This window comes from Molothrus ater, chromosome 1, assembly GCF_012460135.2.
Source record: "Molothrus ater isolate BHLD 08-10-18 breed brown headed cowbird chromosome 1, BPBGC_Mater_1.1, whole genome shotgun sequence".
Lineage (NCBI taxonomy): Eukaryota > Metazoa > Chordata > Aves > Passeriformes > Icteridae > Molothrus > Molothrus ater.
The window spans coordinates 34,223,166-34,293,289 of NC_050478.2; the positions used below are offsets into that span (position 1 = coordinate 34,223,166).

A 70,124-nucleotide genomic window follows, 5' to 3' on the forward strand; every position below is an offset into this window, starting at 1 on the left:
GGCTTGTGTACTAAGCAGTATCTTGATGTGGTTCATAGTAGAGAAGATTTTGCTGGTTTGGAATCTGTTCTCGCCATAATTTATCCACGATTATAATGGAACATGCTGTGCCAAGTTATTACTTAGTATGACGATGCATAAACACTTTTTAATTTCAATATAATTTTACTGCCCAAGGAAAAAAATAATTACTCATAATAAGTTTAGCAATGCCATTGTAGACAAACATTTGATAGGAAGGCTCTTGTTAGAAAGCAGGGAGTGGCTGTTGATCCTTATCCCTAGAAAGTATTAAATCTTTGAATCAGTGCGGGAAAAAAAACCTAGCTCACTACATTCCCAGTGCTGAATTTCGATATAAAGAGAATGTCTTTGATTTAAGGAAATGTAAGTAAGATGCAGAGAAAGTAGCTCTGTTACAGAGGACTATGCAGGGATTTGTTTAGTTGTCTGGCGTAAACTTACGAAATACAACGTTTATACTTCAGCCCATATTTTATGCTTCCTTTCCTCCTGCATTTATTTTCCTTCCAATTACTTTTTTCCCCCGTCTTTTTTGGCAATTGCCATCTGAAAATATTCCACAACTCCACACTAAGTCTCATTCTCAAGACGCGGGAGCCAACAAAAGCAAAGCGGCAAAAAAAAAAAAGAAAAAAAAAAGAAAAATAAAGAAAAAAAAAAAAGAAAATAAAAAGAGAAAAGAAAAAAAAAGAAAACTATTTGAGGAAACAAAATAGACGGCGAGAACAAGTTAGGAATGACTTTGAGAGACATGTCAAGTTTGCAGAGCATCAGCCTTCTCACATCTGTGTAATATAATCACAACGGGTCCCACAGAGCTGAAATTGCTTCGGACACAAGCAGGGCTTTTTATTTGTATCAAAGACAGCTGTTGAGGAATTTCATCGGCCGGTAAATAATTTTCAAACTAGATTTTTGCAGCACTGCCGGTTCCCCGCACGGCTGTCTCAGCCGCGCGGAACGGACAAGGGCATTGGAAAATCCATCGGTGGCCCCAGAGCTCCAAGGGTGAAGATCTTCGGGCGCTCTCCTCCCAGGCTGAGCCGGGGAGACCCTCTTACATCCTGCCCGAACCCTTCAATTCCCCCTTTCTCCCAATATTTCATTTCACACCAGCCCTTCGGGAAATCAGGATACCCTGTTTGCAGGCTCGAAGCTTAAGCAGAGAGGAGGCAAAGGTTTGGGACAAGGGAGAAAAGAAGGAGCTGGCAGTTGGGTGCCAGGGCTCAATCCGTCTCTACCACATAATAGGAAATGTCTCCGTATTTTGAGAATTAAAAATGCACAGTATGTCCTTGGTGCAGATCAAGCTTCACTTTCTCCACGAGTGCCCTAAGCGTGGCCAGGCGGCAAACGCCACCCTGACGGCGCCCGCTCGGCGGGTTAAGGCGGGAAAAATCTCGGGGATAAAGGGGGGCAAAAAGCACCCTCAAACCCATCGGCCTTTGTCAAAACCACCTCAGAGCTCCCAAGCCCGGTTATGCTCCCATAAAGTCGACATTTTAGGAGCTGTCGGGAGGCGGCCGAGCGCTTGATGGCGGAGGGCGGCCGGGCTCCGTTTCGCGGGCTCACAGCGCCACCTGCCGCCGGCCGGCCGCCACTGCCGCGCCGCCGCCGCCCGGCCCGGCCCGCCGGGGCCCGCGCCCCGGCCCGCCAGCCCGCGGCAAGATAAATGTCCACCTCCCAGCCTGGATTTAAGCACGGGAAGGCCAATAAAAGGTTGTTATTTCCGCTCTCCCGCTTTATCTAAAACAGCCAGACAAAACAAATGAAAAGGCTTTTGTAGAAAATCTTAATTGTGGCTGGACAGTTGTAAACTCATTAAGAGCCGAATTCCAGACAGTTTGCAGACCCGTCATTTATTACACACTCTTAATGCTGATTCTTTGAAGTTGCCTCTGTCTGCAACAACAGAGGGCGTCCCAGCATCCCCAAATACTGGCTCGGGGATCAATTAGGGGTTTTTTTGTGTGTGTGCACGCCAGAACGGGCTCCCTTTTGCTAATTAGAACTCATCAAATCTTACCTCGGATTTATTTCCTTTTATTTTTTTTAAGTTGAAGTCGAAAGCATTTTTTTTTCTCCCGCGGTTCTGCACATCTGTAAACTTCTTGCCGGCTCCCTAAGTTTTGTCTTCAGCCCTGCAGCGTTTTACACCCCATAAACGGTTACAGCAGTCATTTTCTTTTATTGCACCGTAGTATGGCTCTGAATTTTCCTAACAACAACTTCTGCCAAGACCATAAGCGTGTTCCGTCCTATTTTGCTTTCAATACATATACACACACATATATATATATATATATATGTATATATATATATATATATGTATATATGTGTAAAGGTACCTTCATAAAACAAGAAGAATTTTATTGTTATTCGCCATATTTGCAAGCAAGGGTCTGTGTGATGTAGAACTGTGCTGCGATTCATGTTATGGAGGATATCCACCGTGAGCAGTAAGATGTCCGCCCAAAACAAGGGTAAATTTCAGCAAGCTCATAGACTTTGCTATTTTCTTTTGTTGCTGAGCTTGGTTTGGCTTGGGGCGGCGGGGGAGGGGTAGATGAAATGGGGAGGGGATGTATGGAAATCTTCCACTCCAAAGAAATCATCCTTCTCTTTTTAAAAATAAATACAATTTCGTGTTCTCTGCTGTAGACTGTGGCCAGCCCACCGCTTTTCTTCGGCTAAATCAGCGACTAAAATTGACACCATAAATTCTACCACAATTGTCAGTAAAATTCTATCTGTTTCTATATCTATCTATAAATACATATATAATCTGAGGCACTAGTAAAACGCAACGGGTTGTATTTATTTGCCACGGGACATTTAAAAGGGGGGGAAAAATTACAAAAATGAAGGCACGGGAAGGAAAAAAGTGGATGACGTTTGAAATAACATATTTTGCATGGGCAATTATCTCTAGCAGGGAATTTGAAATGAACGCCCTGGTAAGGCGAGCCTTCTCACCGGGATTGTGGAAGCACACTTAGTGCTGGACATTTCTGGTGGAGGCTAATTAACAATCTCAGTTTAAATGTCGCTGTCTGAGCAGATTTACATTATTGTCCGCGCTGAAGAACGTCGGACATTTTGGTTTGGTCCTAGTTCCCCCGCCTCGGCGGCGAATTTTATTAAAACGGCGTTCGCTCGGCACCGTGCCCCGCTGCCATCCAAGGGGCTCCCTCCGCGCACTGCTAAGCACCAGCTTACCAAATCACGCCCTGAAGGGGGGAAGAAATCCCTATCCTCAGAGAAGCTATGGCGTTTAGGACCTGAATCTGTCCATTTCGGATAAAAATAAGACCAAATTTCCATCACCTGGGGGCTGCGTTTATAAAACCGTGGGTTTGCCTTGGCTCTAAAATAATACCACCCCTCGCCTCTGCAGCTGCCCTAGCCCCGCCACATCTGCTGGAAGAATCTCTCCTCAATAATCTTAAAACATCACAAAATATAAAAGAATCAATATATTTTATTTGGCAAAAAGTTAAATATCATTTCAACACAACGATTTGGTCAGTAGGCCATGAGGTAACTTTCAAAATAGACAGTGTACGTTCTGCATTGACATAACTTCCCAGATTTTTTTTTTTAATGGATACAAATTTACAATAACCAAATGTAGGTTTTTATAATGTATAATTTATTATCAATAAAATTAACCTTCATTACAATAACCATCAAATCATTCGATTAAAATTCAAACATAAACCATAGGTAGTTACCCTTTTCACATATACGTATAGCTCCGAAATCTGCTAACTGCTCACTGGTGCAAAAACAATATTTAAGCTAGTCTGTTTATTTACTTTTTTTTTAATATATAGATTATATATACAACCGACAAAGACAGTACTATATATGTATCAACTGTGCATACTAAAATGACTTGCTTCATATTTTGAGAACCATAATTCCCAGACATCCCGAACGAACGGTTTTTTCTACCTTTTTTTAAATTTTATTTTGCATTGGGATATATATAATATATATATTTTACAATCAAAGGTTAACTGTCTAATTATACAGAAAAGACTTAATACACTACAGAGCTATACTCTATGCAATTTTTATAATAAACAACCTGAGTTCAAATTGAATTCTAGCTTACACCATTACATCCGGTACAGCACCCAAGCACATAAATTGAGTCACAAACATAATTACCACAATAAAACACAGTGTTCAAGTATTAGAGCAGAGATCTCTCTGCCACGCAAAAAAGCGAATAAAATTAACTACGTAGACTAAACTATACAGTCCGTAAATAGTTGTGCATTATGAAAAGGTAGTTTTTTCTTTTTTTTTTTTTTCTTTCCATAAGTGAAGAAACAGGTAGATTTATACAAGCCAGTTAGACAGCCTTTTCGTGCTAATGCCCCCTTTTTCTTTCCTATTAGAAAATTAAAAGTCTTACTGTACCTCTCCTGGCAATCTGGCCTCTGTGACTATCATTGTACAATCATAATCAGAATTTGCCAAGGGAAAAATGAGGCCTGGACCCAGACGCATTGCATGGCAGGGCTCGAGGGGATGTTTTTTTGTTTGTTTGTTTGTTTGTTTAAACTTTTTTCTTTTTTTTTCTTTTACTTTACGCATTTTCATTTTAACCCACGTGTCGCCATCATTCGTCCTTCGCTCGATCTTTGTTGATTTTCTTCATTTTCATCCTCCTGTTCTGAAACCAGATTTTCACTTGTCTCTCTGTTAAATTGAGGAGTCTGGCCACCTCGTATCTACGGTCCCTAGTGAGATACATATTGAACAGAAACTCCTTCTCCAGTTCCAGTGTCTGATGCTTGGTGTAAGGGCATCGCTTTTTCCTGGTGGACCTTGCGTGGAGCCAGTTTGCAGCCGGATTATCTACAACGAAAACAACAGAAGTTCAGGCTGAGGGGGAGGGTGGGAGGTGGAGGGAGGGGGCTGGGAGGGAAATCCACGCAGAAAGAGCCCATCAGGTGTCCCGGTATTCGTGTTTGGGACGTGGCTCTCATTTCCCCAGGCACAGAGGCTCGTGAGGCACAATGGACTCCAAAATACAGACACATGGGGAGGTCACACGCAACCACACGCGGCAAAGCCCCGTTGCCCCCGCCTCCCCTGGCCCTTTTTATTGTTTGGAGAGAATACAATTTTTAAATACTTTCTCCTCCTCTCTCTTCCTCACTCTCTAACTCCCTCCCTCCTTCCTGGCCTCTCCACACCTCAAGCTGCCAGCCCGGGGAGTAACCAGCCAGATCAACATGTCATCGAAATTGTTTGTCTTTTTAATCTCTACCTTCTCCTGTGTCATCCCTGGCAAAACCCAGGGAGCTGGCGAGTTAATCTACAGCTGGCATAATTAAACCCTCGCCCTCTTAGGACCCTTATTCGCACGGCGTTAATCGCGATAGTAATCCCGAGGCGCTTTGCCACCAGTCTCGTAGTCCTGGGAGCATCCAGCCCGGGGTTTTCCACCGAGGAGAAGAAAGGGGGAGGGGAGGAACCAAGTCAACGGCGAGGTTTCTGTTCTCAGCCCAGCAATAGCCGCCCCGTCCTGAGAGCCGTCTCAAAAAAGATCTGATTCATATCCAGTGCTTTCTAGGCACCCGTCTCCCCGGCGTCTGCCCACGCCTGGGAGCGCGGCGAGGCAGGAGGATGAGAGCACGTCCTGCTGAGTTTGTTGGGGTGGCAGGAGTGAGGATGGGCGGCTATTGCATTTCTCTCTCCCTCTTTTTTTTTCCTTTCCTTTTTTTTTTTTTTTTATGTTTTTTTAAGTTGCAGTTGTAGGGTGGGTTTTTGTTTTCCTTTCACCCAGGAAAGCCAGAGCCGTCCTAGATCCCGTTCGAGCCTGAGAAAGGCAGCGCTGGCTTCTGCAGATGGCAGACCCCGGCGGGCTGGCGCAGCGGCGGCGGCAGCGGCCGGTGCTCGGCCGCGTAATTAGCCCCAGTGCCTCGACACCTCCCCGCGGCCGGCGCAGAGCCCTGAAGTCCATTACCCTCGCCGTCCCACTTACTTGGATCGATCTGCGGTTTCTCTCCGTTTGCCTCACTTTCTCCATTGCTTTCAGAGAATGCGCCTTCGTGGTTTTGCTTATCTCTATCAACTGGAGGAGAACCACAAGCATAATCAGAGAGAGACAAAGTGTGAGTGTCAAACGTGGTACAGTCAGCCCTCCTGGCCGCCAGCGGTTCAGGTTTAATGCCGTAATGCCTGCTGGTAGGTAACCCGGGGAAAGACAAGGAGCCCGGCACAGGCTCAAGCCACGAACGCATGTACCTGCCGTCGGGCGGTGCCACGGGCGCCTGGTGGTGCGCGTAGGGGTGGTAGACGGCGGGGACGCCGCTGGCGCCGGCGGGGTGCGCGGGGCTCCAGGGGGGGCCGAAGACGGGCGCCTTGGGCTGGAAGCTGCAGGGGGCCAGCTCGGGGTGCTCGGCCAGCGCCGCCGGCCGCGGCGGCGGCCCCAGCGGGGCGGGGGCGTAGCGGGGCGCCGCCAGCTCGTCCCCCTCCGGCACCAGGAAGGAGTCCACGTAGTAATTGCTGAGGGTCCCGGGAGCCGACATGGCGGGCGGGCGGGCGGCGGCGGACCCGCCGCGGTTCGGGGCTGCGGGTTTCACGTAACAACTTGGTGCTGGCGGAGAAGTAGAGTCAGTAATAAGTTGAGGGCAGCGCAGGCGCCCATTGGCTGCGCCTGTCACGTGGCGGGGTAGCAGAACAATAAAGTATAAATCAGTCCGCGGGCTATTAATGGGTCAGTGTTTTCCAGCCATAATTTTTATAGCGAGGCCATATGTTTTTATGCAAAGGGATATTTGAGTTATACGGCGGGGTTTGTTTTAATTGCGGCCAACTGAGATTAAAAGATCAGATTCCGTATTACAGCCCCCCTCCCCTCTTTCTCTCTCTCTTCCTCTCTCTCTCCCCTCTCTCTCTCTTTCTCTTTTCTTTTTTTTTTTTTTTTCGTTTAAGCGGACTATTTTATATCAAAATTAATCATCCCATCAGTGGGTCGTGTTCTCCGCGGAAAAAAATCCCGCCACCCTTGTGATCGGAGACCTTCACATAAAACGATACAATAACCGAAGCAATAAAAAGAGCAAAATAGTAGTTGCGGTATACTGTATTTAAATATACATTTATTATATTTCATAAGGAGTTATTGTTTCGGGAGCCACGGGGTTGTTATTAAGTCAGTAACTATGAGCGCGCTCATTTGCATCGCTGTGTTTCACAGCAGTAAAAATTTACGAGTGCTTGGAAAGGTTAAATTATACTATTGTGTTTAGTTTGGGAACCCACTGTAAATAATACCGTTCCGTTCGGCTCAGAGCTGGCAGCGGAAAGTCAAATTCAACGTATCCCCTTTCCGAAACCCCGGCGCAGAGCCGGCCCTCCCCGCCCGGCCGGAGAAGGACAGGGGCAGGCGCTGGCTCGGTATTTAGCCCGGCCCGCACCAAACTGCACTTCACCACCCCACCCCGCCGGGCACGGTGTGGCAGTGACCGAAACACCCTCCTCGTCCTCCCCGCCGCCCCTGCCCTTGGACCGGGGACCCCTTCGCCAGGCCGGGGAGAGGAGCCGGGGCTGGGCGGCGGTGCGGCGGTGGCCGGAGGGAGCCGCCGTCCTGGCCGGGATGGGAAGGACTGCGGGCAGAGCCGGGCGGCGGTATTTATCACCACAATTAATTCTTCAACTATGCAGGGAAGCAGCGGGGGGAAAGGGGAGAAAATGCCCCGTCTCCCCTCTGCCGAAAGGCACCCTGCTTCTCCAGGCGGCTATCAAAAGGGCGTTCGCAGCCGGCCGTCCGGCATTCTGGTGAATCAAATTTATGTGCAAATATAGTTATTTATTTGCTGGCACCTCCTGTGACTGCAGGACACACGCTAGCGGCATCGGAAGCCGAGCGGAGGGTTACAATCCTCCGCAGAAGGAGGGGAGGGTGCGCGGGGGAAAGTAAGAGGCGGCCAGATCCAAGTCCAGTGTTAGGAATTAAAGTAGTGGCTGAGCTCTTGGCAAACATGTGCCTGCGACTCCCTGGTTTCTCCCTGGCGGACATTCACGCTGTTTATCCCCGTGGCTGGCGAAGGAGCGCGGTCACTAAGATGCAGAGGGCACAAAAAAAAATCTCCGTGAGAGGCTCAATTTACTCGAAATATCTTGTATTGAAAATAGAGCCCAGCAAATGGCAGGGACGACTGAGTAATGATTAGAATCGCGTGTAAATATTGTGCATGCGAAAGTGTGGTTTTAATTAGTTTTACATCGCTATGTGGGCTGTCTCTCTCCCTCTCTCTCTCTCGTTCTCCTTCTTTCTTTTTCTTTTCATGTCTTCTCAACAGTTTAATCCGAAATCTTACAGAGGGCCTATTTTAACACCGCTGTCTCCCACATTCAAAATTACAAAGGCTCATAATGAAACTATTATCCCCCATTAGAGTTCGAAAATCGTGGAACAGTTCAAGATCTCAATAAACAAGGGGCCCGTTATTTTCTAACAATTTTAAAAATGCAAATAAAGCTCTCTCTCTTTTTTTTTTTTTTTCTCCCCATTGTATAGACACTCCGTAATAGAAAAAAATAATTGTATTTCTTTCCTGGAAAGACGGAACTCCACGTCATTTGTATTTATTATTAAGAGTCAGCTGTGGTGAAATGTGATTGTAGAACTTCCTTTTCCATTCAGAAAAAATAATCTTAGCTGCAGGAGTCCTGGATGTTTATATTCGAATTTGGGTTCTCAACTTCAGCAGCGGGTTTTATTTTTTTGGTTCGTCACCAAAACTAATAGCAAATGAATAACAATAACAATAGCGCTTAAAAGAACGTGACTGCGTTTTTATTTCCCCTGTAAAATTCCGCATTTGTTCGCTGCCAACATCCAAGAGGCAGGAGAGGTTGTACAGAAAGTAAGAGGAGAAACACAGCAAATAATTAGATATTTTTCACGCGATCACGTTGCTGATAATTACGCTGGGATATTCGACTCTTTTATCGCCGTTTTAGGTCCATTTTCACCAAAAGTACATTTTTCATACGAGCCACGTAGGCGATTTCGCTTCATCAATTTACTTTGCAAATTACTTAAGGTTTTGGTGACTTCCACCATCGGGGGCAAAAGACCTCAAACAGGGCAGAAACAGACATTGACATTAAAATGCTATATGAAACCAGAATTCCCAGGAACGAAGCAGCGCTGGAGCGATCATGTCCGAATAAAAGTACTCCCTGTCCTCTATCCCAACACAACCGAACGAGCAGAGCTCCTATTCCGCTAACTCCAGCACCAGGAGGCTGCATCAGGAAGGATCCCGTCGGTTTTTAAGCAGGGGGGGGCAGCTTCAAGCGCTGCTTCATTAGCCGCGCACCACGGAGGCGCTCAGCGTACGCGGGCGCGGGGCAGGAATTCGCGGGCGTTGGCGATCTCGCCTGAACGGGAAGTTCAGGATCGCCTTTCCCAGGGTTTCCTGCCACTGCAGACCTCTCTCACGGAACCAGTGGTGGTACGAAGCCACGGAGGGGTTTTGGCACAGTGAAGAGAAAAAATGATTCAGAATTTGGAGGAAGCAGTCCAAAATCAGTATGAGGCGATTCAACTGGGAATCAAAAGGGCAGAGGCAAAAGACGCCATACAGGCACACACAAACACAGAACTGTAAATACACTCTCCGAAATGTACACAGACACTGCAGATAGCTCGTCAGACCTTGTGTGGAGAGGCAAACACAAGCACTTAAATTTGACTGCAATGCAGAGCTCTGCTCCTGCCCCGATCGGGGACGACTGCTTTTCTGAGTATGGCTGAAATCCGCTATCCAAACTCATCTGAGCTCCTGCAGCCCAGCCTGAAGTTTCGAAAAAGTTCTTAGGTTTTACTATTGCTATTTTTTTTAAGGCAAACATAATCACGACCGCTAAAAAAGAAATAGAAATAAAAGCGCCACGAATGAGTTTTCTGTCCTTTTCCCCGCCCTCCCTTCCTCCGCGAAGGGTGCCCCGCTCCGCGGCCGCGGCGGCGCTGGCTGCTGGCGGAGGGCCCGGGGGGAGCCCGCCCATTGCCCGCGGTCGCGCTGCGAACACAAAAGGCGGCGGTGGCGGCGACGGCAGCGGGCCCGGAGAGGTCGCTGTTGCCCGTTCCGCCGCCGCGGAGAGCCCGCACTGCAATCGTGATCGTAACCGAGGCCTTGCGGGCCGCGGGGCAGCCCCGGGGTAGCGGGCCCGACGGCGGAGGCGCGGAGCCGGCCGAGCCGTGCGCCAGGCTCCGGCAGCGCCGGCCTCCCCAGCGCGGGGGCCGAGAGCCGCCGGCGGCGCCGGGCACCCCCGCCGCCGGTGGGTCCAGCCGGCCGCGGGCGCTGCGCTCCGGGCCCCAGTTTTTGATGACGCCTGGAGTGGGGCAGGTAGATTTGATCTCTCCCCACCCCCTCCCCCAGGCACGCTTTCAGGTATCTCGGTTTTTAATAAATCCAGATTGAAAAATAAAACAGCCACCCACCTCCCGCCGGCCCCCCGAGCTCGACCCACGCCGAGCGGAATGCAAAAACGCACCTGACCTTGAATGCAGCCAACGAGATATATTAAAAACCCGCAAGCAGGCAGGGACTCGCTTAGGAGCTAGCTAACCTTGAAGAACTTGTCAAGCTTCCCCCCTCGGCTGCCGTGTTTATCTGAGGAATCAAAGGAGGCTCCGCTGCAGATGGGAAACAATGGCATTGGGACTTGACGCCTACAGTTCATTTCAGCGCTAAGATTTCTTCGGGTAGAAAGGACCCTCGCACCAAGCATACCTGGTGATGATATCAACTGAAGTAATTAAGGCAGTTTCGTGCTGTAGAGAGAAAGGTGGAGCCCCAACAACATGAAACTACCTAAACCACAGAGCAGTTCTCAGGCGCTAATTATTACTTTCCCCATTGCCGTGGTCCTTAACGCAAGGATCCCGCTACGAAAATAAAACCAGAAACGTGACTAAAACATGCCTCTCGCCCTCCCGCCCACCCCACCGGCGCCCCTCCGCGCCCCTCGGCCAGCCTCGGGTGGGTTAATGAAAACAAGAGTAAAATATAATAACAACCACCCACACACACACGCGCGGGCAGCTTTCGCCTTTCCATGCAGATGTAATCGGGGAAAAAAGGGCCGTGCACGACAATGTTACATCACGAAAAGCTAACGGCTCCCAAGAAGCCAGCCCGGGTTCAAAGTCTGTCCCCCCCCTCCTCCCGGCATACATATACCCTTGCAAGGAAGCATTAGCTGTCTGTTTTCTTCCAGCCTTCTTTTTGGGTTCCCTTTGTGCAAAGACCCTGTTAGCTAAACATGCAGCAAGGAAGAGAGGATGCAAAAAAAAAAAAAAAAAAAAAAAAAAAAAAAAAAAAAAAAAAAAAGGAAGGCAGCCTGTGTGAAATAAGCTCTTCCCCATGCAGCCAGGTAGGGAATAGCCTTGTCTGGAGGGGCCCGCTGGCAGGGAGGCGAGGCTGGGGTCTCCCCCCCTCCCATGATCTCACCTTTACGATTTCTTCTCAGCCCTGAGATAAAGCTAGAATTTTGTCAACGTCCTCTGGAATTAAAGATCTCCGCACACTTGTAGGTGTTCGATTAACAAAAAGGAAAAAAAAAAAAAAAGAAAAAAAAAGAGAAGAAATATATCGTTTCCCTACCCTCAAGAAATAGTAATTTGCTTCCTCAGTCTATGCAGTTCCTCAGTCAACTGAAACCACTCGTTCAAGACAGCAACAATCCAGATATACTAGCAAGTCATAAAACTGAACAAAAGCCGACAAACCTTAGAGCACCATCGCTATATGGCCCAGACAAATTACGACCGTCTAGGTAATATTTAAATAGATTCCTAAAGTAATTGCAGGGGGTTTAGGCAACTATTCCTGTTGTAAAAGTTCTCGAAGACATAAAGTAGAACCTGAGGATAAACAGTCACAAAAAGAGGTAAAATTAAAAGGATTCATTCCACGGTTTTTTATTCTTCTATGAGAACATAAACATCGTCTTTTTCACGCACAGCAGCATTACAATATTAATTTATTCCGATTTAAGGTAAGAACTAGATATAGCTAGAACTAACATTTATAATAACGATAGAATGCATTTGCTTAAAACAGTATCGGCATTTTAATAATAATAGACATTTATCCATATCTGTATTTATAGCTTTTCCCCTTCTTTCTCTTTTTTTTTTAATCTTTTTTTTTAATTTTTTGACCTATATGTTTGACCCTTTAATGAATGTAACTTCACAGTATAAAGGAAGACGAACATATTCTCCCTCGCAATCTCAGACTCTGGCTCAGAAAGTCCATCTGATGTTCAGGATATATACTTTCAGTGAAATTAGTGAGGAAAAAAGTGACTATTTTCTTTTCAAGGGGGAATTTCTGTGTGCTTGTCATGCGTTACCAATGGTAACGTTATATATAGACACAAAAGAAAATCACCAAATTCACATATTTAAGCAAAACTACATAAAGTAAATATCTACAACCAGCGAGAGAAATTCAGAGGTAAGTGTAATAATTTAGTCCATGAGCAAAACGAAATCTTTTATACCTTTAAAGAGAAGATATTTCATTTTCCTGGCCAAATTTAAAGCTGTAATATTGGCTTTTAAGGTAAAGTGTAAAAAAAAAAAAAAAGAAAGAAAAATAATTCCTAACACCCGTTCCCGTGAAACCCTTTTAAAGGATGCCTGCATTTCATTATTTTAAGTCCCGCTTTTCGAAGGAAAAAAGGGGGAGGGGGAGAAAAGGCAAACAGAGAAGGGGAAAGCTCCCAATATATAGAAATATGGCAACGCTTAAATTCTTCATTGTGCAGCTACGTACAGTCCAAGTTACAGCACTTATATTTTAAATGAATGCACCTTTAATTAGGATTGTTTACTTTTCAGAGACAGATAGGGAGAAACATATTTGCAGCTCCTGAAATGGTATTTTTGTGTTTCAAAGCTTAGAGGAAACAAATTGGCCCCGGGAAAGGCTGAAGGAAGACGGGAGGTTCACACACGGCATTTTGTGCTTTAGCGTGACTTTAGTCCGCCCACCCCCCAAAGTAGCTCTTAAGAGGTTAAGGACATATTGAGAGCGCCTAAAATCGTTAATCCATACAGGTGCGGATGAATACAGCCTAGGAAAATGATACTGGCTCTTTAAACCATAAAGATGTGTTTATAGGTTCATCAAGAGAAATTAAAGTTGGCTGTGAGCTCCCGAATCCTATTCTCTCTGTTCATTTTCTTCAGTTTCATTCTGCGGTTCTGAAACCAGATTTTAACTTGTCTGTCTGTGAGGTGGACTGTGCGGCTGATCTCTAGGCGACGCTCACGAGTCAGGTACATATTGAATAGAAACTCCTTTTCCAGCTCGAGAGTTTGATGCTTGGTATAGGGGCATCTTTTCTTTCTGCCACTTTTTGCCGTGAGCCAGTTTGCTGCATTTTCTCCTTTTGAATTGCCTAGTTTTGAGAAAGTAAAAAATGGACGTTACCATCGGGTAGGAGGCAAAGAGCTGTGGGGGAGAAGGAAGGAGCATCTGTGCGTGTGCCTGTGTCTGTGTGTGCGATGGGCTCGCTCCGCCAGCTGCGGAGAATTGGAATGTGGGGTGTCCTTGAGGGAACCGAGAGCTTCAGAACGGTTTCCCAAAGGTTTTGGATATGTCCGGGTAAGAACTGGCACTGCTCAAAAACCTCCGGACAGCCTCTGGCGGGGCAGCGTGCCCCGGATTGTAGTTTATCTCCGACCCTCCAAAACGAGCTCCTACCCTCTCCCTGTCGGCCATTCCGAGCCCTTTGGTACTGGGGGCAGTTGCTGAAGGGCCTTCAGTCTTATTTCCTTCCCCCCAGGCACCTGCTTCCAAAAAAACAAAGCCTCCGGATCCGGATTTTGTAAGCGTGCTACGGAGGTGGAAAACAAGGTGAGCTGGGGAGCCGGAGCCTCCCCGCCTTCAGCCCCTGCCTTTCCGGAGAGCTTCGCCGTGGCCTTCTCATTTCCAACCATTTCGGGAAAGAAAAAATGCGGTCATAACAACAATAAAAACGTTTTGAGGTGATTTCTAACAGTGGAACTGACTGGGAAAGAGGTAACACCAATCCCTTAATGGCTCAGAGTGGTTAGTGGTTTGGGGTTGGCTCTCTAACAGTTTTTCGGTGACCCTTCTTTTTTTTTTTTTTCCTTTTCTTTAAATGCTACTTTCCAACGGGTCGCCTGAAAGGAATAAAAGGGCGTCCGAAAGGCGGACGGAGAGAAGCTCCTGCTAAGTCTGCTGTCCGGGGAAGGGGAGTTATTTTTTGCCATGGGGACGCGAAAGGGAAATAAATAAGGAAAAGTATAAATAACAGCTCTGTTATCTAGTGTAGATGCTGAAGGATATTCGCCGTGCATTCATCAGTCTAATTTGATAGCAGCTCATAGATGGCACATTTCAGCGCGGTTGTTATTCCGAAAAGCATTCTGGATCGTAAAATATAACTTACCGCGTTAATAGGTTTATTTATTGGCACTGCCTATTGCTTATTTTGGATGCTTTACAAACATCTCTGTTATCTGGTACGCACCTTCACATCACGGGGGAGAGATTGATCTTGTTTTTCTATATGTTTTAGCAGCATGCAGGCTAAAGTTGCCCATAGCGGAGGCTCTAAGGGTTTTAAACTATAGGATGGACATTAATTTTTACGGCAACCCCATGCCCGAATATTACAAAGTTCAGAAGGTCAGTCTGAGCAGCGCTTCTTGGCAGCCCCGCGGGGCAGCTGGGATCCTCCTTTCGCCATTTCAATGCCACTATGATCCTCAACGACTATTTTTCTTACTTTCTTTCTTTTTTTTTTTTTTTTCTCTTTAATCATCACTACCACCATCACCATCATCATTCGCTTACCTACAGGCTCTTTCTCTGGAGAAGCTTTGCTGCTCTCTGATGGAGCTGGAGAGAGCTCCTCTACGGTGGAAGATGAAGCCTGAGTCTCGTCCTCCCTCTGGGAGACGCACGCCAAGGGGCTTGGGGAGCGCTCCTCATCCTCCTTCCTCCCCGGCTCCGGGACGGGAGGCAAAGATGGAGGCGTCTGGAAGCGGCCGGGGGGCTGCGGAGGGAAGGGGGCAGCCCCGGCTGGCCCCGCGCCGTAGTTCTTGGAAGTGCCATAAGCCTGGGAGAGGCGGAAGTAGCCCGGGACGGGGACCCCGCCGCCGCCGCTGGTTGGGCTGACCTCGGCACTCAGCCGGGGGAAGGGAGCGAGGTCTGTGGCGGCCGAGCCCTTGGGGCATTTCTCTGAGTCATAGAGGCAGTAGGAGCTCTCCTCCTTAATGCTTGTAGCGAAGGAGCACGAGGTGGCCTGCTGGCTCTCCGGCTCTTCCATGCGACAGGACCGGGGAGGATCTAGCCACACTTCCATCCCTGACACGTAGGAGTGCGAGTTGGGGACCATGCTTTGAGAAGTACCTTCATTGCGTTTGCCCAGAACGGGGAAAAGTCCGCAGCTTTGCAGCCCGTAGGACAGATCGGACGCCTGTGGCAGGTAGATACCACTGTTGGGATAGTAGCCGCCTCCTCCTCCGCCTCCGCCTCCTGCTCCCGCCGCTTCCCCTCTGCCCGAGCTGATCAGGGAGTCTACCAAAAAAGAGTTTGCAGCCGGGCTCTCGGAGCATGACATTGTTGTGGAATAATTTGGCGAAGGGAGCAGATAGCCCTTTCTGGCTGACATTTCTTGTGCAAAACATGCTGAATATGATGAGAGATACCCCCGCACCACGGCAGGCGCCCGCAGCCAATGGAAGCCCGGGCCTCCCCAGCAACCCCTCCCCGTCTGGTTTCGTATGCACAGAGCTGCTCTCAGGTCGACCTCTGAATTTGGAAGATAGATGTATATTAATGTGTAATATGGATTTCCATACACACGGGCGCGCGCACTTCCACCATATGGGCGAGCGCCTGCGCCCAGGCGGGAGCCGCGCTCCCGGGAAGGGGAAGGGGAAGGGGAAGGGGAAGGGGAAGGGGAAGGGAGGGAAGGGGAAGGGGAAGGGGAAAGAGAGGGCTGTGCTGGTACTGGCTCCAAGTTTTCTCCCCTCTTATCACACACACCGCTATAAAATAGCCCGGCGGTCCTGATGTTTATTATACCTAGGCTGAAGCCGTGTCCAGATGAAGCTTTTACTATCGCTCCTCTCTCCCCGTGGTTGGGCTTTCCAGCAGCAATGCCTGCTCACCTCCCTCCGCAGCCTATGTGTCACACGAAATTAATAAAGCCACGGCTCGCCCGGTGTTTTATGCTCAGCCTCTGCTCATTTTATTTGATTGTCTCGTTTTTTTAAGAAATAAAAGACGTGTTATTGTTTATCACGGATCATTGGAAACCGTAAAGGGGCCTGGTGCCTCCCGCGTTAAACTACCGAGGAAGGGGGCTGCTTGCAGCCTAACATCACCGCCACGACGCCAGGCTGGGCTTAATTTTCCTGGAGATAAAATGCTCGCCGCTGCGCTGAGGAATCTCTTAGGGAGCAATGCCACTCTGGGAGGATTGATTGTGCGGTTGCAGCTTCTAATGCTTTAGTTAACGCTGGATTCTTACTGAGGTCTGATTACCATTTAAAATATAAAGCCAGACATATGTCACAGAAAGAATCCAGACGCGAGCAGTTCAAATGGATCCTCGCAGGATGCTGCGCACCGTGTTTATTGATGTGTTTATATTTGGACGATCATTTTTATATCTCCCCTCCCTCCCGCTCCATTTGGGTCTTTTCACTTTCGCCTCTTCAAAAGCATCGTCTCCGTTAAGCAATGCACTAAATAATAGAAATAAGAGTAGCCAGATAAATACCGAGATACTAGACAGCCCGGTCCAGTCGATATGTAATTGTGGCGGAGGTAGCAGACAGAGAGCAGACAGGCAGGGACGCAGGCAGAGAGACAGATAGATTTCGTAATTAAATGCTTAATGATGGCTTGCTTTCACTTCCATCATCTCTCGCTTATGCCATTTTGAAGTCGCCTCACTGCCTGGCCCGCGGAATAAGGGCACTTTAGTTCAAGGGGAGCCTGAGGCTGCCCAGTTCCCGCTGCCCATCCCTGAGGAGCATCACTCGCTCCTCTCTCCCGCACGCTGCCTGGAGAAGGGGCCATCGGCCGCTTTCCGCTCCCAGCAGGTCGGGCGGGTGAGAGCGGCCGCCGACCGGGCGTCATCACCGGCCGGGACGAGAGCCCCCGCCGAGCAGCGGCTGCCGTGGCCGGGAGGGCACCGGCGGCGGTGCTGGGGCCGCTGCCTGCGGGGAGGGGTGTGCCGGAGCAGGCGCGGCGCCCCGAATTCCCCGGCCCCTACCCTCGGCCTTCGAGACCCCCAGGGAGCGCTTCTTCCCCCTCGCCCCACGGATCTGTCAGGCCCCACGTGGTCTTGTCTCGCAATATTTGCCTGCCACGGGGAAAAGCTTTTTTTCCACAGCGTGACATTCCTCTGGAGGAATCCCTCCTTGCGGCAGGAGGGCAGTGTCCCTTCCCGCGGGGCCCTCCCCGGCGTCCCTCCGCGCCCCCGGGAAGCACCAGGGCAGGCAGGGGATGCTACAACTTTGAAACACCCATAAAATCTCCGTGGAAAGGCGCCTGATTTTTCCAGCGTGGTGGGGCGAGCATCACATCGCGGTTTCCTTCTGACCGGCCCGTGGGATGCGGTGACAGGGGTAGATCTCCCAGCCTATAGAAGCCCTTCGAGGTTTTTTCCCTTCCCGCATTTCCTCCTGTAACATTGTTTGTGATTTCCCAACCCGACTAACTTCGGATGTGTTAATGTGCGATGGACGAACTCTTATCAGATTCCTATGAGGGCCATATCATTACTAACAAAATTAATACCACATAAGGAACTGGTTTATTGGCTGGTATACAGGAAGGCTATTATCAATAGGCTTAGCTTCATAAATACAGATCTAAATAAAAAGAAACGTGAGCCCCAGCGCCGCCTTCCAAATACATTTCTCTACACAAGTCAGGTATAAAAATTACTCTGGGGAAGTCCGCTCTTGCGGTATGTTTATTTTGCATTTGCCAAATTAAATAGAAACGGATTGCAAATCTAAAAGCCATACGGAACCGAGGAGAAACGCTTGAAATCATTCCAAAGCTGTTTTTAAAATAAGCAGCTCCCTTTTAAAAATTGGATTAAATTGAAGGAAAGTACTATAAAAAGTACGCTGCAATCCTCGTCAGCCGAAATGACTGGGAGTGCATCGATGAGACGCGAGTTGGCTTCTCCTCCCTCTGCGATCTAATGCAGGGGAATCAGACAAAAGGCACAGAGGCCGGTGAGAATTTTTGAAGGTGTTCTTTAGCCTCCCCATTTAGGTTTTGCAGCAGTGGGTTACCCCAGCCCCGTGTCAGGTCCCGCGGGAGCTGCCGTGGGCTGTTGTGTTGACCGCAGTAAACGGAGCCGGTTTGATGGTCAAGGCACCGACCCCGTCTAGATCATGAACTCAGCTCGGCTCTGCATTATCTCCGCTTTCTTTAATCGCTAACAAGGCCAAGGCAAATAGTAACCAGCATCATCAAACCCAGCGAAGTAAAACTAATAATGTTCACTTGATTCGTAACTATAAAAGATAATGGTCAATTCTGACTAAACTGAGCTAATTTGGCATGCGCTGAGTGCAGCTACTGCGTTACCAGCGCTTAACAATGTGTCCCTTGGAACTTAACCCCTATTTAAAAGAAATTTTAAAGAATATTGTGGACGCCAGGGGACGAGAATTACTTTCTTTTTAATTCTACTTCTGTAAGTAAAGCTATCCGAGGGTCTATAAAACCGAGCAAATAAAATTCTGATAAATATCAAAGCCAGCGAGAAGGTGTTTTCGTGGAGAATCTAAATTCATGGCGTACATAGACAATACTATCAAAATAAAATTTTATTGATCTAAGAAAAATATAATAGATGCATTAATAGCGTCGTTAAGCCGTTTTATTGGTTGAACTAAAATTAAAAACAAAAAGGGAATAAATAAAAACCGACAGCTCAGCCTAAGCAAACTCTGACTGGAAATCTCAAAACGTATCGTGTTAAACCGTGATTTATCTTTTTATTATTGGCCCGTATAACCCAAAAGATCAGCGCTGTTAATCCAGAGACGCATTTTGCGAGCTAATTAAAATATGCTTTTATTTGTAGACATGGGCAAGCTGCAATTTGTGAAAACGTAAACGGCCTTGCAGTCTGTGCGGGAGTGCATGCGCCGCCTATCTGAGAATACAGCCGTGGACTAAATTTTATACAGCTCCAAAAATTAATGCGATCAGACTATAGTTATTTAATATTGGAACTGTCAGCTCCCTGGAACGTGCGTGTGTGCCAGATTCCTCTTTTTTCTTTTTTTTTCCTTTTATTTTTTTTTTTTCTTTTCTGGATTTGCTCCAAAGAAGGCGGATTTCAGACAGGAGGTTTAGGAACAGCGTCTGTGCCAAGTTAGGTGACAAATGACGGCCCCACTAATTTTATCTTTACTAGAAATTCTTTCACGCTGGTGGTGCTGCTGGGGAGGTTGGCTTGTTTTGGCGGATTATCTTGTTAAAAATTAGGCTGCGATTTAATTTTATTCCAGCCATCCGGAGGCTTGCTCGCCTAACTATGTTTTATATTATACATGTATCGTTTTACTTATTTGGATTAGGAACATATTTTGCAAGTAATTCTGACGAGTTTCAAATGCTGGTGTGCGGCAGGACAAAATACACCCAAACCAATTCATTAGGGCTTTATTTCCTCGCCGTTTTCCGGCACTGACGAGAACAACGGGGCTTTCTATTGTCCAGAGAGCCCCAAACACCATGCAGAAGCAACAACGGTATCGGGTTATATATGTGTGGGGAAAATATTGCATGCCCAAGTCTGTCTTTTAAGTGTACCCCTTCTATTGCCAGAGATGAGCCGCACCGCTCTATTAAGCATTTGAAACTGTAGCCTTTCTCCTTTTTTTTTGTGGCTGTCTTCCCTTTAAAGAAGATCTGAATACATATACAATTTTGTTTTGGTTTTTTTTTTTTTTTTTTTGGTTGTGGTATAGCTTGGCTGTCAGACACACACGTTGGCCAGAAGTTTCGATTTCAGAGCATTTAATGAAAAGATTGTGACCCAAACAAAAAAAAAAAATATAGACAACAAAACACAAACCCAATGAGCTTATGAAAAAGCCTCCCAGGGGTTTGGATGTGGTATGTGAGCTGAAGTTGAGTACACGATTAATTAAACACAGTGTAGACACTGAGCTGGCTTCCCCTCTTCCCTCCAAAACATGCAAACCCAAATAATGTGAAATAATAAACAGTTATTGTAAGAAACAAGCTTGTTTTTTTAAAATATTATCCTATGACCGCGGCCGTCAGTAAACAATTCGTAACCAGAGGGCGCTTTAACTGCTGCTGGGGTCCCTTTGATTTATTCAGCCAAGTATTGAATGGGACAGGGAAACAACAAGGGGAAAAATAAATATTTGATCAAATATGCGGAGTTTAACTTGACTGGTGTAAAATGAAATGTTGCAAAGGGACCCTCAAATCTCCCTGCTTCTCACGTGGCTTCTCGCATCCTGGCATTGCTGAGGGAAGTCAAAAGGGATCAACATCCCCGAGCTTTTAATGGAGCATCTTTGATGAAATCGATAGGTTCCAATAATCATCTGAAACTGCTCTCTGTCGACTGAGCATGTGCTTTTAACTACACTTGCAGCAGTCCCCTGGAAGCACAATTTAAAAAATACTGCAGGCAACAGGCATTACATACATAGACAAGAAATGATAAAATAATATTTTTAATTTTTTCGGACAGATATTTTAAACTCTGCCCTAAGAAACACGTGTATTAAAGTATGTAGTCAAACCAGTATCTTCTCCATACAATACCACCTTCCCGCCCACCCTTCTCAAATGGAGACATAAGAAAAACATGTGAAAATTTTATGGGCATGAAAAGTAACCTGGAGTTAGGGGTACTCGTAGAGAGGATAGAGTTTCAAAGCTACAATCCAGAGCAGCCCTGAGCACATGAGAATGAGTGACTATTGTTTGTTTACAGCACATGTGCTGATTAAGAAAGAAAGAAAGAAAGAAAGAAAGAAAGAAAGAAAGAAAGAAAGAAAGAAAGAAAGAAAGAAAGAATCGAAATCTAAATCTGGTCTTGCACGAACATTGACTTAATATGCAATCACATAAACAGTTTTTAGCATACGTATGTCAAAAGTTGTTTACCACAATCTGTGTCCAGCTGCAAGGAAGCAGACTACCCTTTAAAGCTACCAAACGACCCTAACTAAACTATAGTTCAAGACTAATAAGATCGTCAGAATTGTCTGTCATTTGCAGACTCTGTTGCCATAGATCTATTTGATTGAAGACACCTACTGTTCCACACATAAATGTCAAGTTTCATAATATTTCCAATGCTACACTCTTTTTTTTCTTCTTTTTTTTTTTTTTTTCTTTTTAATAAGTGGAAGAAAGCTACAAGTTACTCTGAAAAATATTTCCAGATAACGTGGATTTTCCACGCGGCCGGCCAAAACTAAGAGAAAATAAAAGGTCATCTGCAGCTTAGAAAGTCCCTTCTATATTATTTCACATCCTAATCACCAACTTTTTTGCATCCTTTCCCCTCCCTACAGTTCTGTTCCGCGGTGCTCGGCGGTCGGGGCAAGGGCCACCCCGCATGGCAGGGTACCATTCCGGTCAGCGCACACTCCTCGCCGCTCTCCATGCCGGATAGATGTATAAAACACTTACCTTCGCGCATTTCCTAACCCAAAGCCCAGAGGCTTTAACTCCACCGAGAAGCCCCAGCGTCTCCCCCCTCCCCCGGCATCCCGAGCCGGTTTTTGTACAGCGGAGCCCGGTAAGTGCAATAATTACCCGTGTGGCTCCAGGGATGCAAAGTGAACAAAGGCCAAGATTTTCTTTTTTTTTTTTTTTTTTTTTTTTTCCCCTTTGCAGGGCTGCTCCCCTTGCCCCGGGCGGCTTTGACATTGATCTGAAGATCGCCATCTTGTGGCAAAGCAGCCCCTAAACCGCGGCCGACGTCCGTCCGTCCGTCCGTCTGCCCGCCCGCCCTCACGCGGGGGCCCCGCGGCGGGACGGCGGGCGGGCGGGGGGACGGACAGACGGCGGCGGAGAGCAATGGTGGCTCACCTCCCGGTGTAAAAACCTCTGGGCGCACCTCGGCTGCCTTTAGAGCGATGTGTTTGGTACAGGCGAGCGGACGAGTCACGGACAGTTTTTATGGCCGCAATGTCACAGCAACACAGAGGATGCGATTTTATTGGGCTAGGAAATCCAAACCCCGACCACAGAAACTCCATGTTTTTACTGTCTCTAGGATTGGCTCTGAATACCAGTTAATTTTTAACCAGGAAAGGAAGCTTGCAGGCTTAACTTTCATTGCCATTCAGCTCTCCATCCGTCCCTCTATCCCTCTCTCACCGTCTGTCCATCCATCTGTCTGTCTCCTTTTAACTGGCATTTCCCCTTGCATACTAGACAAACAAACAAACAAAGTCCCCTCTTTTCCCCCTCACTTTTCAACATTCCCTTTGGGTAAACGTTGTCTGGCTGGGTGGCGGTGGTCAACAAAGGCCCAAAGTCAGTAAGTCCTTCACCTCAAGGTTATGGGTGATGTCCAAGCAATACAGAAGTTCAAAGCCAGTAAACAATGCAAAAACAGAATCCACTTTCTTCTCCTAATTAGGATTAGGGTCAACATTAAAGATTCAAATACTCTCCTCAAAACACATTCCTATCTCAGCTATTGTTTGGTGTTTGGGGTTTTCTCCCCCCTGCCCTCTCCAGCTTTCTCCCTCCAGCCCTCCTCCCCCCTCTGCCCGCCTCAGTCCACCCCCTCCCTGCCTTGGAGATCAAGGACAATTTCAAACAGTCCATTTCCACCACATTGCCATGCGGATTCTTTTCCCCAAAGACAACAATTTTCTTAGGGCTCTCAAATTCTGGCCACATCCATCAGCTGGCTCGAAACTTCCCTTTGGTGCCAATTTAAAAAACGTGTCCCAAATGCTACCGACAGGCATTTCTCCTGGACACATGTGGCGGGGAGCAAACAGCAATGGCACATCCAACCCTGGAGCACAGGACCTTGCCCCACCGGTGCTGGCAGGAGAAGGAGAAGGCCTAGCATGTAGCGAGCTATGTACACACTTAATTTTCCTTTTCCTGTGACCCGCTGGAAGTACGCTCAAACAAGCCTAGGTTCACTTGTTAACTCCAGAGTAGAAGGTTTAACGATGAAGTTCACAAAAGAAGAGTAATTCACCCCAAATGGCCGAAGAAGGTCACGAGGAATTTTGGGTCCCAGAGTTACATCGGATAAAAGAACATGCAGTAACGTAACACCAGATTAAAAATATAAAGTTTCCTTTTTTTTTCTTTTAAATTTTATTTTCCTTGTGCGCTGTTCCACTGTATACATGCAACCAAATACTTGCGCATATTAAAAGAAAACTGTATATACATATAGATGATACATATTGAAAACAGTGACGTCATATAAAGATATTGCATTTTGTGAATTGTGACAAAGAAATTACATCCATTTGGTAAAATTTATTAGTCAAAAACATTCTTATCACCACTTTGTTGCACATGTAAAGAAATCCCACACCCTTTAGCCCCAAAGGAACAATAAAAAAACCCAAAAAAACCCCACCACTGAAAAAAAACCAACCAGAGGAAAAAAAAAAAGGGCATTCGAACAAAATAGGTCATGGGTTCTTTTTTTTTTATTATTTACAAGTCTTGTAAAACACCATTCCTGTATGAAATATACATTCAGATATTCTCAACAGCAAATTACCTCAACGATAGAACACGGTATCCTTTGTAAACTGTTATAGAATTTTAAATATTTTCCTTTCTTTTCCTCTTTTTTTTTTTTTTTTAATTGCATTTTTTCACGCTTTGGTTCCTGCAGGGAAATATATATATTTATAGATATTTAAAATAAGTTCAAACAACTCTCCATTCTTTGCATACGTCGACTGGGCGACAAAGTAGAGCTCATGACATTTAAAGTAGACAACAACAAAATTACCATATTTACATTGTTTGGCTTCTGTTTAAACTCCTCACTAGTCACCTTTAAACGAACATGCAATAGAGTTATTTTAATCATCCAATGTTAGTGCATTGCACAACTCCAAGTTTCAATTAAGTGTTGTGTGGTATTTGCTAAACTGTCGTTCTCCACAGGTATTTCCTGAAGAAAGTTTGTGAGCCAGAAGCCAGAAGGTTAGTTTCCTTTAAGGAGTTGTTTCTTTTAAAATGCTGAAATTCACACTTTTTTGCCGATTTATTTTTAGTATTTGTGTATGATTTGTCTCCAAAAAGATGGCAACACATAGTCTGTTGTCATAAATAAAACAAGAGCTAATTAAATTTTTCTAATTTTATTTTTAGTGATTGTTTCTTTACGACATATGGCGAATTTATACCTGATTTTTAAAAGTAAATAATTAATTTTTTAATTTCGGTCTTTTTTCCCCTCGCCCCCATCCCATCCCACACCCCCAAAGGAAACACTACTATAACCATCACTACATCCATATTACAACGACTCGCGGTTGGCCCCAGGAAGGTGTGGACATGACATCCCCCCTTTCTTTAGTTCTGTATGTGTATGTGTGTGTGTCTGTGTGTGCGTGTGTGTGTGTCCGTCCTTCAAATCTTATTTTAAACCCATGAGCAATGGAACACTGCCTCTAACCCAGATATTTTCCTAAGGAAGAACAAAAGATTATTTCTCAGAGTTTATATTCTGCAGTGGTCCTGGTTGGGTGAGCCCGACCTGGCAATCTCCAGACAGATGTTCCACAGCAGCACAGGGGCGAGAAAAGGCCGAGGATGGGCGAGTCCGGGGATGGAGAAGGACCGTCCCCGCCCGTGCCTGCCGAAAGCGGTGGCAGGGTGAGCCGCAGTGCCTGGAAAGGTAAGAGGTATGGATTTTGCACTCAGAGGTGACGTGCACGTTTAGAAATGGATCCCATGTGTGTCAAAATCAAATCGATTCCAGTTGATATGTAAATACATATATAAAAAAAATCATCATCGCAGTTCCAGAGAAGGTTTACGTGTGTGTAAAACCTTAGATTCTTCTAGTCCCGTCAGATACACACCTCCTTCCTCCACGTAACCCCGTGGCTTGACCTTGTCAAGGGCGAAATCTGAATTTAATCTCGTCTTGAAAAACGCTATGAGTTTTAAAGTAGTGGATTAGCTGAGTAATATTGTAATCGGTCCCTGTTAATTTTTTTTTCTTTCATTCTTCTGTTCTGAAACCATATTTTGACTTGACGGTCGGTCAGATTGAGCATTCGGGAGAGCTGGAGGCGTTTCTCTTTGTTTATGTAGACACTGAAGAAGAATTCCCTTTCTAACTCTCTAATCTGGTATTTGGTGTATGGGCATCTCTTTTTACGGGTACGTTGTCCACCTGTGGAGCGAAAAAAGGCAGAAACACTTGAGACCCGGCGGTGGCCGGCGGCGGGGGCTGAGGAGGGACGGGGGTACTCTCAGGGAAAGCACGTTAACGTGGAAAAGACGCGGTTTGCCCGCTCCGGGGTCGGAGTTGGTGGGTCTGGGGCTTGGCGCCAGCCCTCCGCCTTGGCGGGTGCGTGCGGCCGGGCCCGGGACCCGCCGGCACAGCCCGGCCCCTGCGGCGCCGCGGCCCCGGGCAGCGCGCAGGGCGAAACCCCCGCCGAGAGCGGGGATCCGGCCTCGCTTCCTCCGCGGGGAGGGCAGCTGGAGGAAAGAGCGGTGGCGGGGGGTTCTCGCGGATTTCACGAGCCGGAGGAAAGCCTTTGTCGGCTGCTCGGCCGGGCGCCACCCCGCACGCGGAGCTGCCCAGGGAGCAGCCATCACCTGGCTGCCTGCAGCGGGCAGCGCTGCAGCGGGAGGGGGGGCCCGCGCCCAGCCCTCCCCGAGCCCCTGCCCGCTTGGATCTCGCCCTCGTTGCCCGGCCTAATCCCGTCCCTACGTCCCGAGCAGAGGAAAAACCCCTGAGCCCAAGGCTGAGGCGTCTCCCTCTCCCCCTAGCCGGCTATTTTCAAGCACGTTCTCCACCGCATCGAGGTATTCTCCTCTCGATTAGCCATTACGGTTTTAAAGTTCATTAAGCAGAATATAAAAGGTTTCAAGGTTCAGGAGCTCTTTACATTAAACGTAGCTGCTATCCCTTTAAAAACTTCCTTTTCTGGTACAGTTCATTGTCGAGGTATTTTTTTCCCCCGGCCGTATACTAGCTTTGCCTTTTAAAAAGCCCACATAAAAAAATCAGACTTTGACAGATTGAATAACAATTGTAAGTAACAAACTGTTGGACAGAAGGCAACACGTAATTGCCACAGTGCCTTAGTAAAATGGCTTCCTTTAGACAAAAAGGCCAGCTTTAGGTTAATTTGCTTCTTTTAATATATTGCTACAGTTCAGGCGGCTACTTTATCTGTTAAACGCTATTCTAGCGCAATCGTTAAAACGGCGAGGGCTTTGAATTCAGCTCCTAACTAGACTTCTGGTGCAACACATGGCTTTTATAAAATCACTGGATTACATTGATATCAAAGGAGTCAGGAACTCCTTTTTTGCCGAATTTACAGGCACAGAACTAACGTTATTATATTTGCAAGAGCTGACCACGGAACTGGTTTTTTATTTTTTTTTTTTTAAAAAGCAGAAAAAAAGAAAAAAAAAAAGGAGAAGAAAAAGGAAAAAAAAAATTAGGCATCCATTGCCCGGTGGGTATTTCACGGCCAATTTCAGCACTAAACACGTGATCTCGCCTTTTATAACAAAGTTTTGTTGGGGGAAATCTAAAGGCCCTTCATAAACCTTATATGCTTATAAAACAGCATATAAAAATTTAACAGCGGCGGTGCGCTAGATTTCAAGCTGCCTTTCCTAAAAGCGCTCCGGCGCTGCCTTTATACGTACTGGAACTGCCGGATTTCTCCTCATTGTTGCCGGAAGATGACTCGGGGCTGCTGCTGCTCTCCGGCCGCCTCCTCCTCTCCTTCTCCGCCGCCGTCGCCGCCGCCCTGCCGCAGCCGCCCTCCGAACTTGAAGTTGCCGCCGCCGCCGCCGCCCCGGCGGCCGCGGGCGCCTTCTCGCCACTCTTGTCTACCGGGTAGTCCGCCGAGGCCAGGTTTTCCGCCGTGCCATAAGCCGTCTCGAAAAATTGGTCGAAAGCCTGGGGCAGGACCCCGTTCCTGCCCACTGTGCTATAGAAATTGGAGGAGACGTTGGTGCTGGGGTGGTAGACGTTAGCTGTGTTTTTGCCGAACATCTCGCCCATGCTAGCAGTGTTGGTGGCAGGCAGGCAGTCTCTGTGCATGATCTCCTCTGCGGAGTAGCAGTGGGGCAGATTGTTCCTGGGGTGCCATTTACTGGAGGGATCAATGGCATATTCCCTGAAGGTAACTTCTCTCACAGGTTGGACCTGGGGTAGGTTGGAGGAGTAGGAGTATGTCATAGGGCGAGAAGACGGGGTTTGGGGCAAAAAAGAAGGGAGGCTGGAAAAATCAGGACCCGAGACGTAGTAAGTACAACTTGGCAAATACATGTTAGAGGAACAAGGAACACGCTCATCAAAATCCATCATTAGGGCTACCTCGGCTTCTCCGCATTAGCTGAGCTTAACATGATTCTCTAACGCAGCTGCCCCTTTGAAGCGGATCCGTGAAGTAAGGGATGGGGAGACGTAGGCTGACGTGGAGAGCTCTCCCGGCGGCGGCAGGGAGGTGCGGTCACGTGGCCCGACGTTGACATTGACGAGCGGCGGGCCCGGGCCCCGCTCCCTTTGTGGCCGTCGCGGGGGAAAGCAACAGCTCGTCGCCAGCGCCCAGGGGCGAGCCGAGCGCAGGTTGGCCGGGGGGGAGCCCGGGGGGACACACAGCCGCCCTGCCACTGCCCCAGACTTAGCCGCCCGGGCCCTGGCACCCTCTGGCTCTGGAGCAGAGAGGCTTATCAATTCCCCCCAGGGTTAGGTGAGACCTTTCTGTTTGTTTGTGGGCTTGCTGGGGCGTTCGGCGGCTCGCTGGCAGGCTCCGAGAAGGAGGGCACCGTAGTAGGGATGCACGCACGCTTTCTTGTGGAAAGCTGCTTACGAGGAGGAGGAGGAAAACGCTCCTGAAGAAAACGTCTCTTTTTTTTTTTTTCTTTTTATTTTTTCTCCTTTTTTTTTTTTAATCGGTTTGAGCTTTCCCTCCTCCCCACCAAAAAAAAAAAAAAAAAAAAAAAAAAGAAAACAGCCCTCACTCTTCAGGGTTTTTCTGGAAACCTTACGAGGAAGAATGTGCCAGGGTCAAGTCTTTACTGATTTTCATGGTGAATAGATTACATGCTTGCATTCATGTTCACTTCCGAAGCGCTTAGTGTCTTCCTTCCCTTACTTACATATTAACCTCAAATACCCCGCGCGGCTTCAGCCAAGCTTTACTGGAGGTAGTTAACAATGTCGGGTGCCCGGGACGCAGGTTTCCCCTCCTCACCCTCTCCAAATCATCCCTTGCCTCAGTCGCAACGCCAGAAAGCCAGCAAGCCCTTTAAAGTGCAGACCACGGAGCTAAAGACTGTTTGCTGATCTCTCCGCCTCAACTCTGCAACTAAATGCTTGAAAAACCAGTGGATATTGGGCTACCCCAGCTTGACAAATACTCCGAGTTTAATTGCCAGAAGCCTAGTTAAAATTATTTGACATACTGTTAACCCGTAGGAACAAACTCGCCGTACCGAGATACTTTCCTTTTAGCTTTGTGTCGTCGCTGAAGGCTGACACCCAGGGAGACCTATTTTAAAAACCTGGTTAAACTTTTACTATTGTTGCATGAAAGGGATGATATAGAAAGCGGATTGTACAGGGCAGAGACGAAAAAGTACTTTTTCTGCCAATAAAAATGCACACCCCTCCGAATGAGCAGAGCCAAAGAAAACACAGAAATACGCCAAAGAATACAGCACCTTTTGAGGCACGGACATCCCTAAGCTCTCGGAAAAAGTATTTTTTTTGCTCTTCTGATGCTCGATTTCAGAAAAGAAATATTTTAGTTCCGACTGGATTTTATCAAAATAGAAAAACAGGATGGCAAACGGCTATTGTGAAGTCGGTACTCTTAGGGAATCAGACGTAGTTCAAGATCCATGCCTCCGTGGACTTGGGAGGCTAGTGGAAGGGAAACGAAAATGTTAGGGAAATAATATTTGGATTTCCCCCCCCTCTTCCTCTGCAGTGCTGTGGAAGTATTTATATATCCGGAGAAAGTTCTCTACTAAATTCTGGAGATCCTCGGTATTTAAATGTCAACATCGATTTGTTTATTTATTGCTTGGCTTATCGTAACCGACTCAATAACAAATCTAATCATGTTATGCAGAGAGAAAATATTCTCATTATGTATTTCCCCTACATTATAGTTAACTATTGCGTTTGAATTCAAGCTGTAAATTCAAGATTATCAAGTAATTACTTTGTAGTGGAGTAAACTAATTTATTAGCATTAATGTTTATATGCCTTTTTCTTATTTTACAAGGGTTACCCTTCACAAATCACATGCTCCGGACGTATCCCTGTAATGAACTCTTTATTTTGGTTTGCTGCAAGAACTTCTTATGCTTACTGCACGTCTGTGAGCTGAACTTGAAATTAATGAATTAATCTTCCAGCTTGACATATTTGCTAGAAAGTGGATGGAAAGAGATTGCATGTCGTCAAAACCGCTAGCAGAAGACTGCAATGTCGTTTAGGGATTGTAAAAAGGTTTGGGGGCTTTTCCCTCTCTCTCCCTCTTAATTTTTTTTTTTTTTTTAACTTGAGGTGGGGAGGGGTGTGCCAGAGCTCTGGTTGGCTTTTTCCTTAACGCTGTAATTTTGCTCGCATTTACTTTCCCCCCTTTTTTTTTGCAGGGGGTGGTCGTGGTGGGGTGGTGGGTGGAGTGGACTGGGGGGTCGGAAACCCTCTTTTGGTGTCCGAGCATTGGTTATTTTCCCTGTACACCCGCACCGTTCAATTCCGTCGATGAAAACCTCTCCCCACACCCTGCACACACGCAGACACTCCTCCCTTCGAACAAAAAGGAATGTATAAGGATTTCAGTGACTTTGAGATAACAAAGGCGCCACCATTGCCGAGCCTCGCCCCGCCTCTGTGTGATGGCAAACAAATTCTTGCACTTGTATTAGGGCTTTTAAGGCTATAATTGAACACGGCGCGTCTAGGGGAACCGAAAACAGTTCTAGACTGACCTGCGGTTTTATAGCACTTTGGCAGTCAACTTCAGCTTGTGCCAGAGCAGACATGACAGAGCTGCCCAACACTTAATCGCGGGACGCCACCTCCTCGGACTCACTGCAGCCGCCCTCTTGCATTTCAATAAATTTCAAACCTTGGGGCTAGAAATGGGGAGCAGAGCTGGCACAGGTTTGTATGGGGCTCTTTGCCGCTCCTCTCTGCAGCGGGGGCTGCGGCGCCGTGCGAGGCTCCGCCGTGCCAGAGGTCGGAGCTGCCTCTGGGAAACAAAGGGAAATTAAGGCAAGAAGAGCGAGAAGGCAACTGGAAATAGGAGTGTGTGTGTGCGTGGGTGTGCGTGTGTCTGGGCATATATGTGCTTGCACAGCATGCACACGTGCAGCCCCGATGCCTGCTTTTGAATCGCTCGGGCTCTCTCCCCCACCTCTCCAAAGCGAGCAGCCTATTTCTCTTCAAGCGGGTTTGTAACGCAGGGGGACCCCAAAACGCCTCCGGGTGCCGCCTGCACAGCAAGCGGGAAGGGCGATGGGGAAAACCGAGGGGGGCACAGCTCGTCTGGGAGCGAGTAGACACCCAAGGCACAGGCTGTTCTCTGCTTTATTTGCTGTTAAGTGAAACAAGAGATAATGTACGCCTAAAGTCCCGGAATGTGTGGGTAATTGCAGGGAGCCTGCTGTTAAGTTGCTGTGTTCAGCACAATTATCAATGTTGATTATTTGGTCTAATGTTGAATTGCTCTTTTAATACAGTAATTGGGACTTCCGCGTTGAGGAAGGGGGAAAACCGAGCTTTCCCCTCGCTAACCTCACTGAGAACAACATAAACAAAGGCAGGCATTTCGTTTGGAGAAGCAAAATGCATTCGTTACGCCTTCCCATGTATTTCGACCGGATTAGAGAGGGTAAAACCGCTCTGAATTTGGAACCTCTGCTGCAGGACGGTTTTGCAAAGGAGAAGCGTGGCCAAGAGGTGGGGAGACTCTTACCCATAGCTAAGCTAAACAAAGGGAGGAGAAAAAAGCTATATCTCTTCTTCTTTGGAGGAATATAAACAGAACTAGGACGCCTCGATAGTCTAGCTTTTACATATACAGATGGTGTGCAAGGGGAACTGTTTAACTCACTACTGCTTCTCCAAAAGGTCAAGTTCTATTGTATCTAAATTGTTGTCTTTTTGTACCAGGCTTTGCTTGGAAAATATTTGAAGCCGACCATTTACCTTGCCAGTAGGGTGGGTGCCTCTAATTAACAGGAGGAACGTGTGCTAGAAGGAATTTGCGTCAAGAGGAGCTAATTAAAATATTACATGATCGCTGGCTTCAATCTCTGCTGCTTCTCTCGCACAGGGAGGGTGAGGGGTATTACCACTCGAGCAGGAGAAAATATATAAGGAGTTAGGGCAGTGTTTTGTAAAACTGAGGGTTGATTACAGTCTACAAAGGCTTATTAGAAAAGCGTAGCATAAGGGAATTTGAAATGTCGCTGCCAACAAAAAAAAAGCGCACCCGTCTTTCCACCTTTACCAATGCAAATAGGGGCACAAGGCGATAATTCGTCGCAAAATTTGCCAGGAATGCAGCTTCAGAAAAACCTACTAATTATTTGGATTTTAAATATCTCGGGCTCAGAAGTTCTTAAAGGCATTTCTTTTCTGTTTGCCGTTTTGTCTGTTATAGAAAGGAGCTATAGGTACACTTTTTTTTTCTTTTTTCTTTTTTTTTTAACTAAATATGTTTCCGTAAGATTGCAATAGAATGAAGTGCTACAACAGTTAGCTAAATAATTTAAATAATAGGTGAATTCTTGTATGTATTTGTATATGTGTATATATTGATGAGATGGAAGCCTCGTACTGTGACATGGCTATTTATTTTCCAAAATGTGAGGCGGCATGGTTGTGATTTTGCTAGGAAACTGCAGAATACGTGTAAAGAGAATGAGCAGATGTAAACGGGATTCGGTGTAATTCTGACCTTTTTATTTTTTTATTTTTACCACATTACATTATTTCAGAGGCTTGAACACCTCAAAAGGCTACACTCATCTGGGCTAGAATACTTTAGATTCATTTTTAATATCAATTAGCAAAATCCTTTCCTTTCCTCTGTCACCCTCTCTGTCTTTTTAAGTTGCTGAAATTAAGAGGGTGATTGGGGTTTTTTTCCTACCAAGCTTCCCGTCTAGTTTGAATTTTAGGATTAAACGACTACGGACCTACAGAGATATACTCGTTGTTGGCCACCAATCATGATATTTTGCATCCCTTTGAGCTGAAGAACATCTGAGGGCTCTCTAACTCTGATAGCAGCAAGTAGCCGAAATATTGCGCGCTTTTTTTCAGGAGAGGAAGCTACTTCTAGAGAGAAAGCTTCGTGTTTCGGCAGCTATTCTCTTGCTCACCAGCAGACGAACGATTTGCTGTTCTGACAGCCTCCCGGCGCCTTCCCAACGCGCGGGGAGTCTCTCACAATGTCGTGTCTCCTCACCCCCCGGTCTCCCAGTCCAGAGCTCCGGGGTCTCGGGACTCTCAACACCTCTAAAATGTTTACATTTAATGCTCGGAGCCTAGTCCTGAAAGACAATGCTGGGGGGTTTGGCAATCAGACGGTCGCAAGAAGAGATTTTCTCAGACCAACTAGTATACTAGAAATTGATTGACTGACGATGCTTCTATAAATGTCTCTTTTTCTCCCCCTGAACACTCTCGGAGGCTCTCCCAGCACAAGAAAACATACACACAGTCACTTATTTCCCCCCCCGTTCATCCAGATACAGGTGCAAGAGACTTCTAGCAAACTTGGTCTGCGGGAGAGGGGTGTCTAGAGCCAGCGGCGGGCTCTAAACTGGTGCGAAAGCAAATTTCGTTGGTTATAATGCGCCAGTACAGAAGAGCAGGCACTTTCCACCCACTCCCACCCAGACCCACAAAGCGCCGTGTCGTTAGCACCGTTTGTAGCAAGCAGGTACCAGTCCCCTTTCGAGTCAATGTATTTCATGAAGAATTAAGCAGAGCGGTTTAGGGGAACATCCCCAGTGATCCCTTGAAAGAGAGGTGCTAGTAATCGACAGTTATCCCTTCGGACGGCCATATCGCAGGCGATGTTCCCATGCAAAGTTCACCCGCAACCGAGAGTGCCGCTTTACTCTACGCAATTAAAAAAAAAAAAAAAAAAAAAAAGTCTGCCAAAACATTGCCGTGTCGACTTACATTTAAAAGTATTGCTAGAATCGATGCCTTGAACTTGACCTTAGATTTGTTAATCCAGGAAATATATTCACTGAGAGGAAAAAATAATCCTATCGCGTTGCCTCTGGCAAACGAGCATTTTCTGTCTACCAATTCAGGATATAAACAATGCACAAGAGCTATGAGATATATAATGTACCCTCTAGATTAAGTCCAGAAAGCTGCCGAAAGTGAAATGCCTCAATACCGAGACCAGCCTGTCGTAGCTGGACTGTTTCTGAGATGCCGAGATCCACATTATGCCACAGAAATTCACGTCGAGGTAATTGACTGGGATTCTAAGCTAAATTGAATTTTATAGGATATAAGGTTCTCTCTAATGCACATTAAATTTTAACAATGATTTATAAAGGTATTTCATTTTTTTATTTAATTATTTTTCCCAACTCGCCAAGAAACACATCAGATTTTACTGTACCACTGCTAACTTTATAGGAGAGCCTTATTCACATATCGTGAAACCCACCGAACTAAAGACATTTCTTCATCGATGCTTGCTTTAGGGGGCGGGTACAGGAAGTATCACTATAGCGGGACTGTCAAATCAACGACTTCAAAGCTCCAACTTCATATTTTGATGGACTCTCAGAACTGTATTATAATTAAGGTACCTGTACTTGTGTAACTTTTATAGGAAGCTATTTGTATAACACGAGCCCAAAGTACGTGCTGCAATTTAGGATGCGATCATATGCCCATGTACAACTCAGCCAGCTCGTAAGGATCGTTTCTTGTCTCCTCTCTCATACGTAAAGCAAAGATACCCATAAAAACAGCTCTTCCTCTAAGCCTAATATGGCTGCTCTTGCCTATGCCCGGGTGGAAGCCCGCTCACTGTCCCGCTTGTTTCCCTTTCCCGACTTTTCAACAAATGATGATACTAATAGCAGTCCTTTCAGAAATCGTGTCTCGTAAGCATGACAGATCCGCATTGCAGCAGAGCCCGGGTGAATTTGGGCAGAACATCCAGAATGGGACCAGGCGAAGTGCGGGTGTTAATCGTTCTTTCTCTTTCGGTTTTATTTTTTCCATCAAGTGGTCATACAGCACAGTATTTAGAAATCCTCACATATTTAAACGTAAACCAGCCACTACCTGGAGACGAAGTCCATGCAAGATTGCTTAGTATCAAAATATCAAAAACCACATTTTTTCCTTTTTTTTTTTTTTTTTGTCTACCCGAAGGCATTTCGAAGCCAGGATAGAAATAACCCTCTTTTCCATTACTCCTCACCCAAGCCGACCATATAGGTCGTTTTATACGATCAGGAATAAATGAAAGCAATTTGCTTAGTGCGTTCAAATCAAGGCGATTACGACGAAATTCAGATTAATTAAAACTGACAGGTTACAATGCCCGGCTGGCATTTTTCTCTCTAGATACACACAAACAATGGCGAAAAGCAGACCGGTTAAACATCCTTCCCCATATTTCTTCCACACACAGCCGTCCACCCTCCTCCCCGGCACTTGAATGATTAAAATAATTTCAGAGGCAAGTACACGGGAATAAAACAACCGGGGATAAAAACCAGGAGACGCTTTTCCATGCAGCCTGACCCAGCCCTGCAGTACAACACGGCGCTGCACAAAGCCAAACAACCAGCAGCTCTATCTGCCAGTCTGCTCTCGTCCTGGGCTCTGACCCCAGCCTCTCCTGGCTCGCTTTCCTGCCAGGAGACCTTTTTGCTTCCCACCTATGCTAGAGAGGAAAGCAGCATCCCTGGGGAAGGTGGAGCCGGCACCCAAGCTAGGAGAAATAGTCTCACTTTTTCTACTTTCGGCTCTATTAGCATCAGCTCAGGCAGCCGCCTGCCCCCAGGTCCCCGCAGGAGAAGCGGCACTTCGGCCTCATACACCGTGGGAGAAGCGGAGTGGGGCGGGTGGGTGGGCTGGGGGGGAGAGCAGGGGCCTGGGAAACTCTCCACAAAGGCCTCCCGAATGACTTCGCTGCAGTCATGCAGGGGGCTTTTTGCGAGGGGACCGGGTGGGTGTTTGCTGTTGGCTTGTTTGCTTAGTTCACCACCGAGCAGGGAGAGAGGAGAAACATTGAGCCGCCTCCAGGAAGAGCACGAAAATCTTACCCCAGCATCCAGAAGTCTCTCGCCTGCGCAAAAATATATCCCCACGGAGACTGACAGTTAGGATCCCGCGCTGGGCTGTAGATCTCCAGTTCAGTGAGGATGGATTGCATATTTTTTGGTTTCCTCTCTTACAGATTAAATATACACGGTCCACCAAACATTTCTTCTCGATTTTTCAGTGTCTTGGGCTGCTGTTGATGTGGGGGTTTATTTTTTTTTTGTTCTAGTTGTTGTTGGTTTGCCTTTAGATGGAGAGAAATCTAGCCACGGGGGCACATCGTCCTTCCTGCCAGCTTCAGGCAAAATGCAGCGATATCACAGGCTAATGACGATTATTGCTATTATTATTACTACTACTATTATGGCTATTTTTCCCCCCTCTCTCTCTCTTCCCCCCCCCCGCCCTCTCTCTCTCTCCCCCTTTCTCTGTTTCTCTCCTGGTCCCTTAGGATTTCCGATGGCGATTTGAACACAAGGTGGTTGCAGCAGGCTAAAATGCTGTCTAATTCCACGGATTCCCATCGCACGAGTAGGAGAAATAAAAAAAAAAAAAAAAAAAAAGAAAAAAAAAAAGAGAAAAAGTCCCAGTGTTTTTGATCACGAGACACCCGGCCGTTCCTCCCCAGTACACCCCGGGTCACAGTACAGTAATGACCGTGGGTTGTGCGTTGTAGGACTTGACCTTTCCTACGTAGAAGAGGGCGCTTTACGCTAAGGGGAGGGAAGGGAGGGGGAAGCGGCGGGAGGAAGAGAGATGCTCTCTTTGGGGATGTTTAATCACAGTTCAGATCTAGGAACGGGCAAAGCTTCTGCCTTGCAGTACGCCATGTTGAAGCTATTCACTGGAGAGAAAAAAAAATTTTTGGGGGGTGCGGGGGCGGGAAGGAGGCCGAAGGGAGGAAGGAGGAGGATAGACTTAATGAACATTAGCATTTCGTACCCTAGTTCATGAATCAACTGCATTCAAGGGGGAGGGGGCCCAGGGGGCAGGGAAAGGCTCACGGCGTGGCCGGAACACCCGCGGCCGGACCCCTGCGGACGCGGCCGGGGCGCACCGGCACCCACCGCCCCACATTGCCCCCGGCCCGCCCGGCAAAGCCACCCCTGGTTCACTCCCCCTCTTCTTTTTGGACTCCTTTAAGGGCCGAGAGTGCGCAAGGACATCTCTTCAGATCCTCATGAAAGTGCATTGAAACGCATCTAAATGTTATGAATGGCGACAAACGGCCTTTTAGCGCCTGCCAATATTTTTTTTTGTATTAAACGCTGTCTTGATTTTATTGCTAATGCTGCCCACGGAGAATGCTGAAATGCACCAGGAATGGGATTTTATTTACGCCGTCGATATTTTTAATGTATAGGCTAGAGGCCGAGATTCTTACCCGTTCTCTCAGACATATATTTATTTTTATATGTATAAACTCGTTTCTTCTGGAAGTAACAGGCGATTTTCCTAACATTTCAATATTGAGGACAACATTCTGGGATATTTAAAACGGGAATCTTTCTGAGCAAAAGGCAGCCGAAAAAAAAATTAGATTTAGAGTTATTCTTTTTCGGAAATATGCTCCTGTCAAGGTTTATTTCCCATAGCAAACCACCTTTGCTACTGCCAAGTGCTCTAGGCGGGGATAGATGAAATACCTGATAATTCGCTGGGCGGGAAAAAGTGTAACATTTGTTATACCTGTCTGTCCGCGTCAAAGACATAAGGACATTTTCTGCTCATGGGAAAACTGAGAGACCCACGACGCCAAGAATCAGGCGATTATAAACTAACATTTCCAGACACTGGGAATTAAAATGTATGTCTCTAAATCCAAGACTGAAAGTGAACTACGTGGAGATTGAAGTGGAACTGAACTTTTTTTTTTTTTTGTCTTTAATTATATTGCGCATTTTGCGCTAGGAAAGAAATGGTGCTCTGATATTAGTGCTCTGATAAATACACTAAATATACAGTAATAGCAATAGCTTCCATCCTCTGTCCCTTGAATCTCTCTCCACATTTGCTAAAATATTATACCTAACATTCGTGACTCAAGGGAAGCTGAGAAAATAAAAGACTGTACTATGTTTACATACATTTTGTTTTTCAATTTTGTGTTCCTTTTCCTTCCAAATCCTTCTTCCGGCATATTTTCTTAACGTTTGCACATAAAACTCCTTGCACCCGTAACTCTACACAGCAATCCAGTCACAGTGAGTTCCCTACCACCATTTTAAAACACTCTCCGTAACGCGGGGAATATAAATAATAATTATCTTCGAATCGTGTGCAAGGACGGAGGTCGTGAATTAATGTATCACGTTGCTTAATTATTTTCGTTGGTGATAATATTCACTTGTAAAACGTATTAGGGATGTGTTTTAGGACTCTGGCGGCAGATTGGTGTGAGGGGAATATGTAGTACAACAGCAATTTGTACTTGAAAATGTATGTGCCAACAGCTTTTGGACGGTAAATGAAGGTAATAAATAACACGAACACACACACACCTACATGCCCGCTCTCCCCCGCGCTCCGAGGCCGCATCTACCCGGCTAAGGGACGGAGGGAGATGGAGGGATGGAGGCGCGGGGGGCTGCGTGGGTGCAGCCGTGGGTAGGCGGACACGCGGGACGACGGAAGCGAGGGCAGGAGTGCACGCAAGGCCCGCGGAGGGCGAATCTTTCGTGACTCGGAAACCGCAGACACCACCGCCTTGGTGCCCTGAGCCGCCGCATGGCCGCGGAGCGCTCCCACGGCCACCTCCGCTCCCCTCTTTTCGGTGCCCTGGAGAGGGAGGCACGGAGCTTTCTCAGGTCTTTGCTCACCTGGTCCGGCCACTCGCACAGTGGGATATTTCTCCAGAGGCGCCTCGAGCCGGGCCCGAGGAGGAGGCAGCGGCTCGGCTCGGAGCGGCCTCCCCGCGGGACCGGGCGCGAAGCCTCCGCCGCGGCCGCCGCACGCCCGGGCTTTGGGGGAGACACCCCGGTGGGGTGGGGAGGGCTCCGTCGCTGGCCTGGGGTCCTGCTTCCCTGACGGGGACTCTCCGCTGCGGGGCCGGGAAACATGACCTGCTCGTCCTGCTAAAGCCTACGAGAGCCTCGAGCCTCGATGCTGACTTACATGGTAGCAGGGGTCGGATCCAAAATGTTACCTTACTCCTGCCAGCGATCGCGAGTCAAACGCTCCCCTTTTTACCCTGTGAAATATATACGCGGTTGAGCTATTTGAACAGTAGTGGGAATTTAAATTCGCTAATCCACAATCAGTCTTGAAACGCTTAGCAAATTTGAACGGTAGGTAGTTCAGTGCGAAAACATAATCTTTAAACTCTAGCTCCGAATAAAGTTACCTTAAAAAACAAAACCAAAACACCCCCCCCCCCTAAACACCAAAATTTAAAAAATATATCCCACAAACAAACAAAAAACCAAAAACTGCAATTATACTCATGTCGGCCATGTTCTCATTGTGGGCTACTTTCAAGGCGTCCCTGAATTGTATCTCTCCGGGGCAAGGTCTGAAAATAGAAGATCCTGACTAAGGTAAGCAGGATTCAGTCCTCTGTATCACCTCCAACTCCGACCTGAAGTAAATATAATTTGCGGCGTCTCATGCAATAATTACACAGGCTGCGAAATTACACAGGTTAGGAAATATAACGAAATAAACAAAATTATTCACTCGGAGGAAGAACAAGTGTAATTCACTAGTGGCCTTCTGCAGGCAATTTCTCTCCTTCAGCAGAAAACGTCGCAAGTAGAGGGTGGAAAGGCGGCTGTCCGGTGCCTGCAGCCGCGGCAGACAGCCCGTGGGCAGCAGGTACAGCCGCTGGGAGACAGGTCCCCGGCGCCAGCCCACAGCCCAGACCTTCGAGCAGGGTACCAGGGCTTCCCGCAGCTACAACAGCTCCAGCGCGGAGTTTTCTGCCTGCTCCATCTCCGCTGAAAATCCCAGGCCGCGGGGCTACCACGGAGGCCCTGGAGACTATTCCCCCATGGTTCCCCACGCCCGTGGGCAGCCCAAGGCCCTGCCCGCCATGGACGGATGTGGCTGTGCCCGTGGATCTCTACCCGTGGTCCCTCGCACGGTGTCGCAGGCCACTGGAAGGCCGGGTGCTTGTCACAGGGGGCCGACACCCTGTCACCCCAAAGCACAACCGAACTGCATGCTCTGGGAACCGCCTGCCAATAATGTGACACTCCTAGGCTATTTTCGCAGCAGGATGGGATTTCTCGCTCAGAAATTCCCTGACTGGCCTCAGAAGGGATGCATCCAAAATTCCCACGCTCCGCGGCCGCGGGTTTCCCGCGGCCTGAGAAACCACAGGGCTTCGCAGCCCGAGAAACCACAGCGGTTCACAGCCCCTGCGCGGCCGCACACGGCGGGAAGGCTAAAATCCCGAATGTTGGGCAAAGCCCCCGACACGAAAGCCTCCTGGAAAATAAATCCCGCTCCTGCAGGTAGTTTTCATGTCAGCCATCGCACAAATGCCTTACAGTCAGATCTGAGGGACGGAAATCGCTCTGCGCTGATCCCTGCAGAGGTGGGTCCTTTTGAATTTCAGAAATGTAAGGCTAGAAGCGCACAGCGAGCGCGGTATATGATACCCTCTAAATGTACCGTAAAGGTTCCCCAATAGCTCTAATTAGAGCTACAGACCACCGCAGGAGACAGGCGGCTAAGGCAAACTTCTCTTTGCGCCCGACCAAGTCTCCCTCCACTCACGACCCCGGCCGGCCGGCCTGCGGCTCCTCGCACGGCAGCAGGCATCCCTCGGCCGGGCACCGGCTGGGCGCCGTGTCAGCCGGGCTCAGCGCCGCCGCTGCCCTGCCACCGCCAGAGACAGAGGGAGCACGCGAGGCACAGCCTGCTCCGCGCTCTGCCTCGCACGTCCAGAGGCATTTTACACGGACATTTTTCACGGCGCTGCGGGCGGAGCGGCGCTCCCGGCGCGGGATGCTGCGCGGGCGCGGCCAGGTGCGGACGCCGCCCCGCGCTGGCCACGAGGTGGCGCTGTCGGCCCGCGGATGCCGCCGGCGCCGGGAGCTGTCAAAAGTCAAGGTCACAAATCGGCTTTTTTCCCCTCAAGGTCAAGGTTTCGGGCCTTCCCCGTCCTGTCATCGCCACGCAGCCCCCCCACTGCCCCGAGGAGGCATCGGCAGGCCGGGCAGCGCGCCCCCATCCCCGGGGTCGGCCGCCGGCCTCCATTTCCCGGCGAGGGCTGCAGCGCTGCGCTCGTATCATCCTGGTCTTCCGCCCCCCGTCCCCCAGCGCGGCTGCAAAACCACTGTTTAACATTACCGAAACATTTATAGTTTAGGAACGCTGGTTATCAGGCGTGCCTGCCCGCAGATAAACACCGCCAAGAAAAATAAAACAAAATCCACCATCTATACACGAGATACATACTGAAAGACAACAGTATTACAATTATAAGACAGATACGTTTTTTTTTTTCTATTAAGTGTGTGTAGGAATGGAAAAAATAAAGAGTGTTTCTTTCAGGTTTTATTACAGTGACTATTTTATTAACAGTATTAATACTACTATACTTCTACACGTCATGGGTTTTCATTTTTTTCAGTAGAAATATATAAAAAAAAGGGTGCATAAGTACATTTTCACAGTGCGCTGATTTTTTTTTATTTACAAGATAGCTTCTTATAGTGAATAAAAACAAAATAATGTGCTGGTTGAAATAACTGATTGGATTAAAAGGTGCTGTAAAAAGAATCCCTAAACATTCTACTGCGGCCTCATAACAGACAATAAACAAGGAGAAACAACTAATTACTTATAGATCAAATATAGATTACATAAATCAAAATATTTCTGGGAAAAAATGTATTTCAGTTCGAAGTTCTTGGGTATTTTTTCCCAGGCCATTTTTTTTTCTACTGTAAAGAAATGCCAATATTCAAATATTAAAAATTTCCGGGGACTTAGAATATTAATTATTGAAGATTATTTCAGGTTTAAAATAGGCAAAGTCCTTTAAAATGTATCTATTGTATGGTCTGCAGGAGAAAAAAAAATAAAATTAAAACCCCCAAACAGACAAAAACCCCCAGTTTAGATGTCAAGAATTCATCTGTGGAAAACAAAAAATAAAACCAAAAGACATCTCCAAGCAAATATTTTCCTTTCTATCCTCACTATATTGTGATGTTTAGATTTACTATCAAGACAGATCCTCCACAGAACTTCCTTCATTACTGATGTCTCTGAAATCCTTATTCAGTACCTTCGAGGTTTATTATTACTTTTTGACAAAAAATGCATTGCTTAAAAACATACAGTAATTGTAATTGTTTCACTATGGTTTACCTGAGCAGTCATTCAACATACAGTTTGGATTGCAATGGAAGAAAACCAGATCATGTGTCCACATCGACCTCCTCACGTTAACCAGCTCTTGCATCGTGGCCACGAAGGGTCTTCTTTCAAATAGCAGGGTCCTAGAAGTATTTACAAGTTTCTCAGAAAATCGTGTCTAATTGAAAGTGTAACTCTCGGAGCTGGCCTTGTGGGATGTACAGTCTGTCAGTGATACTGGCTGGCTGTTTGGGATTTCAGGAGAACTGTCAGTTTTCACCATTTTGCTACAGCAATATTAAAAAAAAAAAAAAAAAAGAAAAAAAAAGAAAAAAATGAGAAAGAAAGGCTATAATTCCAAAGATACAGATCTCTTGTTCTGAAAGAAGAGGTTCATTGTCTTTTCTCTGTTTAATTATTATTAATAATTACTTTAATCTGAACACACACACAAAAAAAAAAAGTTCTGAAACTCTTGAATTGCTGCTTCTCCATTTTTAATCCATTAACTGGTAGTCTTCAATTTGTTGATCACTTTTTTCTCTTTGACCCTTCTGTTTTGGAACCAGATTGTGACCTGTCTCTCTGATAGATTTGTAGTCGCCGATATCCTCCTCCTCTTGTCTTTGGTTATGAATTTATTTGTAGCATATTCCCTTTCGAGTTCTTTTAACTGGACCTTTGTGTAAGGCACTCGTTTCTTTCTTCCACGTCTGTACGAGTTCGCATCCGAGGGATGAGAAACGACGTCTGGAACAGAAAAAGCGTGCAGGGAAGAGTTAGAAAATCGCTCGAACCGGCTAGGACATCTTCAAGAGATACAAGGACTAGGGTTAGAGCACACTCCTCCGCCTGCCCCGCTCCGATTTAGCTACTAAAGCCCGGCTCAGCATTGGGGACTCCTCTCTCCTGGCCGCCGCAGGCAGCTTTTAGGCAGGGAAAGGCTCATTTCTGTCAGACAGACAAATAATAACAAACCCCACAGAGCTCGGCCAGGGACTCTGGAAAGGATCGAGAGGGGCTACAGAGATTTACACAGCTCGCGTACTTCGTGGTCTATGGAAAATAATAGCACAGACCTTCCCGCGGCCCTTTTCAGCTGTTTCCTCTCCCGGGGCCGGCGCCGGGGCCGGCCAGGCGAGGCGGGATGCGCCGTGCGCCGGCGGGGGGCAGGGGGCGGCACCGGTGCCGTTCCAGCGGTCCTGGGGCGTGTGTGGACCGGGGCGGGATGGGACCGAGGACGGCGGGCGGGACGGTGAAGGGTCGGCCCGGGGCGGGTTATCACGGAGCCCTGCCGGCGGGACACCCGGGAGAGGCGAGCGGGGCAGGATGAAAAGAAGAGACAGGGGGAGCCATGCAGGTGTATTACCCGGGAGAGTGGATTTCCAGAGGTGAGGCGGCTGGCTCTGCTCCTTGGGGCAGTACACTTGCCCGTTCCACCCGTTCGTGATGGCCCAAGGCTGGTAGCTGTCCATGGGGAGAAGGGGGTCGTGGCGCGGCTCGCCGGGGCCGCCGATGGCGGGCACTACGGGCATATCCAGATAGCCGGGCACCGGCTGGTAGGGCCCGGCGGCGTAGCCCTGGTAGAAGGCGAACTCCTTGGCCCGCGACGTGAACTCCTCGCCGGAGACCGAGGTGTCCATGTACTTGTCGGCGAAGCTGGAGGCGGGCTGGGCGCAGGACTTGATGGCGTTGTGGTGGGTCATGCGACAGGGGTAGTAGCCGCTGCCGAAGTAGCCGTAGGGCAGCGCGGCGCCGGAGGAGCTCTGCACGGCGGCGGAGCAGGGGCTGCACTGCTTGACAGTGGGCTCGGCCATGCCGGCGGCGGGGGCCTCGCTGGAGGTGTAGGCGGCGGCGCTGGGGGCGGCCAGGGGCGCGGGGTGAGCCATCAGGTTGCGGCAGGGGTTGGCCGCCGCCGCCGCCGCGAAGTTGCTGCCGGCGTGAAACCCGTCCATGTTCTTATTGATCTCATCCAGGCTGTTGTCGTAGAGGAACATGACGGGCTCGATCCAGCGGGGGTGGAGGAGCACGGAGGCTGTCATAGCCCGCTCCGCATTGAGACTAGTGGCTCTTTTTTAAAAGCCCCAAAGACTGAAAAAAGAGATACTCAATCTCCGGGACTTGACCAGGGCTGACGCGCCAGCGTCGCGCCAGGCCGGCCCTCATTGGCCCGCCCGCCCCCACGTGATATGCAAAGCAGCTGATAAACATCTGAGGGAATAAAGTGGAGATAATTAAATAACGCAATCAGCGCGCGGGGCTGGGTCCCGGCCCGGGGCGCGGGCACGGGTGCGGGCGCGGTCCCGCCGCCGCCGCCGCGCGGGACGAGGGCGCCGCGGGGGGGGGGGGGCCGCCCGTCCCTTCTCCTTCCCTCCCTTCCTCCCTCCGGCCCTCCCTCGCCACCGAGGCGTGAGCTTCTTGGCCCCGTTGTTGCCGCGGCGCACCCCCCGAGGTGCGGGGCTCCCCTTGGCACCCCGCCTGATTTCTCCTTGCGCCGCTTTCCTCGAGCCCTCCCCGCCCCGAGCGCCGCGGAAAGCCCGGAGGCCTCCCCTCGTCTCGGGGGGAAGATGAGCCGCACCCCTTCTACCCCTTCCTCCGCCGGCCTGAGCCGCCGCCTCTCCCCGGGGAGCGCTGGCGGGGCCCGTCCGGGTGACGCGGAGAGCCCACCGCAAGCCGAGGGAGGAGAATCGTTCCTCCGCGCAACGCTGGGACACATAAGGCTGTCGAAACGGAGCCTCCCGGGGTCTTTTCTGGGCGTTTTCCTCCTTCCTTCCCGCCCGTCGAAAGCCCAAGACCCATCTCGCTCCTCTCGCCACAAAGTCTCAGAAGTCAGATAAGAGGAACTGACTGGGAAATGCCCATTTTATTTATTATTATCTTTGAGGAAGGTCTTGGGAAGCGGGAGAGTTAACTGGATATTCATCGTGATACAGCTGTATTATTTGTTGCCGTAATAATAAAACCCTGGGCCTACGATTCGACTTGAATCTTTTTCGGCTGTAAAATATCACGTCGGCTTGCATGGTGTGTGCACGGACTCACGGCGTTTTTTTGTGTGTATGTGTGTGCTGGGAAAACAAAATGGATTATCGGCTGAAAAATAGGGGGTTTTTTGAAGGCCGTACGACTTTGCAAGTGAATGCTAGGAATAAAACCCCAACAACTCCGTTCTCTTTTCGGGATGAATTTTTCATAGGGTGAAATAATTTCAATTTTTAACATCCTCCCACCTCCCATCGGCGCGGATGCTGTTCGCCCCCAAGCTTTTCGCTCACAGCCTTGAACCCAGAGCCCTCCATCACTGAGCTATCAATAAACTTGACCAAAAGCAGCGTTCGTCTCATCGTTAAGAGCTCTCAGCCCTCACGCGTGTGCACAAAACAGCCACAAATACTCCCATCCTGAAAACTAATTTTTTCCCCCCAATTGCGTGTTGCTTTGTTTTGAGTCTGACAGCTCGGCGTATTTATTGTCCTATTGTGCTTTCCATTGACGTTGTAGCATTGTTTTGCCCTCATGGCTACAAGCGCAGAGCAATCCCGGGACGTACATTGTTACCGAGCAGGCTTTTCCTTGCCTAGCGCGGAGCTGCCAGCCATGAGGAATAGCTCTTTGGCGCCCAAGGATATTTTTTCAAGGTGCTTTTTCCGTGCCCTGAGTTGGGATACCTGAAGTCTCTGTCATCCCCCTGCTAATTTGGCAGCATTTAGCCGCTTTTTTCCTTCATTGTAGCCAGTAAAATGTTCCCACTTTAACTTCGCACACTCTTTTCCGCATTTTTCCTCATGGCCAAAAGCAAATATTTATTCCACGCATATTTTCCCTTTTCTTTCAGGCTCCAGTTTTGAAACCTGTGGATTCCCCCGGCCAAGTATTGCTAGACTGCCATGAGTTGGTTCGGTTTGTTTCCTTTCCCTCTGTTTTCTCGAGGCTGCTTCTGAAAATCGCTTTGCAGGACGAGGGAGGAGAAGTGGGAAGGGGAGGCAGCTCTATGGGGCAGCGCTGTTTTACATACGGGTTAGACACGGCTAGAGGCCAAGGTCAAGTTGAAAGTTGCAGTCTAGCCAATGTGAGAACTGTCATTCACGGCCCGAAGATCTGTCTGATTTGTTAAAAAGCGGGTAGCCATGAGAACACTAATCTGTCCAGCTCCCCTCTACCCCCCCTCCCCAGCCCGCCCCCACTCTCCAAACTCCCCTCACGCTCAGCCGCAGAGAGTTTCTCGCTTATCTGCCTCTACTTTTCAAGCTCCTTTCCTTAAGGAGGGAGAAGACTTGTGAAGCCGTAGCTTTCAGCCCCGGTGCAAACTGTACGAGTAGTGTGTGTGGGGTGTCCGGGCGGGGGGCAAGGGGGAGCATCCGGTCTGCTGACTTTTGGTGGTTGTTATTTTGTTTTGTTTACCCTCCTGGGGCTGTTCCAGCCCTGCGCGCTAGAAGAAGAAGGGAGATTAGATTAGAGAGCTTACTTTTCTCCCTTCTCCGCATCTCTTACTCACTCTAGAGGTCTATTTAATAATTATGGAAGAAGGCCATGCTTGTCACTGATGATAAGAGTAGTAATACAACAGTCCTCTTCCCCTGTTTGCCATGATGTGAGGAAGATTTTGGGAATGGGGCTGTTTCCTCAAAATAGGCAAAAATGACATCTGCAGGGTGCAGAAAAACTGTTGTTGGACACGGGACTCCACACTTTGTTTTGCCTTCCTCATTTAGATGACTTTTAATAAATTCTTGACACCGAGAGAACAGAAAAGCTTCGTCAGATATTTTTGATGCCCCCGATAGCAAATTTTCATTTCTCAGCTATAATTTCTTCCTACCTTAATGGGTATCTGCCACTAAATATTAGAAAAGAACCGTGAGGACTGACGGCATCAGGCAGAACAGATGTTCTTCGAAAATCTCGGACCTTGTAATCAACACCAAGGATAAAAACACTCCCGAGCCTACCCCCCTTGTCTTGAACATATACCATTCCTTACCACTTGTGGAAGAGCTTTTACTTTTCACTATGTAAGTCTTGGGATGAGCTGGATAAATTAACCAAAACTAAGGAGTTTACTTGAAACCAGTATTTGATTTGAGCGTCTTTGGAAAAGTTAATTGGTAATCAAATTCTTCCATACATGCAACCAGCAGACCAATCAAAGCTTCTTCCAATTATTTTTTTGTCCTTTTCTTGTGAAATAATGTTAAAATACAGCACATACAAGCGCATGGTAGAACCATAGCGATTTCCAGGAGAACTAATGCAAACCTCCGAACTGCTTTGCATTTATATAGAGTGTGAAACAAGTTGGAGAGAAATACATCTGTTGAATCGTTTCCTCTAAAATGAGTATTAATTCCTCGGGGAGCGGGTCTATGAACAACCATGATCAGTAGGAAGATTTTAAAAGGTCCTGAATCTTTTCATAGGCAGGCAATTTCTAACTGATGGTAGTCACCCATCGCGGTTCATGGCCATGCTCATCTCAGGCATTATAAAAGGCTGAAGTGGCATTTTTTAACCTCGTTGCATCGAGAGTGGTCAGAAGCATTTCACCCACTTTGCAGGTGTAAGCAAGAGCAGAATTTGGCCCTTACAAGTGCTTTAAAACAGGTCACTGTGTGTGTTCCTGACGCCACGAAGCTAAGAATAGTCTTGCTAGTGAGGACTGCAGCAATATGGCCTTAAACGTGAAAATATAAAGTATTTTTAAACCTTTTTACGTGATAGGAATATGGCCACTCATTCACTTCTAAAGAGGCCCTAAGATTTCTCTTAGAGAAACCAGAAGTCCTCTCAGTGGAAAGACAAGTTTTGAAAACACGGAATTTGTCGGCTCAGTATCTAAAAAGCTTTTTTTCCCCTCCCAGACCCGTCTTTGTGTGATAACACACACGCACCCTCCGCAGCCCTGCCGCGGGAATGCCCAACTGAGGAGAACAGTGATTTCTTGTAGGTTAATCACAGTCTACGAATACAGAAAAAAAACCACCAAAAAAGTCCAGCCCAACCCCAAACTTTTTCCCGAAGAAATCCACTCTTACTTTTCCATGCACTGCTTAGAGCTAATTAATAAGCATGAAGGAAAAAAATCGCGTCTGATTGCTGAAAATATATGTTTGTCAGGGAGTTAAATCCCTCTAAACCCGCTAAAATATTTTAGCTGATAATGGAGGAGCTAGAGGGTGATCTTAGTCACTAATAATAATCGTCCTGAAGAGTTCAGGATTCTTGGAAGAAGCGGGAGTAAAGTGATAGCAAGACCAAGAGCCTTAATCGAATTTGATTTTCATGAGCAAATGAAATTTACCTGCCAGAAGGGTAATTTGGAGTAGTACTGTCACGGCTGTTTTCTTCCACAATTTCTAAAGCATCAGGGATTGAGATAAACATTCCTGAGTCCGTTTTAAATACACTGTGTCTTACAGGATATTCATGTGTTTCTAATGGAAGTAAGCAGCTTTACGAGCGGGTTTCGCAGGACATCTTAACTCTCTCCCTCCCACTGCGTGCTAAGGGGGGTGCTGTGATAATTACAAAATAAGAAGAATTTGTAACAGCAAATGCAAAAGGGGAAGAGCTCGGGAAAATTTGTGAGGGCGTCCTAAAAATCCTCAGGCGCACACTAGATATGAACCTCTCTATTTCAGTCGACCCAAAGACTCAGACGGCACCTCCTATGAAAAAGGTGTGCTGGAAAACAATGTCACCGCTTTCACCCCAAGTGTGGGACATGGTCTAATATTAATGCAATCAGGTCTCAGAAGATCGTTTCACACAGTGGGGTTTTTGGGTTTGGTGTTTTGTTTATGATTTTTTTCCTCCTATTTCAGCTTCTGAAAACACGCTAGAGGTATTTAATGTGATTAGAAATTAAAATGGGAATGATCCTGAAATCTGTCTCACAGGCGAGCTCTCTTTTCTAATTTATTTTGCTTTGCTTTACATTTTTTCCGTAGTATTTTCGGTGGAGAGGGGGTTTGCGGTAGCTTTCGGCTTATATGTGGCGGGTGGAAGCAGCTCAAGTCTGGCATTGGATGTTAGTAGCCCACAGAAAATATTTTACTTAAACTGCCGTGTAAATGCAGGGATGAGGAGAAGCCTTTGCCGGCTCTCTGTCAGCCGCAGGCTGCTTGAACATAGTGATAAAGCCCCCACTTATAATTTCAATTAACTTTGCCATGCACACTGAGGCAGACTTATTTGCCATCAAGTCTGCTCTTTTGCACCAAGAGTGGTGAGAAAGTTTTTATTTTTCCCTTAGCAAATTCTGATAAGGAGGAGGCCTGGCTGGCTGTGCAGTAGTTTATCTGGTCGATTCCATCATCTAGTTGTAATGTTCTGAACGTGTGATAGCAACAGATGACAAAATTATACTCAAGTTACTCTTCCTTGATATTCTTTGGTTTATCCTCAGGTTTTCGAGATTTAGCATTTTGAGGGTAAATTAATTTCTCACCTTATCTACCAGTAGGTCACGTTCTTGAGAAAAAAGAAAAGAAAAGAAAAGAAAAGAAAAGAAAAGAAAAGAAAAGAAAAGAAAAGAAAAGAAAAGAAAAGAAAAGAAAAGAAAAGAAAAGAAAAGAAAAGAAAAGAAAAGAAAAGAAAAGAAAAGAAAAGAAAAGAAAAGGAAAAATAAAAAGGTACAGTAAGCTACAATAACATATCCTCTCTATTTCTGCTGTGAGCTTGTAATAATTGCTACCACATGATCACATGGTGTATTGTTGCAGCCTGATTACAATTAAACTTATCCCTCCACCTTTTTCATTAGAGGAAGGAAAAAAAAGTTCTTCCTGAGCTTCAGGCCCACTTTGTGCTGTTTTATTTCCCTTTGAAAAGCTGTCGGAAAGAAGCCGAAGTCTCTCTTTCCTTTACAGTGCGAGAGAAAGCGTTTCCAAAAACCCTTTCTCACCATAACTTTCTTGTAATAGCGTGACATTTACACATTACATCCGACCAGGGGGGCTCAGGGGCAGAAGTGGATGCTGCTGATCTCTGCAAGAAGTTGCACAGTCTTTATTTTATTTTATTTTATTTTTTTCACGCTGAGCCCAAAGTCGTATCTTCACCTAGGGAGGGAAACAGTGAAGCTCTCAGTGTAAAAGATGTCCGTGTGCAGTATCTAGAAAAAAAAAAAGAAAAAAAAAAAAGAAAAAAAAAAAGAGAGAGAGAGAGAGAAAAAATCATACAGGAAACATTGGACATGTTTGCCTTTACTGGAAGACAGCTGTTTGAGTACATTCTTCAAGAGGGTTTTTGGTTCCCTTTTCAGAAGTGGTTTGAGTGATTAAAACATTGACTTGATGGAGGCAGTTTATCTCTAATGTCTAGCTCTGTCTTACAACTCTTCTCCCTCTCTTTTTCAGCCCTTAGCTCCGCTGAGACTGTACATACTCGGGGCTGTATTCGCGGCTGTCTTAAGAAATATCTTAAGAGGGACAGGGACTCACCGCACTGGCAGGAGGGGAGGATGGCTCTAGCTGGAGGGTATCAGAGCCACGAGTGGAAATCCTGCCCGCGGAGAGGGGAAAAAAAACCCAAACAACACCAACCACCGAAGCTAAAACGCTGGATCTGGCAAACCCCTGCCTTGTCAAATGCGGTGGAGAGGGGCGGGAGCGGGCTCTGGAGAAGTGCCGTGGCTGCCGTCCCGTTTCCCTCGGGCTCCTCCAGCAGGCCGGGTGGTTGCAGCACGGCCTCGGGGCCCGCCCTGCCCTCAGCCCGCAGGGAAGGCCCGGCCGGCTCTGAGCGCCCTCCCGGCCTGGGCCCGGCTGGCCCAGAGGCGCGCTCGCACCTGCGCCCGGCCGCGCTGCCGCCTCCTGCCCCCGGGCAGCTCCGCCGTCCCGCCTCGGCTCCTCTTCATCACTCCTTCCAGCCCTCGAGCACGGACGGGGGTGGGTTTTGGCAGCCGGTATCTCTGCTCTGTGGGCGCACGGAGCGGCAGTGGGTGAGGAGGGAGGTGCGCGGTGCCGCGGGGAATCGCGCACCCACGGGCAGCAGGCGCGCACACCTGAAGCGAGCGCTGTGTCCCCTCGCCCTGGCTGGTGTGTCCGTGTGACCGCACGGGTGCCTCTCGCCTTGGCACACCCTATGCTCATCCCTCTGCTGGAGCAGGAAGGGGAGCGGGGCTCCTCTCCCACCCCTAAGCGCATCCCACCTCTGGCTTGGCTAGAGCCGCCTTCTTGCGTGGGTGGGACCCCGCAGGGACAGCCCTGGGGACACGTTTCACAAAAAGCAACGCACAGATCTGCACGGATCTGTGATCACTTTCGAGCAGGAAGAGGCAGCTGGATTCGGCTGAGTCCTCAGCATGCTAAAATGACCTTCATCCATGTCGTGGGTGCTCCCAGTACCAACCAACCACCTACCGGCAGAGCGCTACTCGATACCGTGATGTGATCCCGTCTTCACTGATTAGCTTTACATTTCACCAAGCACACGCATTTTTTTGCTAAAAGTTTATTTGGTAAAATCCCAGTAAACCCGGGGTCTAGAAAATGCATTCTAGTGCCTAGAATACATTTCTCAGGTATATATAATACGTGCCGTCTTTCATGACAAGAGACATTTGCTACTCTTCATGTTAGATGGAACTAATGTCTTTCTATCCATACCGTGAACACATTTTCTAAATAGGAATTATACAGTGTTTTCCTTTAAACATAACACCAGCCAAATGCAGACTAGTCGATAACTTGCATCTCTGGGTAAGCATATTACTCCCTTTTTGCTGAATCATGAATTTTTCCAAAGCTTATTGTATTTTATGTCTTCTTTAGATAAGCAGTTACATATGTGACTCAGTTGAAGGCTAAATCCCATTCTTACATACGCGACAGCTGACTGTACTTCCATGATGTTATTTACTCTGGAATCAGCTAAAAACTGAGAGTCGTGGCTCACCAGGAAAGGCAGGAGTGGAGTCAGACCCTAATTAACCCGCGCACAGTGGAGTCCAGCGGTTCACATCTGCCCACGCCTGGACTTAGATCTTCTCATCTGGGGTTCGAACTTCATCTGCCTGAGTGCGCCAGCTTGGAGCCCTTGAGGATGGCGTAGCCAGACCACCGGCACCGTCTGACATTGCCACCCTGTGCCCCCACAGCCACTCCCACGCGTGGGTGTGGTGGTATAAACTCTTCCACCCTCGCCATGGACAGAGGAACGGGGGAAGAGCGGGGATGGTTTCAACGCAGCGAAAGCAACCCTATTGCAGTCCTGGGAGCCTTTGCAGAGATACCCGGGGAGAAGGAGCCAGGCTGGTGCCAAGGGACTGGACGGGAGCTGAGGGCACACGCCAAGATTCCCACGCTCCGAAGACAATTCGCAAAGTCCCGGGAGCCAAAGTATATTTAGTCCAATAATGGTACAGAGAAAAGGGAGTGGTTTCATAGCAACTCCTCTGACATGCAAAATAACGAACGGCTGAACAATAAAGGTTCGTCTCTAGCCAAGCATGCCCTCTGGTCTTCTAGGGCAGATACCTAAAGGAAGAAATTCCCCCGTCCCCTCGCACGCAACCCGAGGCCATTTTCCTGCAGATGTAGCTGCCCTGGTGCCAGCGAGCCAATATTCTCTCTCGGAGCCGCTTCCTTCCTATTGTGGGGAAGATACTCGCTGCCTGCCAGCAATTACCAATTGTCATCCACTTTCACAAGACCGTATTTCTTTGCAATTTCTCTTGATGCGTGTGGGGGCTGTGTCAAATCCTCTGTCATCTCCCGATGCGGCCCGCTGCCACACAGCCCTCCCAAAAAGAAAAACAAAAAAGAAAAGAAAAAGAGAAAAGAAGAACCCGACGCCCCCTGTCCCCTCAAACAGTTGGGAGTAACATAAAGCTACGTATCATAGGTCGTGTTGTAGAGGAAACATAAAGGCTGGTGCCCCTCTGCTCACTGAGGTGTCTATGGCTGCTGAACGCTGCTCCTTGCTGTTGCCAGGTCAACAAATTCTCAGCCCAGGGGCTCTCCCTCTAGAAGTCCGTCACACCGTGTGGACGTGGATCCTACCTGAAACCTCTGTGTGCAACATGAGAGGCTGGACAGGTTGAATGGATCAGGCCGTTGGTATAAGGACCAGAGGGGTGCGGGCACATCCCATTGCCCCGGCCCGGCCCGGCCACCTGCTGCTGGGGGAACACTCCACTCCAGCTCCCAAATCCGCCAGGAGGTTTTACCATAGGAAAAATGTCACTGTGAGCTGATGAAGGCATGAACAGACATGTCATCACCACTTTGTGTGATGTAAATATTTGGCAAATAAAGGAGAGGGAGCTTGTTTGACCTATGAATTTTAGCGGGATTCTGGAGAGAGTGGGGTTGCAGGTCTGTGTCTACTCTGAGAGTCGCTAAAAGAGAGGTCAGAAGTTTATGCTGAGGTTCCTGCGAAGCTTGAGCAGTGCCTAGCTAATCGAGTAATTGCAAATTCATAATTAGCTTTCAATCAAAGTCTCGTCTTCTTTAAATGGCACAACTGTGCCAAGTGGAAAAACAAATCCCCCTTAGATGGAAAAACGAAATGATGTATACAAGTATCCCAATCAGAGAATTAAGACTAAATTGCCTTTACTGGGGGGTTGTGTGTGTTATCGATTGTACTACTTTTTTTTTTTTTTTTTTAAACAATAACCACAGGATCGAAACCTTAAAAACTGTGAGCAAGCATATCCTAGCTGACATAAAAGTTGCCTGTATATAAAAAGAGAATCCCATATAACTCCACAGCGGAAATCGGTTAGCAAGTATCTTCTGCTCGTTTTCAGACATCAAATGTTCTTGCCATATGTCCGTTCTTATTTGTACACCAGCTAAGAAACCTGAAACGTATATATGCGATATTAAAACAAAACATGAAAGATTTTCTCAGAAATCTGTGAGAGGGGAATGTAGGTCTGAGGCGGGGGTTGAAGGAAGTAAAAAACCCAAGTGATACTATTGCCAAAAGCTTTAATATTGAACAACCCGGCTGAAGCTTTTATCACGGTACGAAATTTACAGCCCAATAATTCAAACCTGTGTGCACATTGCAAGATGTCTCTTTGCTTTGCTGGATATCCAAAGAGACAGTTTTGCTTCCGAGGTGAGGAGCATTCCTGCAAGCCAGGGAAGTCTTTGGCAACGACAGGTGACTGGCAACTTGAGGGGCAGAAAGGGTCAAGGAAAGAATAGAAAATAAGGTTATGGAAGATGGTGGCTTTTTAGGATCAGAAGAGATTTCTGATAACAAGTGTGGAAATATAAGTGTGGCATCTGTGGTCACTAAAGGAACAAAACAAGAAAAACTATCTGGTGAAAGAAAAACGAGTGGGCTGAAAGAACAATAGTTTAAGCATTCACAAGTCGGAGATCTCCGAGCATCCTCATCATTTGGGCACAGGATGGGGCTTCCCACATCTCAGCTGCAACGTGATTAGGTAGCAACTAAGATGCTGGGGTGATCTGAACTCCTTAGAAAAAGAGGGAATGTGGAACGGAAGGAGAACATCCAGTTAAGAAAATACCCACACATCATTACGTAAAATAGGAGCAGTCCTGGCACTAGATCTCGCTGTAGCTTGGAAACGCCTGTCGTGCCCGAAGAGAAGCCACCTGTATGTTAGACAGGGATAGCCTGGGACCCCGGTCACGGGATGATCGGTCTCTATAGTGCCGGTACATGTTTTAAAACTCAAGATCAACGCCTCTCCCTTGCCTCCCCCACCTTCTCCGGATACTCCGTCCTCTCCCCGCGGCGTAAATGAAAACATGAATTTCTGCCATGGCATTGGGGAAGCCTAGAGCCGAGCTCTACGTGTGCTTTATCCATCTCTCCGCCTCTCTTTTCTGCCTTCTCCTGCTGAGATCTGTGACCCAGAAAGGAGCAAAAAGTGTTTCGGGTAAGCTCGGGTGTCCCCCGTCCCGCCGGAGATGCGGGTCTCAGTGGCCCGCGTGTCCCGGCTTGTTCGGGTGGCCCCGCCGGCGGCCGGGGCAGGCTCCCGTCCCCTGCTGACGATAACCATCAGGGATTTGCAAGTGTAAACAGAGCCCCAGAGGCTGCGGGGTGTGGGTATCCTTGCTTGGGTTTCGAGCACCGCCCGTGCCAAAGGGAGCGAGGCACCGGGCGGAGCAGCACGGCAGGTTGTGGGGTCGCCCCTGTGGGACCGAAATCGGTCGGGGGCCGGTCCCACCGGAGCAGAACCCGGGCGGGGCTGGACTGGCACCGGGAGCCTCCAATGGGGGCGAGGGGGGCCGCGCCGCGGGCGCCGCCATCGCCGCTCGGCGCTCGGGTGCGGCGGCCCCGAGGGCGGCACGGCGGGGCCGCGGCTGCAGCGCTCGGCACGGGCCGGGGACACGAGCGGAGAGCGGAGGACAGGAGAGGAGGGCAGCGGTGAGTCCGAGGAGCCGGGGTAAGCTCCTTCCCGCGGGGCGGAGGGCTCGGGCTGCAATGGCGAGGCTTTCCCACTAGATGTCTGCACAGCTAATGGTAGGCGAAAGCTCTGTCCTTTCCCGGGTGTATCCCCCAGAGCCCGACCCTCCACCTCTAGCAAGTCTGTCAACCCCTTGAGAAATTAAATCCCTTTCTCCTCCTACCATCCTGGATTTTTTTCCTTCTCTTTGTTTCTTTTTTCTTTCAAGAGTGTGCTGGAGTTTTGTCTAGAATAAAATACGGATTTCTCCGCAGAGGAAGCTCTCTGGTCTGCGACTCATGTTATTGGAATCCTTTTATGACCTTTGATGCGTTTAAATAACACGGTAAAACTGTGCACACACCTCGGATTGAACTTTAATCATCCCAAGTCAAGGACATCCAGGTGGTAAATTACTTTACTTTGACATTTCTGCTTTAGAACATTATGTTCTGAGATCCCAGTCGTAGGTCAGAGAGACGTTTCTAGTTTTCTCATCCTTAGAAGAGCAAATATACTTTACCTACCGATATCAGAAATCCGTCTCTGCTGTTACCTTATTAAAAAAAAAAAAAAAAAAAAAAAGTGAAAACCAGACACCAAAATCAAGTCTCCTGGGATTCTAGTTCTATCAGGCACCTCCAGACTTCCCACAGGACTGGGGAAATGTTCATTGCTGTTAAGCACGGCTCTACCTCTCCTGGAATAGGTGTGTGTATAATGTGCTATACAGGAACTTAGACAAGTTTTATATATAGATATGTTTGTGTGAGAGCCCAAAGTGAGTTTGATCCATCATGAACAAAGTATTCTAACAAATGACGTAAGTATCTTCCAGAGAAATCCAGAATGCTTTATTTTGTTTGCTACTAACATCTGGTTTTAAATCAGACAAATTTGAGTGAACATGTACAAGAGAGGAATTTGTGGGCCTTTTAATTTTCAATAAAAACTAGTGACAACTAAGTTTCGCCTTGATTTTTACTAAGGGATTCCTGGTCAGCCTCATCTTATGCTTGTCTTAGAAGCTGTGGAGCACAGGGACCTAAAGCCAAGCCTTTTGCATGGAGTTTTAGGTCCTGAACTCAGTCACAGGAAAGGCCTAAACATGGGAAATTCCATCTGCCTTTGTTATTCCCTTTCATGTCCGCTTTGACCGGCTGAGACTTTACACCCACACCTAGGAAAATTAAAATATGGTTAAATATGAGGTAAATTTTAAGGGAAAACTAGCAGGGGGGAAGTGGTTTCATGCAGTTCGTTTTGAGGGGGGTGTTTAGAAGCACACGAGTCCAGCTAGGGAGCAGAGTGTCACGGGGGGAGGAGTGGGATTTCGGCTCTACTCGGGAGCCAGAGCAAGTTCAATTCCTCGTGAACAAAGTAATCGCGACCTTTATAGCATGAAAACCATGAGGGTGAGCAGACAGTCACACTGCAGGAGCGGCAGGAGGGAACAGAACAGGGCATCGACACTTTCCTGCCGGGGTCTGTCCCAGCCCTGTGACGGTGGAGGGTGCCACCCTCCCCACGGCTCCCCGAGAGCGGGGGCGCCGAGGGGTGGAGAGGGCCAAGGCTGCTGGCACAGAGGTCTGGGGTCGTGCACGGGCCTTGGGACACTCCTGAGACTTTACCCTGGCTATTTCCAGAAAGTTTGAACGCTTTGAGTTCGAGATGAGCATTTTCGCAAATTTTCTCGGGATTTCGTGAATTGTATGGGAGGAAGTCTCTGCTCCCCTCTCCCTCTTGGCCACTGGTTACACACAACTGCCTTTCGTGACTGGCCGTGCCAGGCAGCGTTCTTGTCTTATGTATTGCTGCTACTGAATAGAGATAAATAGCAGGGAAGGAGACACGGTCGCCATAATCGCGGCTCCCCGAAAGATAAAAGGCCGTTCTTTTGTTTTATTCTCTTTTTTTTGTTGTTGGTTGTTTTTTTTTTCCATCTCTGAAATCCCTGAGTCTAATTGTTTAACTGTCCATTCTCTCCTCTGCTTCTCATTATGAACTCAAGATGTTTAATGCTGGAAAAATACATCACTTGTTTTATACCCGGACAGAGCCTTTACTTGTGAAACTCACTTCTTAAAAAAAAAAAAAAAAAAGGGATCTGGAAATAATTAACTCGTACAGTTGAGAACATTATGTTGCTTTTACTGTAAACGTGTCCTTACACCTTTACAAGACGTTACAGAGGACTAACTCAACTAATTGAAACTGTTATATAGCAGCGTTATGTATTCAACATACTTGTTACATTTCATCTTTATGGACTTAAGAGTTTTATTCCTTTCACAGTGTTGGGATTTTTTTTTTCCAGCAGCCGCTCGTTTAATCTGCAAGAAGGACAGATATTTGAAAAGCTATGAAAAGAGATGCAATTTAGTGCTATTTTTTCTATATCAGAGGAAGACAGATCACACCGTCACAGACAAAGTACTGAAAAAAGAGAAAGCTCGGAAAATTTAAGAGGCAAACATTTCTGCCTCATCCCAACACCCCTGGAAGAAATACATATATATATATATATATATATATATATATATATACACATATGTATATACCGGCTAGTTTCTATGCTAGCTGTGTCGAGTGGTGGAACCTCCTGTTTCCCCTCTCCCACTTTAGCTGCACACTTGAGGTGGAGAAGCGGGGCCGGGCAAAGCCTGGTTGGCAGGGTAAGGCACTCATCCGGCTGAGCACCGGCCTGGGTTGGCGAGGGCAGCCCCTCCGGCCGACCAGGAGGGTATCCCTGGCCCAGGTCCTGGGAGCGGGCGCTGCAGCGCGCACCATTTGCGTGTGTGCACCCACAAAGAGCAGCGAGACATCCGCGGCGCGGGGTCCCACCGCGATCCTTGCTCCCGTGTCTCCTGTCCATCCTTCCCGTCTCTCCGTCCCCTTCCCGGCGAAGGCGACTCGCCGCGGTAGACAATTTACCCTTCATGCCGGTAGCGGGGGAGCCCACAAGGAAGCGTTTTCATTGCTCCCACCAGTGCTACGCCTTCAGGAGCTGATGGAGACATTTGTCCAGCCCGGAATAACTAACACTCACATAGGCCAACACAAACGCCCGATTCACGGGGCACCGGAATAGGGACCAGGATGTGGGCTGTGCTCTGAGCTCGGATTTGTGCTGAAGCCACAGTCCTGCAATTACTACGTTGTGTTATTTTCAGTGCAGAGGGCAGGGACTACTTCAGATTAATAAATTCGTCTGCCGCGGATTTCGTCCCAAAAAACTCTGTCGTGGAGGATATTTAAAGGCAGAGCCTGGCATGTCAAGGAGAAGGGCAAACTGAGCAAGGGAAATCTGGTAGCAGGAAGTTCACTTCCACGAGGAAGAGATATGCGTATTATCGAATTTACATGTAAAAGCCAACATGCCTATACACCCACAGATGTGTTTGTAGATGACAGGGGCTCTGTGTCTTTGAAAAGATGTCTTATGAAGAAGTGTTTCCAGGGAAATGTTGAAGTTTCAACTCTACAAACGAGGCTTTCCGCCCAGAAACCAGTCTGCATCCCTTTACTTCCCCTTGGCTGCCCGAGAAGGAACCGCCCCGGGGAGCAGGAGGTAAACCTGCATCCACAGGCTCATCCTGGTCTGTAATCCCGCGTGTTACTCGACTCGGGCGGGACGCGGAGCCGCTCAGGTGCCGGCAGCTCCGCCGCTCCCCGCGCCGGGCCCGGCTGCCGGCCGCAGGTGATGCGGGCACCGCGGCCGCGGAAACATGCGCGCCGCACGCATCGGCACTGTCTCCTCCCGACAAAGTGGATGCGTGATTAATGCCGACCGACGGCTGCCCCCAGCCCTGCTCCCCCTCCCATCTTCTCCTCCCTCCCGCCCCCTCCTCCCAGGGTCCTCCGCTGGTTTCAATAAAAAGCAGGATCTAAGCTTTCTCTCCTTCAAATCAAAGAGGTGTTACGATCGGCGAAACGAGGGGCAGATGGGGTATTTTCAAAGATATTTCCAAACAATATGAAGCCGAGACGCCCGGTTTCTCGGGAAGCGAATGTTGTCCAATAAAACAATGGCAGCGAATAAATCAGTCGTCGGGGTCCCTGTCGGGATCCTGGGGTGGTTTAACCGGAGTGGATGACTCTCCTTCCCCGATCCTGCTCGTTAAAAAGTTAACAGGAGGCGCCGGCGATTTACCCCGAGGTGGCGGAGGGGGAATACCATGGGCAAGGCCGAGGCACCGGGGAGAGCTCTGCTTTTAGGAGAGCCGTGTGGCAGGAGAGGCTACGGGTGGCCGGAGCGCCCGTGGGCACCGCGCCGGGCAGCGTCCTGCCCGCTCCTGCCCGCTCGGAGCCCGGGCAGCACCGCGGGGCTCTCCCGGCCCATCGCCGCCGCGTCAGGGCAGGGCGGGCTGTGTTCACCCGGCTGTTTAACTGTGGCTAACGCCGCTCTTGTAATTTACTTTCTTTCTTTCCTTCTTATTTTTTTTTAATTTATTTTCTTCCTTTTTTCTTTTTTCTTTTTTTATTTCTTCTTCAGAAGGTTAAGCAGGTGAAAAGTAATTTTTCACTTTATAGGCCTCTGTGAAAATGTGAAAATTAAAACAAGTCTTTCAGGTGTAAAACACACCCCTGAAATATAGAGATTTGTTTGCTCACTTTTTAGTTGGTAAACTCCGTATTACTCCAAAGGGAAAAACTTCTCTCTCTTACAGAGCACACAAGGCAAGATTTGCACTCGCGCAGAGGAATCGTACTCTGAAAGAGGTGGTAAAGTCCTTCTGAACGGCGACTTTTTTCGCGGCCGACTGTCCCTCTGGAACGGCGTGAATTTTCTACTGCCTTGGTTCAAGAGAAGCTATAGTTTTTACGGCCTGCACCGCCACTGCAGCTGAAAAGTTTTGCATGAAAAAAATGAGAGATTAGTGCCCAGAGCTAGATTTTCTGCTGGAGAGCTTGGAGTCGTGAACAGTCGCGACGTTTTACTAGTCAGTATGCTTTTTACTGCGGAGCTCCACTGCTCTATCGAAAGCGATTCCTGGAGGGGTATTTTTGCACTGAGTTTCGTTTTTACGTGGTCACTCGTTTTAAATCTTGAGATGCTCAAAATCAAGGTATAACCGTTTCGTGAAAAAAAAAAAAACAACCAAAAAACAAAACCGTTCCAGCTCTCTACTGCTAATGAACAGAAATTATTCCACTTTCATCTCGCCCCTCAGAAATATTTTTACTTAGAAAGGGCTGGCTGCTAATTGGGGTGCACAGTTGCCTTTAATCTCTAACACAGTGCTTGGAACATTCCCAGAATGAATTAAAATAAGTCTGATACACAAGAAGAAAACATGGCTTCCCAGTAAAATTCGTTTTATGATCACAGCTTGTGTGCTACGTCAAAATGTTAAGTTTAGGCATCTAGAGCATAAAGAATAAAAACCCCTTTTGAAAGTCACTTATGCTCACATTTAGTTCTGTTTTAATATTTTCTATTAGAAGTACAAGTAAGGAATACTTTTTGTTCTAATAAGCAACGGATGAAGTAAAAATTTGCATGTTTACAAGTAGTTTGTATGCTGCAGTCATCACCTGAACCTATGGATAAATATATGTATTTCTCCTGAAAGCAGACTGTGGGAGATTATCAGACCACCATTCCCACACAAGTGCTCTCTCTTCTACAGTACTGATGGGAAGGAGAAAGGGCAAACGGTGTGCATGTGTGTGTCTGTGTGCACAAGTGTGTGTACAAGAGGGATGAATCTCTGCCACCCTTTCGTGCAGCTTTGGTTGAGTGAGCTGCCGATCACAGTTTCATGGTAGCTCAGCAAGCTGCCAAAAAAAACCCCCAAAACCAAAAAAACCCCGGACGGTGAAAATGGCTCTGATAAAGCCTGTCTCATATGGCTTGCTGTGAAAAAGTAAACACTGCACTGAACACCTAGAAGCCCCAAAATTGCCGAACCCCTTTTCCCGCCAAATAAATTTTGTTGAGTTTCTATGGTAGGGAGGGCCATTGGCTTGTTTGTTTGCTTGTTTGTTCTATTTATAAACATTCCTATGGAGCTTATCCACAGAGCATCTGTATGCCCGCTGGAGTCAGATCTGGTTTCCTGGGTGAAGTTGCATCCTTATTCAGTAGCAGCAAGTTGGAAATGCCTGCTAAAGAAGGAATCAACCCTCCTGCAGCCTGTGACACTCCTGTTAGGGACTGGAGTCTGTACCCTTCCTAGGATACTTCCACACAGCAACACCAAATAGTTAAACGATCATGAAAGCCACTCAAAATAAAAAGAGAGAGGTGAAATGTCTTGTGTTTGTCAAAGGATTTCAGAAAACAGGTGAAGAATTAAGATAGGACTTAATGTTATGCATATCGCATGTAAATGAAATATTTAATCTGCCATTTCATCTCTCCTGTGTGCTCAAAACCTTCAACAGTTCTTTGAACAAATATTTAGTTTCCAAGCTATAAATTTGTCTTATGCAAAGAGAAAGCTTTTAGGATCTCCAGTTTAAACTCGTTTGTACCACTTGTTGTGGTGCTGAGAATTATCAAACCGGTCAGCTTACCTTTCCCACGAATGGTAATTAAAAGAGAGCTAGGGGCTGTGGGGGGGTGGAGTAAAAGAAGGAATAATAGCATTCAAAAAATTGTGAGCTCACAAGTTGTGATTAGCATTCTTCCTAGTTTATTTTTTTCTTCAGCTAACTACTGATTTCCTCTGTTTCCAACGCCTCGGCATCAGCTCTGCCTGTGAGCCTGCAGCACATTGAGAGCCCTTATTAACGTAATTATCAAAACTGTTAAGGAGAGAAACTCTTGCAGTATTCTCCAATCTGCCATGAGGAGTTATCTAAAATGAGAGCATCTGTGCCATATCCTGACATCCAAGGAAATCCCACAGAAATTATCTGGTATTTTACATACTGGGTTGGGATGAAGTATGAAAGGGAGGTAGAGAAGGAAGATCCTTCTGAAAGACTTCCACAGAGGTAAGTTCTCTACACTTCCAGGCAGGAGAAAACCAGCCATGATGACAGTGAATTAGTGGCTTTGACAGGCAGGTGAGGGGCCCCTTTCCCAGTCACAGTCTTCAGATGCGGGGGTTGAAGAGGGGGCAGGAACCTTTCCCAGCGACCCTACACTACTTAGCATTTATGGACGGCTAAAGCTGAACATTGGACAGGACTCCCCAAAGGAAAAGAACCTTTCAGTGTAGTCATCAACCTGTCATCACTGCAATAAAGGTGTAATGCACAGGAGTGCTGGTAAGAGCCCAGGGTTTATTTCCTGGCCCTGTCACATGACATGGGGCCAAGGTTACCAAAGGTTACCCCCTCACATGGAAAGGATCAGTGGTCATCGGCTCCAGCAGCTGCTTGTCTCTTCTCCTGTCTCAATTTTATATTCAGCACATGCATGTGCCTTGTTAAAAACGCAAACCCGGCAACTCTGATCAGCCACAGCCACGGAGATGATGGATGGATTGCATGTTTGCCCTCAGCCTGTAACATCAGCTGGGTCATGGCCAAAGGCTCAAACACCTTTCTGCACCCACCTCCTGTCCCTGGGAGGGTTCCTTTACTCCACTGGTAGAGACATATCAGTGCGTCATATCCCAACATAGCAATGTGTTTTCCAAACGAGTTATTTGTTGCCTTCCTTCTGCAGTGATTGGCTTGTATTCATGTAAAATGGGATGGTTTTTGGCTGGGCATTGCAGGATCAGACCTTCCATGCTTGTGGTGCTGTGAAACCAGTGTCAGGAGTTCTGTGGGAAAGCTAGATGAAGACTTGGGCTGTGTCATTCCTTGCCATGAAGTTCCTTGTTACATGAGATCTGCACGCTCTGTTACAGCCTCTTGGCTCATGCAGAGGGGCACCATGGAGCAATGACAGGGAAGGCCTGGAATCAGGAAAACGGAATGGGAGTAACCAGAGACTACAGAATTAAAAAGACTATTTTCCACAAAACGTTGGTTATGATGGCTTTGCTGTGGCTTCCTCCAGACAGACACTTGTCAGACAACACTGTCCTACCCAGGATGTGGGTGTAGGTAAATGGCTTTCTATGAAGTCTTGCAATAAAATCTGCCACAGAACATTAGAGAGTGCAAAGCATTGGTTATAGATCTTGAAGGTTTACATTACTTTTATAGAGAGTTTGGGTTATATTTTAGATTTACTTAGTGTTACAGAGCCAAGCAGTGGTGTTGCAGACAGAAAATATTGCTGCCTCTAGAATCAGAACTATGGCTGAGCCCTTTGATTCAGATTCCCGCCCAACTGCACAAAATACCAGAATTAGGGTGGTCAGGAATGCCTGCACTGATCCTCTTCCAGAATGGGCCTGATCCTCCATACGGATCAGGCAAATCCAGACTTTTTTTGTGCAGGCTGATAGTAGGAGGCTTCTAGTCAGTCCTCCAATGTTGAGGATTATTAGGGCTAATGATCACTTAATCATATCTTTTCATCTTTATTATTGCTGTGACTCCTTAGGCACTGTAAACAGGACTATGTGGAGTGTGGATAAAGCAGAGAACACCAAGATGCCCCTGCCCTGGAGAGTTTTCCAGTTGCATGCAGGAAAAGAAGAGCTAGGTTAACACTCAAAGACTTGGAAACACAAGAGTAGTTTACCTGAGCAGCATCTGCTTGAGGGCGCAGGTAACTTGGAACAGAGCTGACAGCAAGACTTTTCCATGAGAAATTCTTAAATAGGTGTTTTGGGATTTCCACTTTGATTTCCTGAGAGGGAGAAAGAAGAAGTTTCGACAAGAACAAAATAGGGGAGAAAAAGAAATTGTTACAAAATAGAAGTGCAAGAGGAAAACATGAAGCTTGCCATTAAATAATTATTCGTTCTTCCAGTTATAATCTGCTGTAATGACAATGGGTTGTTTTCTCTTCAGATGCTGTACAGCAGCTATATAATGCCTGGGATGCTCCTAAGCAGATGATTTGGATTACAAACTGGATTTGTCCCTCTTCCAAAGGGAGACTCTTGGAGGAATACTGTAAAGCAATCCTGATGAACAGGATAAAGGGGTGGGTGGTTCTTACAGTCCTCAAATATCAATATGAATAACAAAGACATAGTTCTTTAAAATACTACAGGCAATAACATTCAAAGCTGGGGTTTTTTTCATTAAAAACCTGATAACTGATCACTACTGCAGTCATCACCATGAAGTAACTAATATTAGCCCAATTTTACAGGCTAGGAAGTGGAGTCAGAAAGATTAGGGCTTGCCCAAGGCCACAGAGCTAGCAGCCAGGCAGGAAGAAAACTACAGATTTCCTGGCTCCCACTCTCCTCCTAAATTTATCATCCACACTCCAATGACATCAAAACAGTGAACTTTTTTCACTGAGATAAAAAAATATCAAATTTTCAAATGGTTAAAATATGTCATGAAGTTACACCCAAAATACTCTCCACAAAATCAGGCACTGCTGGAATGTGCTTTAGCATGTTTTAGAGCAGTTTTGCCATACCCTGCACAACAGGATACAATGGAAGAGTGGCCACAGCCACAGCCTCTACTCTCTGAACTAACCAGAACAGGATACATGGAAGAGCTGCACTGTGAGATTGTGCAAGTCAGAAATGGTGGGAGAACAAGGGCTGCCAGAGCATGCACAACATGGAAGTGGATTTTGGATCAAGGGGTCCCTGACTTGACTAAAGCAAAACCCCCTGTCACTTCAACTAATGTATTGCCCATTCAACTTCATAGGTAAAATGACAAGTAATGGTTGGTTCAATCATTCAATATGTGACATGCCCATTCCTGGGCCATCATATTTATTTATTGTTATATTTATTATCCTCCAGACAATTAAAAACCTATTTATACAGAAATGAGATACAAAAGTGGGCACAAGTATATAAGCAGGGGCATCCGCAAAATGCAACAGTTCACTGAGGGGTGGGTTTGATAATTCATCTTGAATTTAGCTGATGAATACATTGTAGTAGGTTACCATTGTTTTCATTCCAGCTGTAAAAAGGGGGATGCCCATTCCTCAGCCTGGTGGGTTAATTTAAACTGAAATCATGTTAGGTTAATTAATAACAGTAGCTCGTGAGTGAAGCAGCTGAAGGTAGCTAGCTCTTCTGCCTTGTCAGCATGACTGTCAGAGCTCAGGAATTAGAGAGACTAATTAGTGTGTTCTGACAACGGTTTCTATAATCTTATTTTCCATTTCATCGCAATGGACCAAGAGGTGCTGTGTCCATCAGTTGCGCTGTCACAGCTGAGGGGTGATAACTTACAGCTGAGCACATCATCGTGTCTGAAACTTCCTGTCAGGAACAGTGGGGGTGATTTGCTCTTTCCTGCTCAAGTGAGGCCTCCTCAATTGCAAAAAGAATTCATTTTATCCCTTTATCTCCAATCCCTGTGCAGAAGTGGTCTGGGTTGAGGTTTGAGATGAGAATCTGCATGTAGACTTATGGTAGCCCTCTAAACTCAGTTTAGTTTCATTTAATTAGATTAGATTTAGATTTAGATTAGATTAATTTAGTGCAAACCAACAGAAGACACTCACACTGAACTAGGAAGTTATTGAAAGGATCACACTGTAGTAATGAGCGTCTCCTCTTGAAAGCTCATGCAAATTAAGATGGGATCTGAGTGCAAAATACAATGGCCCTCCCAGAGTACCTCAAAACGTGAACATTCTTGTTCTGAGCAAGTTCCTGTGTTCTTCCCTATCTCCATTGGCAGCTCAGGTTTGTCTAACCAGGAAATTCACCTTGGGCTGAGATGGGGTGTGGATCTGAGGTGAAACAATGAGTCCTGTGTGGACATTCTTAAGCATTTCCATGTATGAACAAGTCTTTACCCTCCAGTCATCCAGAACAGTCCATGTGCTGAAGCCCTGTCACCCAAGTTCCACATATTTCAAAGTACAAATTACTCTGTGAACTTGCCTGGTTCATAGGTCAAATCGACCTTCGCTATTTTGCGTATTTTGTCGACCTGACAACCAATGCTTGCTCTGCAGTCATTACATATACAAACCTTCTGTTATCCCAATACAAATGCCCACTGTGTTTACTACACAGTGTACAAATAATGAGAATTGTACAAATAATGAGAGGTGTACAAATAATGAGAATTGATTTGATTAACATCTACTAAACCAAGGGTGTGCAAAAGCTTCCAGACAGGATTCAGAGAGAGAAGGATGGCTTAATCCTTTAATTAGTGCACCCAAAGGTCACCTGAAATCTGGTACTTACACATTGGAAACTCCAGTTCTGCAGTGTTGATAGGAGATTACTGGGCTTTAGGAACAATCTTTTACTGGTGTGAAGGCTTGATGCCATGGACAACACAGCCTGTGGACAGTGCATCTGTCATTCATGTAATGTTGGTCCCTCTTATCTCCCCGCAGAGCTTGGAAGATACCACATTTTCATTTGGAACATCCCTATCTCATATATATGCTCCAGCCTCAGAAATGAGGAACTGGCTTGTGTTCCAGATTGCTTTCACTGGGACACATGCAGACTTCCTTTTATCTATCAGAGGTCTGAGGAAGACACACTTGATACCTCTTGAGGCACTTGCCCCGTGGAGATTTGTTTCAGAGGCATTTCTTTTGAGGGAGGTAGAGACAAGTTATCTCTAAGTGTTGTACTATCAGCAGGAAAATACTTGGCGTAAACATAGCTAAGGAGTAGAGAGTAAGTAACATTCCTGTGGAAAGAGATGAGCTGAGGATTCACCCCTAGTCAAGAACTATCAAATTGAGGGTACTTCTTGCCTGATTCTCTGTCATTATCATGATATGCCTTGGTATCCCTTCAGCTCCTGATGGCTGGGTTAGGACCTAATCTTTGGAAAATCAGACTCTGTGGTCCTTTCAGCAGCTGCTCTTCCACTGTCCAGTTTTCATGATGATATACCCATTTGATTTCATCCTAATCTACACAAAATTCAAATTTCTTAGAGCTGGAAGAGTTTTGACTTATGAGGTTCTAGAATGGTTATTAGATGGGATTAACACATCTACCATGCAAAGATTCTTTCAAGAGTATTCAGGGTTTTTGGTTTAGAAGGTCTTTGGGTCTTTTTCAAATTTATTTTTTTCCAGCATTTACTTTAATAGATTTTAACCCTTTGTAAGACATTACTTTGTATGTGCATGTGTGCGTGTGAGTGTGTGGGTGTGGGTGTGTGCCTAACCCCCTAACCCATGTGCAGTAATTTAAGGGGTTGTTTTACAAACCCACATTTCCAGAGCCCTCGATCTTGCACGGATCTGGCAAGGAAACCTCAGAGAGCAGCCAGAAATCAAGTCCTCTCCACTCCCAACCTTTTTATTTCTGTGAATGAGTATGTAAGAGACCAATAAATCTAAAACTGTGCAGGCGTGGAGGAAATCATAAGAGTCAGCCTGGTGATATTACCATGGGGAGCTGTGAAATCACTGAGGATTTATACAAGCACACACGGTGATGTTGTCTTTAAAAAAAACATGAAATGGGAGGATGGTGGTTCTGCTCTGTGCTGCGTGTGGCAGCCACCTCAGACACATGGTTTGGTACCTCCACTCTGTGCTCTGCTCGGGAACGCCAACCCAAGGGCAGAAATTTTTCCAGCCCCACCAGTGTTCTGGAAATCAGCTTTGCTTGGGCAGTGTAAAGAAAAACAGTTCTGGCATGGTGTCTTTAGCATTTGGGAAAGGACTTCTGGGAGGGAGAAGTAATTTCTGCTGCTACACCCAAATCCCACGGAGACCACGTAGGCTACACTCTGGGCAAATGGGTACTGGGACCAGCTTCACAGCCTGGGCCTTGGACCAATGCCCTTGGTGCTCCTGGGCCAAGAGGATGCTGCTGACCAACCAAGCAGGCCATGCATCTCATTGAAGGGAGATGTTTTGAATCCTGTCTCCCTGCCCAGAACTTCTCCCATAGCTTCAGGGGAATGGGACCTTCATAGGTTTATTTGTATTAACAGCATATTTTTTCTATACTAGGAGTACTAGCTATCTGGACAGATATGGCCCTGGGCAGCCAGGGACATCCTCCCTTGGATGCCAGGATGGGGGACTGGTGCAGGAAATAGCTCCAGAAACAGCTGGGTGAGAGGGGTGCAAGGGCTGAGGACAGAGTTCTCCCTACCATTCCCCATCCAAAGGCCACTGCAGAGTTGGTTTGCTTCCCTCGCTGCCTAGAGGATGAGGCCCTGGGTTCAAAGAGGATGGATCAGCCCGTAGCGCTGTGCCCGAGGCGGGGAGGGAAGGGCCACAAGATGCTGTGGGCTCTGCTCCTCCTGGCCCGCTCCTTCCTGGCCGCTCCTGCCTTCAGCCCGCCGCGCCCGCCACAGCCGCTTTCCCAGGGCCTTTCGAGAGGAGCCCGGGGGAGGAAAAAGCACGGCAGGGACTTAATTGCACCCTCCTGCCTACACCCCACCAGTTTCGAGGCCGGGGGCAAGATCCGAACGATCTGGTTGTCTCTGCTGGGTGAATAATAACCTGCACGCAATTAACATGAGCCCGTCTCCCGCAAAGCCGTGCGGCTCCTTCCCGCTGCTCCAGGAGAGGTTTTCCTGCAGAGCACCGCGAGCAGCGAGCTCAGCCCGCTCTGCCTGGAGCTCGCTGCTGCTCGGTCAGAATGGATTTGAGGTTTGATATCTTAGTCAAAAATCCAGGAGCGATGGGATGAGGCCGCCCGTGAAGGGGCGAACTGCGAGTTCCCACCTGTCGATTCTCCCCTTTGTAATTCCCAGGCATGTTCCCTCCCCGCGCTGGGGGGTGATTTGGAGCACAGGCTCTCAGTTTTAATCCAGTGACTTTCCTGCACCCAGCCTGGATGCCAGGGAAGGTTTCCTTTGCAACATTTTGTTCTGCTGCTTCTCTCCGAGTAGTGAGGCTTTTCTTTTCTTTTCTTTTCTTTTCTTTTCTTTTCTTTTCTTTTCTTTTCTTTTCTTTTCTTTTCTTTTCTTTTCTTTTCTTTTCTTTTCTTTTCTTTTCTTTTCTTTTCTTTTCTTTTCTTTTCTTTTCTTCCTTTCTTTCTTTCTTTCTTTCTTTCTTTCTTTCTTTCTTTCTTTCTTTCTTTCTTTCTTTCTTTCTTTCTTTCTTTCTTTCTTTCTTTCTTTCTTTCTTTCTTTCTTTCTTTCTTTCTTTCTTTCTTTCTTTCTTTCTTTCTTTCTTTCTTTCTTTCTTTCTTTCTTTCTTTCTTTCTTTCTTTCTTTCCTCTTTCTTTTTCTTTCTTCCTCTCCTCTCCTCTCCTCTCCTCTCCTCTCCTCTCCTCTCCTCTCCTCTCCTCTCCTCTCCTCTCCTCTCCTCTCCTCTCCTCTCCTCTCCTCTCCTCTCCTCTCCTCTCCTCTCCTCTCCTCTCCTCTCCTCTCCTCTCCTCCTCCTCATTTTTGCCTTTTTTGCCTTTTTGCCCTTTTCTCGAGAAAAACACCGATTCCATAGGACAGGCTGGGCTTTTGCTGAAGAACTGCCGTGTCTGAAATGTCACCCCCACCCCTGGGGGTCCCATTGCCCTTCCTCCCTCGGATCACCCCCAGCACCCGGGGGAGCGTCCTGCTTCCTGAGGGCTCCAGGCTTGCCGTTCACTCTCCCCAAACATGGATGAGACCTGAATCCCGTGGTCCTCTTCTAGAGGGAAGAGCTATAAGGGGAGACCAACCCCCTTTATATTTGAGAATAACCCTCAAATATAAAGGTGTTTCAAAGTTTTCCCTATGAAATCATCCCATCACAGTGTTGCCCAAGGAAGGACGTTCATCCAGCAGTCATTCGTGTTTCCTACGGGGCTAGAAATATTGCAGGAAAGGTGCTAAGTGCTAAATGAGAAAGGAGCAGCCCGTGGGATTTCTTCCGCATGCTTTGATTATTAA

General features: G+C 47.4%; 4 protein-coding genes across 4 annotated transcripts; all 4 read right to left on the reverse strand.

Moving 5' to 3' along the window:
• Positions 1 to 3,702: 3,702 nt before the first annotated feature.
• On the reverse strand, positions 3,703 to 6,575 carry HOXA9 (homeobox A9). The gene is made up of 2 exons (XM_036406389.2): positions 6,029 to 6,575; positions 3,703 to 4,896 (listed from the first exon to the last, which is right to left on the reverse strand). Exons 1-2 carry the CDS (start codon positions 6,573 to 6,575, stop codon positions 4,658 to 4,660), a joined length of 786 nt encoding a protein of 261 aa, XP_036262282.1. The 3' UTR covers positions 3,703 to 4,657.
• A 6,194-nt stretch (positions 6,576 to 12,769) lies between these two features.
• HOXA10 (homeobox A10) lies at positions 12,770 to 15,717 on the reverse strand. The gene is made up of 2 exons (XM_036406385.2): positions 14,898 to 15,717; positions 12,770 to 13,473 (listed from the first exon to the last, which is right to left on the reverse strand). The coding sequence occupies exons 1-2, from the start codon at positions 15,715 to 15,717 to the stop codon at positions 13,199 to 13,201; spliced, it is 1,095 nt and encodes a 364-aa protein (XP_036262278.1). The 3' UTR covers positions 12,770 to 13,198.
• A 9,532-nt stretch (positions 15,718 to 25,249) lies between these two features.
• HOXA11 (homeobox A11) lies at positions 25,250 to 27,645 on the reverse strand. The gene is made up of 2 exons (XM_036406774.1): positions 26,979 to 27,645; positions 25,250 to 25,482 (listed from the first exon to the last, which is right to left on the reverse strand). Exons 1-2 carry the CDS (start codon positions 27,643 to 27,645, stop codon positions 25,250 to 25,252), a joined length of 900 nt encoding a protein of 299 aa, XP_036262667.1.
• A 14,786-nt stretch (positions 27,646 to 42,431) lies between these two features.
• On the reverse strand, positions 42,432 to 43,968 carry HOXA13 (homeobox A13). Its single transcript, XM_036378706.2, has 2 exons — positions 43,296 to 43,968; positions 42,432 to 42,676 (listed from the first exon to the last, which is right to left on the reverse strand). Exons 1-2 carry the CDS (start codon positions 43,966 to 43,968, stop codon positions 42,432 to 42,434), a joined length of 918 nt encoding a protein of 305 aa, XP_036234599.1.
• Positions 43,969 to 70,124: the final 26,156 nt, after the last annotated feature.

What these genes read in the sequence shown, in the direction of transcription:
- HOXA11 (XM_036406774.1), bottom strand. Translation starts at nt 27,645, where the DNA reads ATGATGGATTTTGATGAGCGTGTTCCTTGTTCCTCTAACATGTATTTG. An exon ending in GGAGAAATCCGGCAGTTCCA is followed by an intron (nt 25,483 to 26,978) that starts GTACGTATAAAG and finishes TTCGCTCCACAG; the next exon opens with GTGGACAACGTACCCGTAAA.
- HOXA9 (XM_036406389.2), bottom strand. Translation starts at nt 6,575, where the DNA reads ATGTCGGCTCCCGGGACCCTCAGCAATTACTACGTGGACTCCTTCCTG. An exon ending in GAAACCGCAGATCGATCCAA is followed by an intron (nt 4,897 to 6,028) that starts GTAAGTGGGACG and finishes TTTTCGTTGTAG; the next exon opens with ATAATCCGGCTGCAAACTGG.
- HOXA13 (XM_036378706.2), bottom strand. Translation starts at nt 43,968, where the DNA reads ATGACAGCCTCCGTGCTCCTCCACCCCCGCTGGATCGAGCCCGTCATG. An exon ending in CTGGAAATCCACTCTCCCGG is followed by an intron (nt 42,677 to 43,295) that starts GTAATACACCTG and finishes TTTCTGTTCCAG; the next exon opens with ACGTCGTTTCTCATCCCTCG.
- HOXA10 (XM_036406385.2), bottom strand. Translation starts at nt 15,717, where the DNA reads ATGTCAGCCAGAAAGGGCTATCTGCTCCCTTCGCCAAATTATTCCACA. An exon ending in TCCAGAGAAAGAGCCTGTAG is followed by an intron (nt 13,474 to 14,897) that starts GTAAGCGAATGA and finishes TCTCAAAACTAG; the next exon opens with GCAATTCAAAAGGAGAAAAT.